Genomic DNA, 72,089 nt, shown 5'->3' with positions numbered 1-72,089 from the left:
AAAACACACTTACCTTGAAGATAAGAATCAATCAACACTAAATTACAGATGTAGTTCAACAGCCTCCAATTACACTCTGTACTCTACCCCCTAGGGGGAAAAGTATCAGTTGTCACAATGTAAATGTATCCGTTACATAACAATGCTTAACTTGAAATGTCACTATCACACTGACAAACAGAACTGTGTGCAATACAGTAAGCTCTAGCCCACCACTGTTCCCATGGTGAAACATATGAAAATGTACAGCCATATACCTTAATGTTTCTTATTACTGATATTCCTCACATGTTGTAACAACCTAGGTTAAAAACATTTAATCCCCCTCCCCATAAAATGTCTTACAAGGACATATAACAGTGTTCTTCATACCTTGACCTCCAGACTGTACAGGGTCACACATGTTTTGTCCAGCTGCAGCCCTCATATATAAGGACCCTACCCCACAACTTGTGAGAGAGTCCACAACATCACTGGAATGATAGCAGGAATGTCAGCACTAAATAATGATAGATCATTACCTATCAACCTCTTACTGCATGACATCTGGACAAAGCATGATATATAGGTTGAAGACAAGGACTGAAACACATATTTGAAATATTGCTGTTATACACTGTGAAAGTTGCTGGTGTTACAGGATTGGTTGCAACATACCCTTACTCAGGAATATGAAGTGAGAAACGCAAATGAATGTTGGCATGTACTGATAGCAATCAATGGAGAGAATGCCACTGATATGTCAGGGACAAGACCTGTAAGTGGAACAAACAAAACATAACAGCCAATCCTCTGGCCATCATGTGGATACGCCCACAGTTGAGAGCTATGCTGACAGATTGTATTCCATGCAAAACTAGCATATACACACAAACCCTGTAAAACTAGCAGTATTCAATGCATATAACAGAAATACTCACACACTGTCCCTAGGTCTGGAACCTTATACAAACATGTATTTGGACTTTGTCCAGAAGTCCTGTTGTAAGAGGTATAGCTACCTGCAGTCTGTAACACTGCTTCCCACACACAGGAAGGATACTTCCATACAGGAAAGTTAAAGGGACAATGCCCACATGATGTAGTTATTTATAGCAGTGGGTTGCTATGACATTGGCTATTGGAAGACCTACACAGCTGCCTGCATGCAATTAGCAAGTCAGGAACAGCAATTGGTGCAGAGGCCATCACCTGAACATGAGTATCACCTACAAATGCCATACTTCAACCTACTCAAACAAGCTAAATCCCAGTAGTGGAGAGAGAGGAAGACACACAAACACACACACACACACACACACACACACACACACGCCAAAAAAAATCATAAACAAAACCTTGAATTACAGAACAGGAAGACAGGAAGACATCCTGTATACAGAAGGAACCTGAAGATAAGCCAGGTATGTGAAACATGTAAGCATGTAATTGAATGTAGTAATTGGTCTGTAAAAATGGGAAAGATTATTATAAAAGATGTATATATGCCATCAATACTTGCTGGAAGATGACCTGTTGAACAAATGCTATGGACATAGCATCTGGCTCTGTCTGCAGTGGGCCATACATGTCAACTGTGCTGATCTGCACAGAATGTCAAGATTTAGCCATCATAGTGTTTGTTCTGTTCCTCCAAACATCTATATTACTCTGGCAAATAGCTGAAGGTGGAAGTAATGAAGTTATGACAGACACATGAGTTTCAGACCCCACCAACTTCAGAACAGTCATGATAATGTGAAATGTATCATGCACAGACTTCATAGGTTTGTAATAGACATATCTATGATCTGTCCCTATATATCACCCCTAATGTTAGGCTTTGTCCACATGTGATGCTCTAAGAGGTGGATAGGTTGGGTCAAAGCTGAGGAGCCAGACACACCCTGGGAAAGGACATGTGGCAACCACTAGAGTGTCGGTCAAACAGTCATGTCTGTGCCACTGCTAGGCCAGTTAATGGGATGTTGCCCATATCCATATATTACCTGTGAATATGAGTATTCTACATGTTTGTATTGTAAATTTAGGATACCTATACAGTGCATGAGTATAGTAAAGCACTGTTGGAAAAGTGTTTGTTCAACTGCATGTGATATACTGAATTAATAACATTCAACTGTACAGTGTTCTTCTGGACAAAGTTCACAGTTGTGACAGATATCTGTAGTCATTTACACATACTTGTGTAATGGCAGCTATATTGCTACATTATCAAAAATGACTTCCCTGTTTTGTCTCCCAGTGAAGTGGACCAATGACCAGAAGTCCTGGTATAACAGGCTGAGACATATGATTGAGCTGCAAGACTGTAAATACAGTGTGCCATAATGACATAGAACACAAATGTGTACCAGGTATCCCCGAGCATGTGTATGTATGCGTATGTTCAGCTGAAAGGCACAAAAGTAATAACATGGGTCACAAGCAGTATGGAAAATAGGATGTGCATGTTGCACATGTGTGTAATATCACTGTCACTACATACAACAAAATAAAATGTGTACTGCTACTGATTGTTGCATTGCCATAACACTGATATGGGTACTAGAGTAGGCATGCTTATCACGTAGTAATCAGGGAAGTGTACAACTGTGTTATAACCCACTGTCTATGCCTACCACTAACAGCTATATCAACACCCATATACACTGGATATCAAAGTGTACACACCCCTGTTGGAATGACAGGTCTGTGTGCTGTATGCCAATGAGACCACAGGAAGTCATATCAAAACATTTCTCACCTCAAATGTGACCCATAACCTGTAAAATTCTATTTAAAAAGAAATAAAGCTGTTTCATGGAAGGTAAGCAACCATTGCCAAGTGAAGATGTGATATGAATACAAACCAAGACAAGTGGATGCTGTAATCATCTCAGCAGGTGTTTACACAACTTACCAGTGTAAGGGTGTGCACACACATTCATCTGGCTTACTATACTGAGTATTACTTCCCATATGTTGGAGGGACAGGTTCATAACCCAGGGACTGCCCATGCTATGGAATAGACTTCCCATAGATGTCAAGCAGAACACCTCACTGGCCCTCTTCAAGATAAATCTTGATTAGTTGATGGGAAATAGAAAATTCACCACAGGGATCACTCTAGTGGCTTTACTTGACAGAGGCACTGGGAACTAAGGTCGGGTGGCACAATGCCAGGGTAATCCCATGGGCTAGGCTTGTAAAGGCTCCAGGGCCATTATCCTAGTACACACCTATGAACCTATGAACCTATATGTGTCCACAGGACAGGTTGTTATGTTCCCTGTTGAACTGAGCAGGCTATAGGACACATCACAGGTGGGGATTGTGTTGACATGTGCTTTTGTGGGGTCATGTTCCAAATGCATTGTAACAGGGATGTGTATACTTCATATCCACTGTAGCTATATGGAATCAGCAGTACCTTACCTGTACAACCATCCTCCACCAACAATAGTGTAATCTCCCTTGGTTGACACCATCAAGAGACAAAGCACATAATAGGTTGCTATAGTGGCTGTACAGGGACACATAAGTGCAGACCACAACTTGGAAGCAAGTGCACCTCTATCTGAGCAAGCATGTAGGTTCACAGGTGACCTCCTGTAAGGCTGCCTATGACTAGAAATCAAACATATGCAAACTACCAATGCCAATTGCAAACATGTCTACACATATGTATGCAGTCTCAGTGCCAGTAACACAAGTCAACCTGTACTGGGGGTAAAGCACACTTCATACACACATGCCATGGATACAGGCAACCTGCATCAGTTAAGATAGGCAGGAACAGTGGCACCCTGTCCACAACAGTTGTATAGGGATATATGTACATCACCCACACTTCTGCCCACATCAGTGGTGAGCATGGACATAATGCCAACTGTTTGCAACAACAGCAAGTCTCCATGGGGCATGAGAACATCACAGTTAGCCTCCTACATGAACACAAGCATGTGATCACAGTTTCATCACACACTACAGTCAAACACACTCATGCCACCGTCCACATACCATCCACATGGAAGTTGGCCACTGTCATCCCTCTACACAGAAATGAATGGAGTGTAGTGGATTATGCTATTAAGTGTCCAACATTGGGGGAACTGGACAGGTCAGGGCCAGGAGTGTAATGCAAGATGTACAAGCCATGATAGCTTACAGTGTTATACAGTGTTATAGTCTGGATTATTTGCAAGTAATACCCACTGTTGATGTGCACGTGGACAACTGTATGAGGTCTTCTGACCCCTTTACTTGTTTATGTCTTCCAGGTACAATGTCCACAGAACACCTGTCCACATACACACCTCTAGAAAATGATGCAATAATCCAGTTCCTCATAGTCCATCATGCCATCCTCTTCAAGCACAGAGCCCAGGGCCTGCAGGAGAGGACTACCCTGTGGAACAAGCTCATCCACAGGGTAAACAATGTCAGCCTTAACTACCACAATTATGAGCAGGTGCGGCATCGCTGCACAGATCTGATTTGCCACACCCATCAGCGTGCCGCTGCAGTTAGGAGTGACCAGCTAGCCACAGGTGGAGGTCATGCCATCCAGCCCTCACTAACATATGCTGAGTTGCTCCTCGCTAGCCTTGGGGCACCCACCCACCTGCCAAGCCAGCAAGCTGAAGACAGCATTGTGGAGGTGGGTGCCACCCACACAATGGGTGAGGAGCATGTAGGTTAGCCCCAGGGCACATTAGTAGACCACTGTTACTTGTCCATTTTCATCTGTAAAGTATCTACATGCATATGTCAGATAAGATAGTCTGTTGCTGCAGTGTAGTAATGAACAGATGTGCATAATTTCTAGTACTGTGGGTTTGTACTTTTGATGTGCTGAAATGCTGCTTCCACCCTGTACCAATGCCACAGGTGTGGCTACTGACATTATGTCTCTCACACAACTATTTAGGTCCCTCTGGTATACAACTGGGGCAGGAGCCTGTAGCTGGTTCATAGGTTCATAGGCAGGTACTAGGCTATCGCCCTAGGGTCTATACAAGCCCAGCCAAAAAGGTACCCTGACTTTTGTCACCCAAGAAAATTATTTTCCTGTGCCACGGTCGAGCAGAGCCAAAGAAGTGATCCCCGGGGTGAATTTCCTATTTCCCATCCAATCATTAAGATTTTTCTTGACGAGTACTAATGAGGAGCTTTGTTTGATATAGATAGGTAGTTTATTCCAGAGTATGGGAAGTCTCTGGGACAGGAATATATCCCTCCGGCATGTTCTGTTTATTGTGGTGACAAGGTTTAGGTCTCTAGAGTGTGTAGCTCAGAGGGACTGGGACTTCTTTAAGTGGTGCATGTCCAACAGCTCTGGGTTTGACACAGGTTTGTATGTTAGGCAGAGACTACCTCTTGTAGACAATATGCGACGGAGTAAAGCTGGAGTTTTTTGAGACGGTCTGTGTAGGGCATCTGTTTGAGGCTGGTAATCCTCTTTGTGGGGTATTTCTGTGGCCTTTCCAGTTGTTGTAGATGTCTTGTGAGGTACATACCAAAAGGGGCATTGTACTCTAAAATGGGTGATGAGTAGAGGGGAACAATGACCTCTTTTTTTCTGGATGAGAAACCTTTTGTGATGAGGTGTGCCACGTAGAAGGATTTCCTGACTACTGTGGCGATGTGATTATCAAAGGAGAGACTACTGTCCACCTGTGTCCCAAGGTCTCTTATCACACTTTCGATGTTAAGTATACTACCGCATATGTTGTAGTTCATGGGTACAAGTTTTTACCAAAGGGGATGACAATGCACTCTTTGGTATTGAGCTTGAGGCCATGGCTTTGACACCAGGCATCTGTTTCAGTGAGGCCCATTTGTAGGATGTCCACATCGTTAAGAGTTTTGATTATGGCTCCTAGTTTGCAGTCATCTACGAACTTTGTTAGTCAAAGATCTTCTGTGTTAGCCTATACTTCAGAGAAGTAGATACCAAACAGAAGAGAACCCAGGACTGAACCCTGTGGTACTCCACTTGTCACTGGTCTGAAGTCGGATTTGGAGTCTGCTACTTTCACAGTGTGGGTTCTGTCAGTGAGCCAGTTGGCAACCCATCTTGTGACATAGAGATTTATACCTAGTTTGGTGAGTTCATCTATAATTCCAAAGTGGGAGATGGTGTCAAAAGCCTTGGCAAGATCTTGATAGACTGTGTGAACCACCTTACCCTCGTCTATGGTTTTGTTGACTGCTTCAAAGAAGTCTATCAGGTTTAGGAGACATGATGTGCCTTTTACAAACCCAAATTGGGTGGGGTCCAGAGTTTGGAGATTACCAATGTCTTTGTTTATAAGTTCCATGATGATACGTTCCATGGCCTTGCAGACCAGGCTCGTCAGGCTAATGGGGCGGTAGTTCTTGGGGTCCGTGGTGGCTCCCCCCTTGTGGAGTGGGATAATCATCACTTTGCGCCATTCAGTGGGCACAAATCCTGAGGTGAGGGTATGATTAAACATGGTACTTAGGTGGGGTACCAGTTTGTTTTGTAGTTCATGTAGAACACAGCCTGGGATGTTGTCTGGTCCCATGGATGCTGTGTTCTTGGCTTTGGAGAGTGTGGTTATTACCTGTGCAGCCGTGATTACAGGAACTTTGCATTCTTCCAGTATAGAGATGGGCTATTTAGGGGGTGAGAGGGGGGTAAAGTTAGCACTGAACCTATCTGCCAGGATGTTGGCAATATCAGTTGGGTCTATATATTTAGTGCCATTGTGCTATAATTCAGAGCAGATCTGAGTGTTGCCATTGAGATTCTTGACATAGCTATAGAATGCTTTGTGGTTGTCTCTAGAATCAGTGGCGATTTTGTTTTCGTAACTAGCTTTGGAGGATTTTATCAGGGATTGCAGCTTCTTACTGAGGCTGACCAGGGAGCTCCTCCACTCATGGGATTTTACTCTCTTTTGCAACAGTTTCTTCCTTCTGTTGCACAGTTTGCTTATGGCAGGGGGCCACCAGATTGGCTTTCTTTTTTTGGAGGATAGCGTCTTGGTTCTATTTAGGATAGCATGATCCATGCACTCATGTAAGTGCTTATAAAGTGCAACTGTGTAGGATTCAGTAGTTGTAACTGTATTGTCCATCTGCATGGGTGTCATGAAGTTCACCACTTCTGTCTTAAGAAGCATGAAGCTGGCTTTGGAGAATTTTTTTACCGTGGTTTCCTTAATGGGGGGGGGGGGGCAGAATGTGGATATCTAGGGTAATTAGCTTATGGTCAGATCGGACCAATGAGGTGTTGACTTCAGGTGTGGAACACCGGTCACTCATGTTGGTAATGACTAGATCTGGTATATTGTTGCCCCTGGTGGGGGTGTGGATAAGTTGATCCAGGGCATTGGAGTTTATGAATTCCAGAAAGCGTTGAGTGAAGGAGTTGGTACATGAGTAGTTTTCCGAGTTAATGGTGGGGTAGTTGATATCGCCCATTATTAGTGTGTTCGGTTGAACCCTAATATTTTCCAGTACATCAAGGAAAGAGGAGTGGGAATCCTGGGGCATGGTGGGGGATCTGTAGCAAGCTACAATTTGGATTGCAGTTTTGCTCAGAGCTAGCTGCACTTGGATAACCTCGGCTGCATTATGCTGAGCAACTAGCCTGGAGATGTGGATATCCTTAATGAATATGGACACACCTTCACCTTTGCTGTTCTGGTCCAGGTTACATGGCCAAAACGTGTGGTATGAGTTATAGTCTGATAGTGCAGGGGTGCTTTCTGGAGCCTTGAACCAGGTCTCAGTCACTGCACAGATATCGATGTTCTCCATTTTAAGGAGTGCCTCGAGTGAGTGCATTTTGAGATTTAGACTACTAGCATTGAGTAGCATCACCTTCAGTTTTTGCTTTCCTGTTCCTTTTACAGTGGTGAATTTGTCATTTGAACCTTGCCTAATAAGGCACTATAAGGGTGGCAAGAACCTTAGCCAGTATCCGGAATCCCAGGGGTGACAGGTGTAGGCCATCTCTGGCAAAGCATCATGGTCTGTCGTTCATGTCATCCAGGCAGACAGATACTGGATCCCTTTAGAATGACACCAGAAGCTTAGCCAATTGTTGAAGACAATAATTTTGTCCTTGTACTGCAGTTTCATTCTGGGTGATGGCAGAATGCTACTCAGGGCTAGGGTCATACCTGACTGGGCGACAAGATTGGAGAGCTCTTCCATGTCTCGTTTTATGTAGTCCAGAGAGGTACATCTCAGATCGTTCACACCAACATGGACAATGACAGAGTCATATTTGTACTTGTTGTGGAGTGACCTGAGTGTGTGGGTTATGTGGCGGATCCTGGCTCCCAACAGGCAGCTGAAAGTAATCTTCTCCTTGTTTAGCCTGGTGAGTGGGACATCAGTGTGCCTGACTATAGAGTCACCTATCATAGTGTGCTGGGTACGTTGTTTTGCCTTATTGGCTGTGGTTAAGTGGCACACTGAGTCTGTGGGCTATGTGTCATTTGGGTTGTGTTGGGGGGGTGGAGGTTGCTTGCATTTCTGCTTTGGCGGTCTCTGTTGCTTGAGCAGATTATTATTGAGAGCCTCCACAAATGTTTTTGTGTTTCTATGTGTGGATTTTGGTGGTGTAGATTTAGTGAGACTATGTGATGTGTGTGGTGTGGTGCAATTGTCTACCTTCACCTCTTGACTGTGAAGTTCAGTATTGGTTGGAGAGAGCTTTACCTCCAGTATGGCTAGATAAGTGCATCTCTCACAGGTTGTAGTGTTGGGTGGTAGGAGGAGAGGGTTTTCTGTGTACATGAGGCAATTTCTACATTGCCCCAAGATGCCCAGATTCATCAGATAGACAGGAGAGAACACTGGGAGCTGATCCTTGGACATGCCTGAATAAAAAACTATTTTCTTCTAGATAAGTGAAGAAAGTGAGTACAAGAGCTGTTTTTCTCTAAACAAGTGAGGAAAGTAAGTACCAAAACTGTTTTCCTCTAGGTAATGAGGAAGGTTGAGTGCTGTAATAATTAGTAGGTTCTTTAGTGCTTACAAGTTCTGAACAAGTGCTGATCATGAATAAGCAAATTCAAGTGGTAAAAACTAAGAATCTGTATCTGGACTAAACTAGTTACAGGAAAGGGGGGAAGTGCAAATGCGGGCTTTTAAATCAGGGAGTTGAGAGAGATGGAAAAACTGCCCAAACGGCCAGTAACTACAATTTCTGGGCCAGAACCACTCCTTATGTAGTAGATAGGTTACATAGTGCTTATCACTCCCACTGATAAGCTAGAAGACTTCCCTCCAACACAAAAAGCTTGGGGGGGGGGGCTCAGAAGCTTACATACAGTCCTGGATACAGCAAATCTGAATCTGGACTACACTACTTACAGGAAAGGTAGGAAACAGGTTTGGATTTTTTTTTATACAGAAAAGTAGCTAAAACAGCAGAAAAACAATTCAAATGCAATGCAAGCTAGCACACCTGAGGATGTAGCAATGTTAGGCCAAACAGTTTAAACAATGCAATTAAATTAAAAATGACTAAAAACAAGTGCACAAGGGGTCTATTAGGTAGAATGAGGTAAAGAGATGGGACTGCGGGGAGTGTCCCAGATCGATCAAATCTACAGCGGGGGTGGGCAACTGCAAAAGCCTCCAAATTTAAACAACAAGACAGGAATAGGGAGGGTAGGTAGGCAAAAACCAACACCTTCAGCAGAGATCTGAAAAACTATACAGTGAAGCAAAAATAACAGTGCACAACTCTGAAGTCAGCCAGCAATTATATAAAATTAGTCAAGCAACAATTAACAGTACACAACTCTGAAGTGCCAGAAAAATATACTTAGCTCTGTATATCTCCAGATAGTTTGAAGAGCACTCTGTCAGGACACAGGAAGGCTCCAGCAATGATATGCTGGCTGTTACTAAGAGGGTATAATTTTATGCAAGTAATCCTTGAGATAGTCAGATAACACACAGGATGTAAAACCAGCTATACCAACTTAAGACACAAAGAACTAGGGGGAGGTGGGGAAAACCATCACCTTCATCAGAGATCTGAAAAACTATACAGTGAAGCAAAAATAACAGTGCACAACACTGAAGTCAGCCAGCATTGATATAAAATTAGTCAAGCAACAATTAACAGTACACAATTCTGAAGTGCCAGAAAAATATATGAGTATGGAGTTATTTTGTTCAGGTTTGCCAATACACCAGCCATGTTATGGCCATGCTATTTGCCATGCACATATTTAACACACCTACCCATAATGCGTGCTGTACATGCTCACTTATTGTTGCTGTTAACTGCACTGCATCACAGTGGTCACCATGGTGGCATATCTGAAGGGTATGTAAGAGTCCTGCAGTATATCTAACTACCTGTCAGTGCAAGATGTGTGGACAGAGATGAACATAATGGTGGGACAAATGGTCTACAGTAGGAGCATGTCTGAAACATTACCCTTATACAGTGGCTACAACAGTGCATACACCACTATTACAATGGCAACTGTGCCTGATCTAAACAATGGCAAATCACTATACCACATTCCACACCTTTTACAACCTGTAATGTGATCCTAACATGAGCAATGAATGTGCAATATGGAATCCTATGTTAGGACAACAAATATGGGAAATACATACCTTAACAAACACTGGAAGCATATGTGTGCACACACTCCAAATATATTGTGGAAGCAGCTTGTGAGGTACTGACAGCATTCACTTTTCTTGAGTACACACCTTCCATCAAGTACAGGGCCTCAATGTCACACCAAGTAATGGTCTGCTGTCCAAGAAGTATGTCCATGACATTTGCCCACTCACCTGCAACAGAGGCAGCCATGACTTGCACACATCTTACAAATCATTAAATGGATCCAATATCCGAAAAGAAGCACTCTGGAGTGGGAAAAGTAGCCTTACCTCATCATTGCATATACCATGGCAAACAGTACAGACAGTCATGTATGTGTGTATGAAGTATGGGACAACATCAATGTAGAAAATAAACAGATGCCCATCCAAAACAGATGACAACACATGTTGCAAACTGGTCATGGAGGCTGCCTGTGCAGTACCTGTGTTGACGATCGTCTGGAATCTGCATAAGTGTGGCCTATGGGTTAGAGTAATGAGACAGAAGAGTTGTTCCACAGGAAACATCATCCAGGGCTCTCTACACATAGCACATCCATAACATCAAGTCTCCCAAAGGCATGTGTTGCAATGTGTAATGGTGTCACGAGACCAAGGCTGAAACGTACAGACAGTATTCATAAAGATACATGTGGTGCACAAGCAACACCTCACTCCACCTTAGAACCACCATCCTTATTTTTACCTTGCTGGTGCCAGTGTACACCTTTAGGTTTGCTATTCATTAGCGGGAATTAGGCCAGTAGACATGGCATTTGGAATTTGGAACACTGCAAAATAACACTCATGTGTGGCCCATAGTTGTGAAGCATCTGCAATTAGCTGAGGATGGGGAGTGGTGTCATCCTGAAACACACCAGTGAACTGAAGCATACATCCAAAGCTCAGTATGAATGGCTGTATTTGAACACAGTCAAGGTCATGAATTGTGCCAGACATAACCCTGACTCCAGAGCAATAGGGAAGCCACTGTGTGACCTCCAAGGGCTGTGCACATGAGCTGACCTTGCAATCCGGCAGAGTCGGGGGACATTTGTAGGGCGGAGTGACCAAATAATGGCAAGCGAAGATGGGCCATGCTAGTATACCCCTTCCAGGAATAGTGACTGCTGTAGTTCACTTAACAGGTGCTGCAAAAAACCATTGTGTTAAGGGTGTGCACACTTATGCAACCCACATATTGTATGCATCTCATTCAGCATCTGCACAGCTAGCACATTTGTTTGATACTGCATTGGATTGCACAGGTCATATGTCACATATCAGGTGCATGTAACGTTAACATATGCAGTATTGTGACCCCACTGCATATCAGGGAAGAGGCTGGAATGTCAACAAGGGTATGTACACTCCTCATATCCACATTAAGCTTTGAAGGTTGTCAGTGTAATTGGATTTTATTGCTCATACATGCACTGTTGATGATGAGATCTGCAAATCAAGGGTCAGGCATTAACTGTTGACATTAGTCCTCATATCATCCCAGGTATGTGTCAGACAAACACATAGGGGCTGTGAGCAACAGAGCAACTATAACTTCCACACATATACACATTCAGCAATGGTGTGTACACTCATCAGGTATGGTGCACAGTACATGCCAGTGTGCTGTACAGGTACACAGCAATACTGTGTACATGGGTACAGTGTGTTCCAGGAGAAGGGGCATCACCTACTAACATAACTCATACATCACAGAGATGTCTAATGTTGGTAACAAGGATTGAGTATGGCTGCAGTGAATGATGTTGAGTGCCATATGTCATGCATGTTGACTGTTGGGTAATGAGAGGTCTGTGTAATATCTTTGTGCCACCTCACCTGTAAGTGTGTGTGTGTGTGTGTGTGTGTGTGTGTGTGTGTGTGTGTGTGTGTGTGTGTGTGTGTGTGTGTGTGTGTGTAGAGGTAAACCATAATGTACAGGTCTTAAATTACATTTTTTGTTTGCCTTTCACAGGTGGCGAGGTGGGTCAGGGTCCCTCCTACAGGCAAACCTGATGTTAGTGTCCATACAGACTCTGACAATGATGATAGGCATGGTGAGGCACAAACAGGATTGTCTGGGGCTGAAGCTGTGTCATCAGCTGACATCCCACTTTTATCCACCCCATCCCTGCACACAGTCACAATGCCCATACATACCCCATCACCAGTGGCCATAGATGAGGGACAGTTGGCAGGTGATGGAATGGGACATGACAGTGTGGGGACTATGGCAAGTGTGTCTGTACACAGCAGCCATAGCCAGATGGCCATACTACACAGGCAGATAAACAGGAGTACTCGTAGGAGGGCTGCTAGCCATCATGCCCCTGGCAGAAGTGCCACAGCAGGTGTCATTAGATGCATGTTTTGGGCTGTCATGGAGGCACAGGCATGTATGGGACATTACACCAGACAGAGCCTGAGACTCCAGAGGGCTACTCATGCTGCTGTACTTGACAACATCCATGGACTTGCAGGTGCCCACCGTTATTTTGCAGAGGTTTTGGATAGATGGTTGGGTGAGATGGTGGGACTCCATGACCATGTGGTTTCTGTGGTAGAGCATGTGGTGGGTGTAGGGTGCTGGTCCTGTGGACATAGAGCAGCAACACCAAGAGGAGGAGGTCTATGTGGACATGCAACAACTCACGTCCATTCCCGTAGTGGTGGTACCAGCACCAGCACTGAAGGGGGAATGCTGTCCACACCACACCATAGCAGGCCACATGCACATGGTCCAGGCCATTCCCAACAGGGACATTGATCCAGGGGACAATTATCATCAGGGGAGAGTACCATATCTGGGCTTCTGCCTGGTAGTGCCCATGACACCCCTGGCAGGCATAGTTCCTGTGTCCGTGGCCGGAGACAGTGAACTGTACACCCTGCCATGTACGGTCTGCAGCTGTCCAACAAATCCCTATATATGGCAGCTACATGGCAGACGTTTGCATACATACAAACACTTTAACAACACAGCTAGGGCACCTCCATACCTACACACACCACATCTGTACACCCCATTTAATAAAGAACCCCCTAACCCACACACATGATGCCAACCAAATGACTCAGCCTAGGCCTCTGGTAAACCCACAACACACCCTGTGCATATGATGATACCTGTGCCACATCCCTGTCATCCATACCATTGATGCAGGGACATGCTGATATGGTTCAGATGCAGAGGGTGAATGTCCTAAGGTTTAGCAATGTAATGCTGTTTAATGTGTTTTCAGCTGGAATGATTAATGCTTACACTTCAGGGTGTGTAGCTGTCCATCCATAATGCATTATAGCTGTTATTAACACTGACTGATTGTGGTGTCCATAATGTATTCTGCTTGTGTTCTAGGTGTCTATGTGTCAGCAGGATGTTGGTCTGCTGTCCTGTCCTACAAGGGGTGTAGCACTGTGATGACACATTGACTGTGTCATATCCCGGGTACAGCCGAACACAGGTAACAGGTCTGTATAACAGTTACTGCAAGTGCCACATGGCTGATAGGTCTGAGGGGTGTATACAGGTGAGTACATGGTGGCTGATGTCAGCAGCTCTTCTACAGTGGACAATTGTAAGTGTACTGGGTGGCACACACCAAATGTCCGTGAATAACACACACACACAGAGGCTTTGGTTTTGATGCAATACACAAAGAATACTGTTCACATGGATGTACTTAATTTTGCAGTAAACTCATTTTGGCCTATGTAATTCCACCCAGACCAAATTGCCAAAACATCAAATCAGGAAATAATCAGTTCGCCAGTGTAATGTCATTGACGATGGTACTGACAGGGTATATGTTCTCTTTCCCAATACAGTGCACTCCTGGAGTTGGTAAACATAGGTGTGCTGGTGTGGGTGGCACAGCCCCCCACTTTGGAGGGTGTGGGGTAGCGTAGAACCACACATAGTGTGATTAACAACTACTTGAACTATTAACATAAACTGCACAGTATAACAGTACACTAAGCGGGGGGATAACCACAACAATAACCTCAATGTGGGTGGCTGTGGCCACAACAACCACACCCATGCATATATACCAACTCCTGTATCACTGTACATCTATACAGTGGGGAAGAGGGCACGTACACATCCACTACTAGTTTTGCTTGATTGTATTTCCACAAGATGATCGCTTTGAAATGTTATCTTTAGCCAGTTAGTTCAAATGATCTCCTGGGATATATATAACTTATGCCCATAACATGTAGTGGAGTCATACCTCAGCACGATAAGTCGCAACCTCTAAGTATTGCAGTTATAAATGTAGAATGTTGCTACAGTAACAGGGCTTGTGTCAACAGATGTGTAGGAAGTCACTTCTGATACTGACATGTATGCTATTAGTTACTGACAGACATAAAATCATCATAGTGAAGTACCACACAAATCACAGTAATGATCCTGTGGAATACAGCAGAAATATGACCAAGAAATTTGGACAGTCTGAAACAATCTGGTCAGTCCAGAGGTATACACAGAACTCCTTAGTGCAAGACGTGAGGACCTAGCCTGACAAAGGGAATGTTTACAGCCATGAAAGTGGGGATATCACACAAATACTGGAACAGATAAGCTGACACAGCTGATACATTCACACCCTCCTGTCTGTCCTAACACATATTAACTGGAGGAGCAGCGGTCCCAAGCTTACATAATTCCCACTAGTTAGTGACATACATCTTCACAGCATCCTACTGCTTTTTCAGAAATACACAATGCGTATGGTAGCCAGGCAACAGTACTTCTGACAAATATCTGGACATAACATCACACTAGGTAATTACACTGAGCTGCTACGCATGGCACAAAGCACTGTGTAAACTACAGGCAGACTCCCACAACACTGACCCAAGTTTCATATGGGAGAATACCCATGTACTTGCAAATATAGCAGGCACTACAGGCATGTAACAGCACAGAGTAACAGACACCAGTGTGAAAGTGCATACCCACAACTAATCTCAACACAGTCACAGTCACATTATTATAGTACAGTATATGAACTGTGTGGACAAAACCATCCTCGCATTTGCCTCTCACACACTAACCCTACATATACTGGCCCACTTCATAGTGTAGTCTGATGCCTGACTGTGGTATGGGACATGTCTCAGTCTGACCCTACACTGATAGGGTACAAGAAACTGGAGCAGGATGGAATGTTAAATAGAACAGGACCAGGAACACTGACATCTGCCACAGTCTGTACACAGGCCAAGTAACATATTCACAATACACTGCCACACAATACTGACACTCTGTCAACAATCACCATAAGTACACAGACCTCACTACTGTACAGACTACAACAGAATGTCCAGATTTTGTCCTCAAATATAAGGCATACTATACATAACATGTCTTGCAGTCTGATATATCACTGGCTTGTTATCAGGAATGATGTCAGTAAATAATGATATACTGTACATATTATTGCATGACATATGGACACAGGGTGACAGAGGCACAAACACAGGGCCAATATTGACATATTACTGTGATAAATTGAGAAAATTCCTGGTGTAACAGGGTTTGTTATGACATATCTCGTCTGAGAGATATGAAGTCAGTAACACACATGGATGTCACTATGTACTGACTGCAATCATCAGAGTATGCTACTGCATTTCTAAAGATATGAAATGCGTGAGTAACACACCACATCTAATACTCAAAACTCTGGCCAGTCTGCAGATAGCCCTGCAGGTGAGACTTTCCTCAACCACATAACACTGTCATGCCAGACTTTAAATCATGTAGAACAGCCATATCCACACAAACCTTGTTAAACCAACATTATTTCAAATGTAGAACAGCAATACTTACATTCTGTCCCCATGTCTGGAACATCCCCTCCTGTTTGTTGACCTGTCTCCACAGTGTATGTTGTAAGAGGTATTTCCAACTACCCTCTGTGATGCTGTTTGTCAGACATCCACATGAAGTCCTGCTCACAGTGAAGGAAAAGGGCCAACACCCACATGAATTGCTTAGTTATAGGAGTGTGTTTCCATGCAATTGGCTATAAGAATGATACCACAGCTGTTCCACATGCAATTAGCAAGTGGAGAACTCCAATTCGTGCACAGGCCATCAGCTGATCATGAGCATTACCTACAAAAGTCAAGCTGCTGGATATGCAAAACAGATGTACTTTTCCACATCCACCAGAAAGGGAGAGAGAGAGAGAGAGAGAGACAAAGAGACAGAGAGAAAGTAAGAAAGGAAGGGAGTATGAGCCAAGCATGTTTGTGTATGATCTGTGGGTGGAGAGTGGTATCTGGGTATTATAACAGTTGCCTGTATTGTTTACTAATCCATACTTTTACATAGTAGTTGCACATGGCAGTACACATTTATGGCTATGGATAGTCTACAACAGTCACTACAGTGTTTGAAAACTGTTGGCCTTGTAATGTGGACATTGGGACGTATAGGTCCTCAATATAATGATGTAGCAAAACCCACACTGCAATGGATCCTGTCATTACACAATCACCCCAACACCCACACAAGATACAGATGACACACACATAAACCAGTACTGAGTTTCAAACCCCTACCTGACTATGTATTGCTATTATAGTGTTACACAGTTATTGCACATGCCATGGAGCTTACATATTGGAAAGATGTCCAAAGGAATCTTTGAAGGTGAGTGACATCAGCAGGTATGCTAAAGTAGGGCAGTGGGAGGTGTAGTGACTGTGAATGGCCTCAGAATCATTCATCTCCACACACACACACACACACACACACACACACACACACACACACACACACACACACACACACACACACACACACACACACACACACACACACACACACACACACACACACTTCCCAGTACTGAGATCCATAGGTTCATTGCTTCACAGGTGTGTAGTAGGTGAATGGGCCTGAAGGCTCTATAAGGCTAGCCCAAGGGAACAACTTGGCATAAGGCCACATGACAATAGTCCCCAGTGTAGCTCAGGGGTGTAGTCATTGGAGTGGTCCCCAGGGGTGGGTACTGTATTCACCATCCACTCATCTGGGTTACTATTGTGGGTGGCCAGTGATGTGTACTGCTTCCCATATATGTGATCTATATTCCATAACTGGACAGTGTCTGGGTTGTGCACATGTCCCACATGCATGTTCTTTGATGTGTAGTAATGTACTTGAGGTCTCTGGGGCATGTTGTGGAACAGATTGTTATCTTCTGATGTAGCATTCCTGATCTCATTTGGTGATACCTGGCTATGTAACTGAGGTCGTACTTGCACCTACATTGACAGCATGATACGGGTATTCAGTGGAGTTAGTGGTGTCTGTCCATACAGGGCATGTGTATAATGCATGGTATTCCCTCTGTGGGTTATGTTTACAGACTCTACAGTTGCTGCAGGTGACCAGTGGGGAACATAGCAAAAGGGCCACTGTACACATTTATTTGCCTACTGAGGGGATGGAACAGAGTGCCATGTCCTTTTACTTGCTGGATAACACAGACTCAGTCAGGAGATGTAACACATCAAAGTACTTTCTGATGTCAGTGCCACTGTTGTGGCCAAAAGTCCACTGCAATCACACCGTGGTTACTATCTGTGAGGCAATATGCAGGTAACTACCAATATAGTGGTTGTTGCCTAGCCAAGTGTGTTTGCATATGAGACGTGAGTGGAGAGTGTTCTCTGAGTAATAGAAGGTTTTCCTATATTGTTTACCAATCCATAATGTCACATATAGGGCTATGGATTGTCTACACTAACCTCTCTGGTGTTTGACATCTGTTGTCTTTATAAGGTGGACATTGTGACATATACTAGGTCCTCAACATAATAATTTAGCAAAACCCACACCACAATGGATCCTGATATTACACAATCATAGCACCCTTGACACAGGATACTGATGACAGACAAACAGACACACACACACTTATCAGTATTGAGATTCAAACCCTTACCTAGCTATGCATTGCTACTACAGTGTACCGCATTTATTGTGTGCACCACTGAGCTTATAGGATGGATGAGGAACATCACCAGCCCTTGTAAATACTGGCATTGGGTGATGTAGTGGGTGAAAGATCCCAAAAATAATTTTACCCTACACACAAATTCACATTTACCAGGGGTGAGGTTCAAACCTCTATCTAGCAATCTTTATGGACCATTATGGTTACGCATTTAGCTCATGCACCACTGACCTTACATGGTTTAGGGTTGGCAACAGGTACTTCTAAGGTGGATGACATCTGCAGGACTGTTAAAGGCAGGCTCTGAGATGTGTACTGGGTGTAAATAGGGCCAAAATCTTCGAGGTACAGACATACATATGAACACACACAAACACTTGCCACAGATTAGATTCAAACCCATCCTTCTGTAATTATTGCTACTACATTGTTCCAGATTTATGGCATGCACCATGAAGCTTACATATTGGAGAGCTGTGCTAAGGTATCTTTGAAGAGGACTAACATCAGCAGCAGTGCTAAAGGAGGGGTAAGAGGAGAGTAGTAAGTGCCAATGTCCATAAAATCAGGTATCATCAAAGACACACACACTGTTTCACACAAACACACATGGTTGCCATGTCTGGGATTAGAACTGCTACCTAACTAGTATGCTACACTATAACATTACACAGTTATCACAAGTGCCATGGAGCTTATATGTTGGAGTGCTCTCCACAGGTATCTTTGAAGGTGACTAACATCAGCAGTAGTGCTAAAGGAGGGGTAAGGGGAGAGTAGTAAGAGTCAATGTCCATAAATTCAGGTATCATCAAACACACACACACACACTCTCTCTCACACAGTTTCACAGTTGCCATGTCTGGGATTAGAACTCCTACCTAAACAGAATACTACACAATAGCATTACACAGTTATCGCAAGCACCACGGAGCTTATAGGGCTGGCACTTGTCCAAAGGGTTATTCCAAGATGGCTGACATTAGCAGGCATGCTAAAGTAGGGCAATGGGAGGTGTAGTGACTGTGAATGGCCTCAAAATCATTTATTTCCACACAGAGTTTCACAAGTTGCCATGTCTGGGATTAAAATTCCTAACTAACTAGCTTTTTACACTACAGTATTACACACATATCACAAGTGCCACGCAGCTTATAGGGCTGATATTTGGCCAGAGGGTCATTTCAAGGTGACTGACATCAGCAGGAGTGCTAACATGGGCAATGGGAAGTGCAGTGTGTGTGAATGGGCCATAAACCATTCTTTTGGAAAAACACACACACTCTCATTCACACACAACTTTACATTTGACAGGACTGGGTATGCAAATGCTAGATGAATACTGATTTGTACTGTCATATTCCACAGTTATCACAAGCACCACAGACACTATAGGGCTGAGGGCTACCAAAAGCAATGTCTACCAATGATTGACATCAGCAAATCATGTGATATCAGCCAATTGGATGTGTGTTGGGTGGGACAGGCCTCTTGATGGAAATCTCTCTGTCACTGTCTGTCTCTCTCTTCCCCACATCAGTGTGTGTGTATGTTTGACATATTATAGTGTGTTGGCCTTGGATATGTGTGAGTATTCTTATCCAATGTGTGTGCAAAGCATGAATGGTGTGCAATGTGGTGTGTGTGCACAGACATTGGCGACTGACAGATATGCATAGTTCACTGTGTTGTCAGACATGGGGTTCATTTCTCTAAGTGTAGGAGCATGCCTAATATAATCTTCTGTATTGAGTGTGTGAATGCATTCCAGGTAGGTTGTACTCCAGTCCAGGGTTTGGTGTTCTACACCTACAGCTAGCAACCTGTTTCTGCAGGGTATCTGTAGATAGGTTGACAATATGGAGTCACAATGGGCGACAGATAGTGGGATACTGTAACTATTGTGTTTGCACAGCTTGTGTTACATGGTTGGTGTTAGCAGAGATATTCAGACATATGTACTGTTTTACACTGTGATGTATTATGTCATCAACTACTGACAGATATACTTATTTGCTCACAGTTATTTCCTGTGAAATACAAGATGAATGAAGCTGTGTCCAGTACTGTGGTCTGCAGCCTACATATTCTTGCACGCTCATGCCATTATGGAGGGGTAGCTGCAGACACTTGCTGATGGACTTGTGTAAATGGTCCAACACCTTGGTACTATGGTGGCTAAGGATCCCCTTCTTGTACATATATCAACATAACAGAATGGCCATATCCGCTGTGGCCATACCTCTCAGCTGTAGAGATTCACCCAAGTTACCCAGAGGCAAGGGTCATATATCTGGTCAGTTCCCCTTCACATTGTGGTTTACGAGCAGGTTTGTAGCCACCCATTACTGGGTTTGCAGGCAGGAGTAGCATGGGCACACATCAGAGTTTCAGACTTCACACACTCCATGACGTCCATGCTTCTACACCCCCCACACTGTTATTCTAGCCTCTTCCTAACATTATGCAAATAATATCTGAGAAGTATCCCTATAGTTGTCCCTTCATCCTAACGGTATTTAGGGGTTTGTCCACAATTCATGCAGAAGGACATGGTGGGCATGCTACTGGGATTTGTTAACATGGCCTTGCATTTGTGTTCTGTTGACTGTGCTATGTTGTTAGTTGAGACCCCATGAGATAACATACATTGGCACTATGAGTGAGGCACAGGCCTTTGACAGAGGACTGTAAGCCATTTGGTAGTGATACAGGCCATCTGTAGCAGGCCAGTGCATTCTGTCACTCCTACATTCCCAGGCTGTAAGCCACTGGATTCCCATGGGGTGACAGGGTAAGTGTGTGAGGTGTTAATGGCAATAGTTCCTGTCCATATTAATACATTGGTCTGGATGCTGGCAGGGTGCTGCTTACAGCTAGTGACACATCTGCATGGTACACCTCTTCAGCATGCTGCATTCTGTGGGTATTCCCATACAGAAGTGAGGGTCATACTGTACTCATTCCCAACAGCAAGGATATGACCTGTGATAAACCTGTGGCTGATGGTGGGGTTAGCTGAGTGCATGTATGATATGGAAGCTTCTTGCAGCTGACTCACAGATATACCTGGGATATTCCCCTTATGCTGCCTTGTGCGGGGACATAGACAGTCTCTCATTACTTCATAACTGTGCCTTTTGTGGTCTGCCACTGATTTGCCAGACTACATTAGTATTCCATACTACACAAACAACTAATGCACTGCTTACCTGTATGTACAATTCCAAAGGTGTGTGCAGTTGACAGTTACATTTTATGTGCTCTGTCTAGGGTACTTCCACCTGTGTACTGTGTGTATGTCTGGGCTCACATTCATGGCATGTCCATCTTTCAGACTGTGACAGATATTGCCATCTGGACAGTGAGTATGGATGACTGCTGACATGGGTATTGCTGAGAAGCATTGTGGTTGACACTGCAGTTGTTGGAACATGGCCCTGTCATCAACAGTATTGGCCATAGGCCACCGAGACACAACACTCCATGCCTACATGCTGACCACTTCCAGACAATATTGAACACACAACAACCTAACACATGGACCCCTGGATATGGTACACATGCAACAATCTATCCTGTAGATTAGGCCACCTCAGGTAATCTGTGCTCCACTGTTATTAAACCCACACGTACATGTTACTGCATTTCTACATAGGATTGTGGGGGGGGGCACACCTGATGACTTTAAACATTTGCTATGACTGTACTGGTATTTCAGGTACTCTGTTGGCTTCCATTTCATTTTGTATTCTGAACTATCATGCAGACTGGAGGCACATCAGTAGAGTACAGATCTTAAGTTTTATTGACCTAGATTTCTGTTTCAGATTTCTTACCCTTCAGAACTAACATACAACTGCCAGGCCTGTTGTAGTCTGCCTGTGTAGGTCTGGAGGGGGGGCTGTTCACCATTGCCATCCATTGGAGGCCTTAGTCCAGCCTTTCGTTATGGTCATTTACACCTGTCCTGCTGGCTGAGGCTGGTGTTTGGTACATGAGCCTCACTGACATGCCTGCGCGTGTCCTATGGACACTCATTTGGGCCACTACATGTACTACAGTGGGATTTTTCACCTTGTCTAGTACTGCCTAGCATGTTGACACCAGTATTTGTTAAGGATATTATGCTGCCCATATAAGTGTCCACTATCTGCTGCCATCCCATTCAGCCACCCGATTCCCTTGCATGCTCATGTCCATACCATAGATACAACTATCAGAACATACTACTCCATTCAGCAATTGATAGGAAGAGTGACTTACCTTGTGGCTGTGCAAGTATTGAGGATGGTGCTGGAGAGCTGACTATGTCAGATGCACATAGTACATTCCCTATACATGGTAAAGCACAGGTAGTGTCATGTTTAGCATCCATTTTACTGTATGTGCGAGTCGGAGAGAGGTGTCATTTCCTGGGTCCCTACTGTGTCAGTGTATGTGCTATGCGTTGCTTCTTTGCCAAAGCCTGGGCATACTGGACATGCCTCCTTCTGCCTACATGGGCAGGCTCATGTTGTTCCTCCTCCGAGTCACTCTGTGCCTGTGATGGCCTTAGCAATGGTGGGGGGCTGTGTGGCCTTGCCCCGTGCTGTTCCTGCTGCAGCTGTTTCTGCAGGATCATATTGTGTAGCATGGCACATACTATGAACATTTGTGTACATGTAGCTGGAGAGTACTGCAAGGCTCCACCAGATATGTCCAGGCAGCAGAACCATGACTTGAGCATCCCAAACACATGCTTTATTATGATTATGGTTTGCGCGCGTGCCTCATTATGGAGTTCTTGTTCGGGTGTATGTGTATTTCTGATGGGTGTTATCAGCCATGGCTCCTGTGCGTAACCAGCACCCCCACCAGGTGGCCATATGGGATGTCCCCACTGGCAAATAACTGGTAGAGCTGTGTCATATGTCAGATGTGGGAGTCGTGATAGCTTCCAGGGCTGCCAGCACACACATTCAAAATAATGCCCTGGGCATTGCACACACCCTGGCAGTTGATGGAGGAGAACCCCTTGTGGTTTATGTAGAGCCTACCCTGCTCACTGGCTGGTGCTTTGATGTGTATGTGCATGCAGTCTATAGCACCCACTACCTCAGGGTATTCTGCTGTTTGGTGGAATAGACGCATATTGCTGGTCAACGTCTCACAGGTGTTGAGGAAATATATGTACTCACTGGCATGTGCTGACATGGCATCCAGGAACTGGTGGAGTACCCTGGATGCTGATGCCTGTGAGATCCCCATGCTATTCCCAGTTGCCCTTTGGAAGGTACATGTGGCTAATATTCTTAAGCCTACACATACCTTGGTATCCACTGGGATGGGTTCCCCTCTGTTGGTTCTGTGTCTGAGGTATGGCCGTCATAGCTCAACAATTTGCTGTAGAATGTCCCTGTCCACCCTATAGTGCTCCACTATCTCCAGCTCATGTAGCCCCTGGTAGGTTCCCCTGGGTCTGTAGACTCTTCTCCTTCTCCTCACTGTGGGTCGGTCATCAGCATTCACTTCGTCACCACCCTCAGTCTCTTGCACATGTTGATGTATGACAGCGACAGCAGCCGCTAACATTTTGTTAGTTTTGTCAGGTAAAATTTTCCCGTCTGTGTACACCACTGGTGCAGAGTTTGTGCAAAAAAACAGACTGGAAGGTGTTTGCATAGTTTATAGTAGTGTGCTAGGCTGATCCATGTGTAATTGGCTGATTGTGATACATTACACCTGCCAGCTATGCTAGTTCTACTTGATTGCCTTCCTACTGCTGTTTTCCCTTCCCATTGCCTTCCCATTTAAGCCCCAAGGTGCGCCATGCATACCCAGTGCTCAGATGTGAATAGAGGTGCTATTTCCTGTTTTTTTTTTTTTAAAACCCGGTGCACAGCGTACACACCCATTTAGGCAATGTGAACACTGCTATGCTTATCTAAGGGCATACACAGGCTACCGAGCTCCAATAAGTTTACAGCATGCATGACACTTCCCCTTATGAGGTCATCTACCTCTTATACTTATACCATGGTGTTACTGCACCTACACAGTTGGGCAAGCTAACACTGACAGGAAATATGTGATTCAGTATCAATCCCCTCATTTGCATAAAACAGAATGCTAATTCATAGTTACCGCACTCACACTGAGCCTTCCCCCTTAGCAACCACTATTCCCTGGTATTGTTGTCTTATGCATGCCATTGACTATCATGGCAAAATGCTGACTTGGGTTTAAAAGCTTATTTCCAACTTTTTTCTTATTTTCGGGCCAATCCCGTTTGCGCACCGCTGCCCTACTCTTAAACAGCCAAAATCGGCCACAAAAAAGTTATTTTCTATAATTTTGCAACTATTTCTCATGCCAATGGCCATATATTCATCCATTTGCATGCCTACTACATTGAATATATGCTTTCTTTGGAGCTGTCATGCCTCCGTTTTATAATTTGCAGAAATGTATTTGGTTAGTAACCGAATACATTTCTGCAGGTTACACTATTCCTGCACAGATGCCTGCCTGCTTCCTGGATTACTAATTCACCTCATTTGCATAGTTTTCACTAGCAAATGGGGTAATTAGCATATAGCAGTGGTGTCCATGCAGGAAAAGTGTAGGAGTGCTTGTGCACGTCCCGGGAGCTCTTTCCTGGATTGCTCGTTGGCCATATTGCATGCAGCAGCTCTTCCACTATTCCTGCACTCCGTACAGAGCTTGCTGAATCCAGTGTAAGGTATGTAAACTGCACAATTATTCCATGTAGTATAATGAAATTAACAATTATTTGGGCACATTTTTGCAAGTTGCAAATTTGTCATATACTGAAGAAGCTCACAATGACATGGATAACCAATCTGTCTCAGGTTGATGAAAAATATTTTTAAAAGGCTCTTAGCTGTAGCATTTGTAATTCTTATTTTACTATGCATTATGTATAGGACATTAATGATAAAATATTGTAAGATATTTATTAAGGAATTAATGATAATCATATAGTATGTATGCATATACATGCATGAATTGAGTACTATCACTCAACCATTCAAACCTGTAGGTGTGTTTCTAACTTAGTGTTCATTTTTCCTGCACCTCATGTCTATCCTACTGATTTATTTCTCAGTGCAAATCTGTAGATAAAATAATCAGATGGTTATCTGATATAGCTTTGGCTCAGATATCTTATACCCACTTTCTTAAGTAAATGAAAGTTTAATTCATGTATCATCAAATAAAGCAATAGATGGAATTGTTGGGGGGATTCTCTCTAGTAGAATTATTGTAGACATTACAACTGTCAAAATGGGTTATGTATTTCAGACATTATTTCTAAGCAAGCTAGGTCAGAAAAAAATGTGTTCTGCAAAACATGTTGCAGATGTGGGTGTGTTGCAAGTTTAGATAGGAGATATCGATCTTCTGTATTACAGACAAAGGAATACTTTGGAGTATTGCTTTCCTAGGAGAAGCAGTTAGAAACATGGACAGTCTGCCATTGTAGTTTGTCTTTGCTTTTGTTACAAGTTCTGTAATGAATGCAACATTGTTTGTTTAAAGAGAAAATTATTGTACATGTGAGATGAAATCAGGGCCAGTGTTAGCATTTGAGGGCCACCCAGCAAGCGCCAAGTTGGGGATCCCATGAACATTTCCTAAGTATCACCCTGTCACTGACCCCCCTCCTAAGAAACCTTTTTAGTTCATGTTGCAGGGTTGTAGGAGTAGTAAGCAAAGACAGTAGTCACAGTGCTTTTACATTATAACAGGCTTGTATACCACACCATGTTGGATCATCTCACAGTGGATTGCAGATGTTTTTATTTTGTTGTTTTTAAGGTTTATGCATTTCACAGAGTTGCTGGCATTTAGTTGCAATGATGATATATTACAATAACACGATGTATAAGGTGGGAATTCAGTGAAATGGTACTCTAGGCAAGGGGTTCCATGGCTTTCCCACTGCCCATTTACTGTTTCACCTCCTAACATACATCCTCCAGTGTTCCCTCATCCCAGGCTCCCTACAGAATGCAGTTTACTTTTTTGTCTGTTCTTTCTCACATTTTGCCTTACTATTCAGCTTTTTCAAGAATCCATGGCTTTCTATATGCTGCAAAGCACATTGTGAATTTTTTTAAACAACCTTTTCTTTTATTGATGGCTTGAAATAAATTTATAATTAAGGAAAAAATTTCAGTGTTACTGTTCAAATTTACTTTTCATTGCATTCTTTCAATGCACCTTACCTCATCAGGATAGCACAAGTATAACTGCTTAGGATATAATTGAGTTAAGTCATGGGTCTAGGGGCCTGGCAGCCCCAGAAGTCATAAGGTTACTTATGCTTGAGGTATATTTTGGAGCATTTCACAACTTTTATCCATTGGTGGCCAGAACAAAAGTCATGAGTAAGTAAAGAATTTCAGTCTTAACTTTTTTTTTCAAGGAAAACATAAGTTGCGCCCAAGGTTTAATGTTCAAAGCTAACAAAATAGTAGCCCACAATAACCTAACAAGACAAATGTTTGAGAGGATCTGTAACTCCTGTCTGAGAATGTTGCCTGCCTGCCCTACAAAAAGAGTCACTGAAGGTGCGACCCTCTAGCATTAGATTGGGATAGCAGAGCTTCAAATGGACCACAGTAATGTATTTCAAGTGACTGCTGTCTCACACACACACACACATATATATATATATATATATATATATATATATATATATATATATATATATATATACACACACACACACACACATATATATAGAACATGCCACCTCACTCCTCATCATACCTTCCAAAGGCAGCCACCTGTATATGTGTCTGATTTGTGATTATGAGGAAAGTAAAAAAAATAATCATCACAGTCATTTATAACAACTTGTTGCTCTTAGTCTGTGCATTGCCCCACCCTATACATTACAGTAACCTTCTTTGCACACCTCCGAGATCTTTGTGAATAGTAAAAGAAAGGATAACCACTTTGTCCACATCCCCAGTTCAAGCTATGATGACATCCTATGTATACCTCTAAGGTTGAGGTTTTATTATGAGGACAATTAAAGGAGCAATGAACCTACCATCCCAAGCCCTGCCCCAAACACATGCAAGCTACAGCAACCTTCTGTACATACCTCTGAGCAGGACTGGTTTCATAATGGGTGCAGTTGAGGACAGAGGCCACCACCATGTCAAAATCCATTTATACAGTCTGGGATGTAGAGGCCCCAGACCCCTAGAATCTCTAAAATTCTGAATGTTCTGTGATGTGTTTTATGCTTTGTTTGTGAAAGATAATTACTTGTTAACTGCAGTTTTTACTGCTACCCAGAAGAGTTATGCATGGGTTCAGCATTATTGTGCACACAAAAATCAGTGATATTTTTTAAACAGATGCAGACACACACACACACACACACACACACACACACACACACACACACACACACACACACACACACAAAACACCACTGCATGTTCAATTTCAGGGAAACTGGAAGAATGCCATTTCACCTACTGCATGTCACGTCTTTGGGGTACTGGAATAAAAAAGACAACATAGCTGGATATACACAGAGGCAGGGAAGGCATGCTGGCTCCACATAGAAAAAAAAACCACAGCCAATAAATCAACCAGAGCAAAGTAATGAGAAATGGCAATGCTGCTGACTACACCACTTTATCAATGAGCAGTTCTTCTCACACACCTCATCTTTCAGTCAAATCACCAAAGATAGCCACCAATCATGAGTTAGGTCTATGTTTGTGATGGTATGTGAAAGAAAGTATGGCCAGCTTGTTACTCTTAAATACACTGAAGCTATGTACCCCTCACACACAATCAAAATGCCGGTGCCAAAGAATAATGTGATAGAAAGTGAAATAAATTACAGCCAGCTTGCTACTTTTATACTGCAATCTACCCCTCCCCCACACATAAGAATAAGTGACAGCAATACTAGATTTAAAGTGCTTTCAGCAAATAGCAATACAATGTGCAACACTAGTACTGCCACACCAGAGATGTGACTGTTATTTAGCAGTCATCAGGGGTAATACAGACCTATCACTGCCCCTGATTTCACAGAATGTCCCTGATTTTGTGTCACATTTTGTCCTGTCCCTCATAAAAAAATTGATTTACTGGTAAATCATTCAGGATTACAGCCAGTCGATAATGCCAGACATTAGAATTTCTGACTTCTTATTGTGCTAAAAATGCATGTCGATGCAAAATATGTTATTTTATTAACTTTGTAAGAGAATTAGAGTAATATTTAAAAAGAGTTCATGACTTTGAACATTTATTCTGATATTATTTTTGGCTTGGCAGAGAAGTTGACAGTTATACTTCCTGGTGTTTTGCCACTATTTATAAAAGTCCCAGAAAGGAAAAATATACCTGAAGATTGGGAGTGTCTGCTCTAGGTAAAATGCCAGGTGAGCAGTGAGATTGGTCTCTCTGTCATGTTGGTCTCTAGCTCTTATGTAGCTCATGTTCATTCACTGATTACTGGCTTTATCCTAATGGGGTCATATCACCACCCTGTTTAGGATAAAGTGCTTATATGGCAAATTAATCACATTTTGTTTTCTGTTCATTTACCCCCAACAAGCAGCAGCTTTTGTGGGCCCCAAGATGATTAGAGAGGACCCCTTTCACCTCAGCCAAGGGTATCTCAGGTGCCTAAAGCTGGCTTTCATATTTGTTTTTAATGGAGAGAATGCCTACCTGCAGGAATTAACAAAGAAAGAAGCTTACTGTTTGAAAACATTATTTCTGCAACCACAGATATCTTTGTGTTTTAAAGGAAAATAAGTGGTCCTACTTCCTATGATTCTTAAACCTAAGAGTTATTATGCTCGCCTACCTGGTTTATTAAGTACACAGTATTACTGTACTAGCTTTTGTTGGTTAACAACAAACTTAACAAAATATCAAAATTAGATGCTGTAGTTGGGGACCCTGCAGGACCATGGGGCTCTCAGTGACTGCAAGGTTGTTGGTTCCTAAAATCAGCAATGGATGAGAGAATTTCAGGTTGTATCTATCAGATTCTAGGTGTTGATGGTATTGTTTTACTGTCAGTGAATTATGACTTGAAAAAAATATATTCTGAAAGAGATGCCATATAAGCTGGCCAGTGCCTTGTTTCACATACTTAAGTTAGTCCTTACAGTCTGCCATATTAGATTTGCCTTTTGTATCTCAATAGCTGTCAAAACTATTCTGCACAATAAAGCTTCTTGACACAAAATGCTTTTATGTCTCACTGGATTTACTGCAAGGTAAACAAAATTAATATGGAACTTTTTAACAGGTAACATAGCTTCACACCTCTTGTATATACAGTGTTAGCTACTCATGCTACTATAATAGCCAGTTACTGCTGCTGAGTGCTCAAAAGAGTTTTCAATCAAAAACTTGTCAACCTGTCTGGTTTTATGTACTGCACCAGTCAGTGTCTCAAAAGATAATAAAGCCAGGTATAATATGAAGATTGATATAGAAGCTTCTTTTGCTGACATGAGGTTTATGACTGGTTGCTAATGACTACAATTAAAAAATAACTGTGGAATAGTTAGTGTCAGACAGTATGTAAATAAGCTCTAGTAAGCAAAAAAAATAGATAACGGATACTGTGATGTGAAGTAACCTTGGATCACTAAGACTCGCGACAGAATGTTACCAATTCAATACTATGGCAGAAAATGTAGCTGAAACACTTGATGTCCTTAAGGGGTCATTTGCATAAATCCTGTGTGCCTCTACCACAGAATGTTTAAGGAATTCACAGTAAGAACTGTAACTTGGCTGGATTTTTCTTACAGGTTTTTCTGAATCATTTGCCTTTTAATCCTTTGGTTTAAATACTAGCCGCTATCATAGACATGAAATGAATAGTCCTGGAGAGGTGAAAAAACATGAGATGTGTGTGCTGAGCGGTGGGAGGTAAAAGTGGACAGAAAATCAGAATGCCTGTTGGTGTGCTCTCTGCAGCTTTAAACCATGTCTCAGTGACTGAACAGACATCAGCATTCTCTAGGTCCACCAACAGTACAAGGTTATAATGCCTTCCACACATTTAGACCAGCTACTACACAAACAGGGACTAAAGGTGGAGGTGTCTCTATTTACATCAAAAATAAATATACCTCAAGGCAGGTTAAACAGGACAATGCACTTGAGCTGCTTCACGTTCAAATCACCATAGGAAAAATCCAATACCACTTCTTTGCAAGCTATAGGTCCCCCTCTATGACCAAGGAAACCAATACCATGTATTTAAACTTATTAGAAAGACTCACCATCCAACCCAATACCATATTCATGGGCAACTTTAATTACCTCACTATTAATTGGGAATCCTATATAACACCAAATGTACAGGCACAGAGATTCCTGGATTTTGTAAACATAATCTCCCTGAAGTAGATAGTCAAAACACCAACCATGGGGGGCAAGCATACTGGATCTGGTCCTCACTAATATGGGAGAATGCTGCACACCCCTACCATAATGCCTTCCCTGGTAAAGTCAGACCACAAAATGGTCTCCTTTGAAGTAAAAATAAAACCTCAACCCCCAACTAAACCTGGAATATTCAGTATCTACTCTAAGACTAACCTCCTGCTATTAAGTGATATGCTGACAAATTTTAAGCCCCCATAAACACTGAGAACACTGCTACCTATACAGAATTGTTCAGACAAACCCCGTATAAGCATGTTAATAGCTGTACCCACCAGGAAGAAGTACAGAACTAACTCAAAAAGAAGCCACCCTGGTGGAATCACAAAATCAATAGGCTGTATAATGGAAGGAAGAAAACTATGGCAAAAATTAGGAAGTGCAGCACCCAGCAGGATAAAAGCCCTCTCATAAAACTATACAAACATCTCAGAGGACACATAAAGTCTACCAAAGCCAAATTTGATGTAAATTTGGCCTCCCAGACCAAGTACAACCACAAGACATTCTTTAGCTATGTTCACAACCTCAAAGGCAATAAACAATTTTGTGCAGAGCTCATTGTAAATGGAGACACCTATACTGAGCCAGAAGATATAGCAAACCTACTGGCTAATAAATTCACCTCCAACTTTAGCCCTATCTCCCCCTCAACCCTCTCTCAAGAAATACCATGAAATATAACTCCCCCTGCTATCACTAGGGAACAGGTCCTTAATGCTCTCTCTAAGACCAAGAACACTGCATCAATGTGCCCAGACAATATCCGATCATGTCTTCTAAATAGCATGAAACATGATCTATCAGGGCCTCTGGAATTGCTATTTAACTATAGCCTCCAAACAGGCTTTGTGCCTCAAGAATAGAGAACACCAACAGTCATCCCTCTGCACAAAGATGGGCTATCTGCAGATCCTGGAAACTACAGACCCATAAGTCTCACTAGTCTTATATCTAAAGCCATGGAAAGAATTATCATGGAAGTGATTAACAATGATATAGTAAACCTCCAGACACTGGAGCCAACCCAGTTTGGTTTCATCATGGGCAGATCATGCCAACTCAACCTGGTGAAATTCTTTGAGAAGGTCACCAAAGCAATGGATGAGGGCAAAATAGTTCACACTGCATCCCGTGACCTAGCCAAGGCATTTGACATAATGCCCCACTCAGGCATTGTTGAAAAACTCAGGAGGTTAGGTACAAACTTGTATGGGACCCAGTGGATAGCTAACTGGCTCACAGAGAGAACCCAGAAAGTTAGAATTGGGGAGTCTACCTCTACAAAGAGGGCATTCACAAGTAGAGTCCCTCTGGTGTCATTCCTTGGACTGCTTCTTTTTGGAATTTACTTCTCTGAAATCAAGGCCAATGTCAGTGGTTTCTGGATGACTAAATTTGCAGGTGATTGCAAATTAGGAGCTGTCATTGAATCTCACACTGACACAAATGTTCTACAGGAGGGGCTGACACAGACGAACAACTGGTGTCAGAGCCATGGACTAAAACTCAATGCCAAGAAATGCATAACAGTATCCTTTGGGAAGTCATCCACCCCTGGCAGCTCTCATATCAGCAACACACCCCTTAGAGCTGACCAAGTAGTCAGGGATTTAGGGACACACATAGATAGTAATCTAGCCTTTGACCATCATGTCATTACAGTAGTGAGGAAATCATTAGTGCAGAATATAGAAGGGTACAGACTTCCTTGGATCTAAAGGAAATACCCTGTGCAGCCAGCTGTGCCAGATAGAAGGATTTAATGACCACTATTGCAACATAGTCATCAAAGATTCATAAGTACATACTAAGTTGCTGATCTTTGAGGAGCTTAAGAAGCATAGCCTTTTGTTCCAATTATAATTATCAGATAGGAATATTCAAAGATGGCAACAAATGTATGTTGGGGTAGTTACATATTTCTCAAATCCACGAGGGCCAGTGGTGCTCAACTGGGGGTGAATTTGCAGTTACCCATGTATACATCCAAGCTGTATTTGAATAGAGTAAGGTAGGTGCTTTGCTTTACGTGGTGTGAAAGACTGCCCATTAGGAATAATATTCTCTGTGATAAATATCTATCCATATCCTATCCATATAGGTTTACTCCTACTTTCAAGATTTTATCTACAATTCCTGAATGGGGAATAGTGTTGAATGATTTGGTTTGGTGAAGAAAGGCAGTGTATACCATTTTGCCCTCACCCATAGCTTCATCACTTTCTCAAGAAAAAAAAAATCCATCAGGCTGAGTAGGGACCATCTGTCTTTGATGAAACCAAATCATGCTGGATCCAATGTGTGAAGGTTTTCTATGTCTTTATTTAAAATATCCATGATAATTTCTTCCATGGCTTTACATACAAGACTACTCAGTCTACTGGGTCTGTAGTTATCTAGGTCAGTAGGTGGCCCGACCTTGAGCTGAGGATTAACTGTTGTGGTCCTCCATTCGCTAGCCATGAAGCCAGATAGGAGGCTAATATTGAACAATGATTTTAGATGCCATAACAAGTCATATTTCATGCTATTTGTGAGGCATCACAGGATATTATCAGGGTCCATTGATGCAGTATTCTTTGACTTGGAGAGCAGATTGAAAACTTGTTCACGAGTGATAGCCAGGGGTGTTATGGTCATGGGTATCTCTTGAGAGGTGTTGGGGGAACAAGGGGTGAAACTGAAACTAAATTTATCAGCCAGTAGGTTTGCTATATTCTCTGATTCCTTCTAGGTGGTTCCATTTACAATTATTTCAGCACACTGTTGTGTCTTATCTTTGAGGTTGCGGAAAAAGTTGATGAAGGCCTTGTGGTTATCCTTTGTTTTTGAGGCTGGTTGTTTTTACCTCAAATTTGGCTTTGGTGGACTTGATAAGATTTCTGAGCTGCTTATTTAGTTTGAGTGGTTTCTTACCTTGCTGAGTATTGCACTTCTTAATTTTGGCCATAGTTTTTCTTCCTTTGGTTATACAACTTGTTTATATTGGGATTTTGAGTTAGTTCTCTACTTATTCCTTGTGGATAGAACTTCTTTATTGCAGCTCTACCCACAAGAAATAGCTACTTCGGTGCAGCTGTTTATATGATGGTATAGAGTTTCTGTGAACAATTCCTTATTGGTAGCAGAGTTCACACAGTTGGGGGGAATGGAAATGTTGCCATGTTATAACTTGGTGGTAGGAGGTTTGCTCTGGAAGAATTCCTAAGTGACTGAGGGTTAGATGGCATCCACTTGTGGCAATTGTTTGGACAGGTACATACCAAAAGGGGCATTATACTCAATGATTGGCCTAATGAGTGCCAAGTTGAGTGGAACAACTGTGTGAATGGATCTGGATACTATAGCTTTAGATATAAGCTGTACAATGAAAAATAATTTCCTTACAATATTGAATATGTGGTGATCAAGAGACAGTTCATTGTTGACATAGGTTCCCAGATGAGACTGGTTAGGCTTATTTGTCTATACAATGCCTGGGCCCATTGAGGTCCTCCTACCGTCATGCAAGGAAATGTCTGTTGCAGTCTTTCATTCATCCAGCACAAAACATGGTTTGAGATTAGTATTGAAAAACCTCTATAGGGGGTTCGACAAGTCATGTCTCGGACTAATCTGTAGGCAACAGGGTATTTTATCCAGTCCCAAAAGACATTATGTTCTTGGCCTTATGTAGTGATTTGAGAAATTGTTGAGAGATTATAGAAGATTATAGATGCAGGTATTTGGTCTGAGAACATTGAAGGATGGGGGGTGAAGTGCAAGCTGAATTAGCTGGATTGTGGATTGGCTATATCCTTTGGTCCAAGTATATGATATAATTTCTTATTAGCTCACTGAAGTGCCACTCATTATTTCTGAGATTTATAGCACAGTTAAAAATGTTTTGTAGTTATCTTTCACCTGGATTTATATTTTTACCTCATATCTGGCTTTGGTTGATTTCATCACAATCTGGAGTTCCTTGTATAGTTTTTTGGCTTTTTGAAAGTAAGATTTATTTTGCATACAATGAGTACTTTTTCTTTTATTATGCTACACATAGAAGTTTATTTTTCAATTTGGTGTTGTATTCATTTCTGGGGGGGGGGCAGATGTGTCTATACATTTATTTACATATGCGTAGAGTTTGGCAGTAAATTATTCTGCACAGTGGAAGTTTGAAACAGGCTTAGTAGAGGGACACTATCCGCAAGTAATGCTCTGTACTCACCATAATCAAATATGTGCACACAAAATCACTTACAATTGCTTACCAGGAGGCTGAGAACAGTGCGGTAATTATTTCTTTAACAGTTTGCACAATCAAACCTATGAGTGTCTTCATTTGCTCTTTCAGCAAGTAACAGCATAAGGCTATGCATAAGGTGGCTATATTTTCATTTTATGGGAGGATAGGAGGCAGGCTGCATTTACAGACAGGTTTTATTTTTTTGTCATTACAAGCAGTTTTCTTCTCAGTATATTGGGTAGTATCATGTCAGTTTTGAACATTAAGTTTTCAGCAAAACTTATTTCTTCCTTGAAAAAAGTATGACTGCATTTCTTTTCTTTCCTTTCCAATAATTTTGTTCAGACTATCACTGGATCATATGACTGAAAAGAAGCTCCACAAAATACCACGGGGAATGTACAGTCCCACTGATTCTGGGGTCTAAGACAGTTGTCTTGCTTTCACCAATTTCCTTTCAGGAAAGGCATGAGATTCACAGAAAGTAAGTAAGGTAGTAAGGGTGTAACTTTCAACAGCTTTAGTTTTTTCTTGATTGACTCCCATGGAAACACATCTTCATTTACTGTCAGTGGCAATATGACTGAGCCCAGCTAAAATGTATTTGTTGTTGGGAATGTAAGGTTTACTATTCCAAAATGTTTAGTGTTTGTGTCGACTGTAGGAGTGAGCAGCCATTGCCAGGTGACCCATGCAGGTGGAAGGGAGGTAGCTGCAGCTCACATGTTTGTTGTTACCAAGGGGAAGTTCTACATGTTGTACCTACAGACCAGAACACTACAGAGCATGTGCTGCCTAGAGGCTGTCAGTCAATTAGTCAGCAGCACTATTTGACCTCTAATGACCCACAACAGGGGTTAGGAGCTGCAAGGGGAAGAGCAGTAATCTTGGGGGGGTGGGCAAATTAGTTGATCTACCAAGTGTAAATGGAAAGGTATTTTGTTTTTTGACTGAAGGAAGATGCACTTTTGGAATGAGCTAGTCATGCTGCTTCATCGTAATCACTATTCTGGCATATACTCATTCAGAGATTAGCAATATGAATGGGACATGGCTTGGTCAACGGGGCAATGTGGGTGTGGCTTGTTGGGGGACAACAATCTGGCAGTTGTGAGTACAAGTTTGAAAATCCTGACTACATCCCTGAGAAAGGGGTATTATGAAATGAAAATGTATAGTGGAGGCTAGACATTTTTTATGCTCCTTTTGGCCCTCCTCTCTTCCCATAACCATTAGGTGAGCCCTGCTGATTCATTTGGCAAGCACTTCCTGGCATCTGAGGACATTGTGCATGAGAGATGGGGACTACAATAAGTCAAAAGATTTTACTAGGTTTCATGTTTCAAAATGAGCCTGTTTTTTAGCAGCGTGGTCTGCTTTGTATTATCTGCAGTACCTTCCAAAGACACAGAAGTCTGCAGACTAATTAAATTACAAACATTTTTTTTTTATTTATTTTACTTAGTGTGTTAACCATGGTAGCAAAAATAAACTTTAATTAATATCAATGCAACATTAATAATGTAGGAGTCAGCATAGAGTGAGGTATAAGTCAGAATAATAAGGAGCATAAATAATAGCAATCATAGTTAGACATGATACAAGAATTCAGTCAGTAAAATCAGTAGGAAAATTACGTGTACTCTGTCATTGCATCATACAGTATAATGTTTCTATGGAGAAAATAATATACTCAGAACAAAGAATTTATAGTATGTACAAGTGTTGGTCATGGGAGATGAAGTAGAGTATGGCATGAGTCAAATGATGGGAAAAAGGGAAAGGAGGGAGACAGAACAGAGATATTAATAAAGAAAAATGTGTGGAGAGAAACAAGAGAAAAGTGTGCAGCTATTTCCTACCCTGATTTGAGAGATATGGGCAGTATTACAGGAGGTAGGGAACATGTGAACTGGCAAACCAGGGTGCGCCCACCTGATGAAGCACCATGTAAACATAGATCCTCAGTGGCACATGAAGCAGGCCCCTTACAGTGTGCCAGAGCTTGTTAAGCAGGCCATGAGAGACAAACTACAGGAGATGTTGGATCGAGGGGTAATCCAGGAGTTCAGTAGTTTACTTTTGTTTGACTATATCTTATGACAAAATATAAGCTAATAAACAAGCATACACAGTAATAAGATATAGCCCTAATACCTAATCTGAAATAGTATTAAGTCCAGGAATTCAGCAAGTGGAGGTTGGGAGGGAGGGTCGGGTGGTAGATGGTGTGATTCGCTGGGGGGGGTACACCAAAATGGTCATGCAATTGCTAAGGATAGTCCTGCGAGTACTACACAAGACCCAGTCCACCAACCTCTGGAAAATGGCTTAGCAGTCTGCTTTCACCCCATCTATGGCCAGTCTGATTGCATTTATTCTACAACAGTGTTGAGACTGCCTTATGCTTATAAAATGTTCACTGATGCAACCAATTGATAGTAGAACCTGTCAGAGGTGTAATATTTAAGAAACAATCTTCCTGCATTAGTCCACTATTGACGAACATCATACCTTCATAACACAGTATCAGTCACAGCACACTGCTAGGTGCATAACTTATGCTGTGGCTGTAAAGAAAGCCTCACGTTAATCAATTTAAAATGCCAGCCTTCAGAACACAAGGCAACACTTCCTCCTTCCCCACTCACACATACTGCAACTCCACATAGGTCACCCAAGGGCATATGGCTCGCTAAGTTATCGTCCCCACAAGGAAATGTTATAGTCATGGGTGGCTCTCTATTTAGCCATACAGACTCCACAATCACCGGAATGGACAAGAACATGGTGACTGTAAGCTGCCTGGCCACTGCCAAGATCTGTAATGTTACAAGGACCTTAAGGACCTTTAAGCCAGATAAATATGACTACTGCCCAGTGATGGCCCATGTGAGAGTGAATGACTCGAGCAGCTCCATCCAAAGGGTCACACAGAGAAAGACACAACAGAACTTACAATGCATGTATAAAAGAAGGGAAAGATACTGGTCATGAGTAGTATCTGGCCTTCGCCAAGAATAATGCTTAGATACCAAGACCAAGTAATTGGATTTAACCACTGGCTACATAACTGGTGTTATTTCAAGGGGATCCTGTATCTGTCAGTCTCGCAAGTAATGGTAGATAACACTTCCTGTTTAGCCAGGAATGGCTTACACATCTCAAACCAGGGCTTCCACATATTGGCTAAAACATTTAGTGCCCCCAATAGTGCCTTTTTAGGAAGAGTCTCCCTCTTGGATGTTCACACATAACAGATTTAAACTGAAATTCTGATACATAGAAAAATGCCACAATTTGATGTTCTTCTGCAACTCAAATACATTCATATTTGTGTTGCTACTGAGACGTACTTTTAGTACAATGACAGCACTCCCTCTACTCCAGGTTTAGTGTCTCTCATGCCTTCAGGTGCTTTGATAATTTTAGGGGAGTATCTATACCTGTTAGAAATAACATTACTGCACATTAGATTACTCATGACTATAATTTGGAGCTCCTGGAAATCCAAATCATCCTTAACAAGTCCAGCTATTACTTTATTGCTAGCTGTAGATTCCCATCAATGTCCCCAAAAGATTAACATTATTGAGGCATTAACTTAAACCAAACACTTTGCTAAATGAACAACCTAAGCATTGACTGACACACCTACACCTCTAAAAGTAGTTGTGCTCTTGTATTTTTTAGACTTTGTTAACACCAAATGCAATGGAGTAAATTGTAAAAATACCCAGTAGAGGCTCTAGCATGCTTGACTTGGTTTTTACCAAGCTAGCCTTCACCTGTACCCCACTCTGCTTCTCCTCAGCTCTGGTTAAATTTGACCACAAATTGGTCATCTTCTTTGTCAGGTCTCATTGTACTATGCTGTCAATAAATTACACAATATTTAGGGACATCTCCAGGGCAAACCTACTTCATCTTATAGAAGACATATGTCAAATTCACAAAAATCCCTTGATCCCTTGCTGGTAGTACCAACTTAGAGGGCTGCCACATTATCTCTGACTTTTACCAGCAATCTAAACAGCTGCTTAGAAAAGTCAGTAGACATCTATCCTAAATATAATGGTAGATTCAGGAACAAACTTCCCTGGTGAAACTCCCTCATAATAAGTTGTATAACGAAAGAAGGAAAATAATGTAAAATTGCAAGGAATTCCCATCCTTGTACCTCAAGACCACACTGAAACATGCCAGGAAGGAACCAAAGAATAATATTAGAAAAGGAAAAAACAGAACAGGACCTTAAGGTTGCCACATATACCAAAGAAAACTACAAATCTTTTTTCACTTATATCAGAAAATTAAGGAATAATGTCCAGCACTGCACTGAGCTCATCCATAATAATATCACCAACATGGCTCCCATTGATATAACCAATATATCAAGAGACAAAGTTAGTACTAACTTTACCCCATCTTTCCAAATTGTTGCCCCCTCTATCCCTGAAAATTTTGTTTCCCGAAATCACATTAGAATCCCTGTCAAAGGGTAAAATAATACCTCCATGGTACCAAACAACATACCAGATTGCCTTCTCTTCAGTGCCAGGTATGCACTGTCTCAGTCTCTACTTAAATCTCTCAGCTTCTCCCTGTCTACAGGGTTTTTGCCTGATGCCCACAAAACAGCCACTGTGACTCCTCTAGACAAGGGTCCCCTGTACAAGCCCAGGTAATAACAGGTTTATCAACCTCACCAACCTTATATTTAAAGCTATAGAATGCATCATAGCAGAACTCATTTATCCAGATGTAGGCAATGTAACTGAACTAGACCCTGCAGAGTTTGGTTTTGTGAATGGCAGGTTCAGCCTACTGAACTTAGGAAGCTACTTTGAAAAAGTTACAAAGGTTATGGACAGTGGTCACTCTGTGCACTGCTTACCTTGACTTGGCCACGGCTTTTAATATTATTCCCCACAAACTTAGTGTAAAGCTCACATGTTGTCCACTTATTTTATTTATTTATTTTATTTTACATTTGTTTACTGGGAAAGTCCAGCTGGACATAAGTCCTTTTTCAGTGGAGGCCCGGGGAGAAAATCTTCAAGTCAATTAAGTAGCATAATAGCAAAAGATAATAATAATAATAAATATAGCAATGAAACAATACGTAATATAGCAAAATTGTAAATATAAAATATAAGATATACAGAGCATTTGTAGTAACATCAAAATCAGATATAGAAACAATGACCACATCAAATAAGCAGAGACATTTAGTTAGACAGTTATAGTGGTCATCATAAGTATTTACAAGAGATAGTGTACAGTCATCATGCTTCACAAAATGGTCCTATACAGTTAAGGAAAGTGGGGAGAAATAGGTTAAAAAAGGCAGGGTGGAGTGGGGAAGTCGCTTATCCTGGGGAGGTACAGGAACAGAGCCAAGAGTTGGCAAGGTGGGTTTTTAGGAGTTTGCTAAACTGTACAGTTGAAGGAATATTAACCAGAGAGTTTGGCAGGTTGTTCCGAAGCTTGGAAATATGGTTGGAGAAAAGGGATTCACCAGCTGAATTTTTAGCTTTAATGACTTGAAGAAGTTTATTGTTAGAGCGGAGGGGTCTTGAAGCAGAGTAGGGTTGAATGATATCTTTGAGGGTTGGGGTGTTTTCAGGATGGTGGAGAATTTTATGAGCTAAGTTTAGTTGATTAAAGTGTAGGAGCTGAGGGAGTTCAAGCCATTTATGTTTCTTGAGGGACAGACAATGATGAGACCTGTAGGAAGCATTGGTGGTGAATTTAAAGACTTTATTATGACAAGTTTCACGTCTGGCAAGGTCTGTTTTGCGTAGATTGGTCAAGACTGGGGAAGCATATAGGAGTGTTGATAGAAGGTGTGTCCTGGCAACTGTGACTTTTGTACTATTTGTAAGAAACTGTTTGTTCCTGTATAGGAGGGCAAGTTTATTGTGTACTTTTTTGATAGTTTGGTCTATATGGAGATCAAATTTCAGGTTATTGTCTATTACAACCCCTAGCATTTTGGTATGGGGAGTTGGACTGATCGTAATTTTGTTTTTGGAAAAGATGTGGAAGGCTACAGAGGGAAATGTATTCTTGGATGGGCAGAAGAGCAGAAGTTTAGTTTTACTGAGGTTTAGTATAAGGTGGAAGTCCATTAGCCAGGTTTCAACAGATGAAAAACAATCTTGGGTGGTGGTTTGAATGTTGTTGAGGAAAGAAAATGAGCATATCAAAGTGGATTCATCAGCATATTGGATAAAGATAGCATGGGGAGTGGCAGAGTCAAGTTGATTGGTGTAGAGAGAAAATAGAAGGGATCCAAGGATAAAACCTTGTGGTATCCTTATGGTGACTGGGAGGAGGTGTGAGAGGTTTGTTTTTAGCGGACAGCTTGTTGACGATCTGCTAAGTAGCTTTGAAATATATAATAGTAGTGTGAATGAGGTTAAGGGAGGAAAGGAATGTAATGAGTTTGCTTTTGGTTGACCATGTCAAAGGATTTTGACAAGTCAAGAAAAATGGCTGATACAAATTGGAAGTTGTTTCTGTGTTGGTTGACTGTATTCATAAAGGACAATAGGGCTGTTGTGGTACTATATGCAGGACAAAAACCATGCTGGGTATGAGACAGGAGATTGTGTGAGAGGAGGTATTCCATGAGGTGGGTGTGTACTACTCTTTCAAGGATTTTAGACAGGGGTGAAAGAATGGCAATGGGGCAAAAATTAGTTAGATCACAGGAGCTACCACCTTTATGTATTGGTAGTATGTGAGATATTTTCAAGATAGTGGGAGCATATGCCTGAGTTATTGGTCTATTTATAAGTATGGCTACAGGGTAGGAGATAGATTCTGCTGTAATTTTTAAATAATCTGCAGGGAGTTTTTCGGCAGCTAGAGTGGTTGGTTTTAGTTTTTTTCAGTAGTTTTTATAGGACCTTTCGATCTAAGGAAAATTTTCAGCCTGCACTATTTCAAACAGAACTTAGTGCATGTGACTGGAACCCTCTAAAAACTCTCCCTCTTGAAGAAGCTGCTAAATATTTCAACAACAAATTCTTAACAATCCTTGACAGACATGCACCTAAATGATCCATTAGAACAAAATCCAAACCTGCCCCATGGCTCTCAAAAGATACCAGACAAAAAAATTTACTTAGAAATAAGTCCTGGACTAAGTAGAGAGCAACCAGAAATACCCCAGATCAAAAAACCTTTAGACAGTTGAGAAATGCTACAAAAAAGCAATTCTCTCTGATAAAAAAAGCTACTTTTGCAAACTGCAGCAAAATCACCACACTAATCCACAAAAGTTCTGGGCAAGCATAAATAACCTCCTTCACCCTGGCCAATCTAGCACTCCTTCCCCTCTAGGGTCAGAAAACAATACCTCCCATCAAACTGCCAATACCTTTAACACTTTCTTCACAAATACCATACAATCTCTAGCCAACCAACTAGCAACAGATAACTCTGATCTACCTAATTCCTTACCTCATACTCAGCCTACATTCCAGCTAAAACCCATCCCTACCTCCTACATATATAAACTTATCCACAAACTCAAACCTTGTACCCCCTCAGCCGATAACTTACCATCTGAATACCTTCAGCAAGCTGCCAAAGTAGTCGCCTAACCTATATCCATCCTGATTAACCGTACCATAACCGAAGGAACCATTCCAGATCTCTGGAAAATCTCTCATATTATTCCCTTACACAAAGGAGGTAACACTACTGACTATTCTAACTACAGGCCTATAACCCTCCTTTCTCCAATAGCCAAAATTATGGAAAAATGTATTCACCAACAGCTTATGAACCACTTACTAAAACATAACATTCTAGCTAACTGTCAGCATGGTTTCAGACCTTATCATAGTACCACCTCAGCTCTCCTATCCTTCACTAACACCATTAATAATAACCGCAATAATAACAGCCTCTCATCAGCACTCTTTCTCGACCTGTCTAAAGCCTTTGATATGGTTAACCATCGCCTACTCTTGAATACTCTGTCATCCTTCTCTCTTGACACCAAAGCAATTCTTTGGTTTAAGTCCTACCTTAGTAATAGACAACAAGCAGTCCTTTGGGACAATCAACTATCTTCTCACCTTCCCATTTCCCTAGGAGTCCCTCAAGGATCCATTCTTGGTCCGCTCCTATTCTCATTCTTGGTCCGCTCCTATTCTCATTCTTGGTCCACTCCTATTCTCATTCTTGGTCCACTCCTATTCTCATTCTTGGTCCACTCCTATTCTCATTCTTGGTCCACTCCTATTCTCATTCTTGGTCCGCTCCTGTTCTCATTATTCATCAATGACCTTCAAATAGCCATTCCTCTAACCACCTGTATACAATATGCTGATGATTCTACAATCATATGCTCTGCCAGCACTATATCTGAACTTCAGTCTTTAACCCAAACAGCTTTCAACACTGTAGAGTCATGGTTCTCTAGACGGTGCCTTCTTTTGAACACAAAAAAGACCAAGCTACTATTGTTTATGCCAAACACTAAGTCACCCCTCATAGATTTCTCCATTCAATCTAGCAATGGTACCCTTTTATCCCCAGACTTTTCCACCAAACTATTAGGAATTACAATTGATAATAATCTCACCTTTGACATTCACATTAATAACACCATTAAATCTGTTAATAAAAAACTGGGCTCCCTATATAGGATAAAACCTTTCTTGACTCCAACTGCCAGAAAGACTATTGCCCACTCCCACCTAATTTCAACACTACTGTATGCAGCTCCCATATATACTAATCTAAAAAAAAGTAATCTTACCAAACTATCCAACTCCTATGTATTGCTAGATTTGCCACTGGAAACCCATATAGAACTCACCATTGGCATAACCTTCATCAACTAGACTGGCTGGAACTAAAAAACCTTCTGATACTTTCCCAACTTACCATCACTCATAAAATTTTTTATCAACCTAATAATACACCAGTACTAAACAACCTTATATCACCCTATAGGAATCTTGAGTCCTTACGTTCCTCCAATAAACTACTTACTAGGACCACCAAGTCAAACAACTTAGCTGGTGACTCACTATTCTTAAATACCGTGGGAAAACAATGGAACCTCTTGCCCTCTGACCTTACCACACTTCCATCCCTCTCTCTCTTCAAGCAAAGTCTTAAGGCATACCTTACAAATCACTGGCTATGCCCTTGCTGTTACCCAGACTGATCCTCTGGACTTCTCATTGTCATCTCTTGGCCTCCCACTCTCCTACTCTCTTTCCTATATTCTCCCCTAAATTAGAAGGTACTTAAGTAATCTCTACTACTTGACAACAATTAGATATCTTTTCTGCTGAGCTATCAATGTACCCTGTTGGTAGTATTCCCTGCCTCTTGATTAATATACCCTCCTTTATTTTCTCTCCCATCCTTTTTTCTAATAATATGTCTAGCAAATAATCCTTAGGAAAAGTAACTGCCTGCATAAACTAGATTTACCAAAGATTTAAAGGTATTTTCTAATAATGTCTTGGGATTGCCCTAGACTTACATGCTGTAAAATGTTCTGTAAATGTATGATGTATGTAGTATAGTATGTCTTTTTGTCTTCCTAGAATTTATAGCTAATACCTTTTTGTCTATTTTAAACCTTTTGGTGTGGTGGTGGTATGTTTTACAATTGGAGCTTTTCTCCTCGGGCCTCTGCTGAAAATGGAAATATATCCAGCTGGACTAGCCCGGTTAACAAATGTTAAATAAATAAAAATAAATAAATACATAAAGTAATGGATGAGAACTGGATTTAATTTGAATTAGCTGCTAGTGTTTTGTGGGGGTGTATTATGGTTAGGTTCTGGGGGGTTGAGTTTGGACCTGGGCTGGTTGTTGGTTAACATTTGAATGGATTCTGTGAAGTAAGTGTTGAATTGGATTGCCACATTATCATAGTTGTTAGCTGTTTTTGGAGTAGGAGTAGAAGATTTACCTGGTTGTAGTAAGTTATTATTTGCAACCCAGAACTTTTGTGGATTATTCTGATGTTTGATTTGAATATTGTAGTAGTAGTAGTTAGATTTATCAGCTTTTATTAGTTTTTTAGCTTTGTTACGAAGTTCAAGAAAATGTTGTTTGGTAGTGGTGGTTTTGTTTTATGGAATTGTGACCAGGCCTTGTCTCTAGATTTGAGTAAAGACCTGGTTTCTTTGTTTAACCGGGGTGAGTAATTGTATTTAACTCTAATAATTCTGGCTGGAGCATGGGTTTTGAGTATGTCAAGGAAGGTTTTGTTAAAGGAATGTACTACCTCGTCCAAGGCTATTGTGTGAGGTGTTCCCAGGAACAGTTTTTTAGTGCAGAGTTAAAGTTGTTAGGATCAAAACCTTTTTTGTTTCTGATTGAATGTAAGAAAGGAGGTGTGATGTACTGAGTGGCTGTGGTCTCTTAGGAGAAAGGTTGGGCTGTGGTTGCTCAGGTTGTCAGGGAGGGAGCCTGAGAAGTAGGCTATATGGGGAGAGTTAATAAGAATCCAATCAAGTATGGATTGATGTTTATAGAGGTTTTATTGGCCCTAGTGGGAGATGTGATGACTTGGACAAAGCCATACAGGTTGATGTGAGTTGTTGGAGTTGGGGAGGAACAGAGGAGCCAATCAATATTGAAGTTCCCCATGAGGATGGTCTCTTGAGGGAGAAATGAGGAGCACCATTGTAGTAGGTTTGGGTGACAATGTTATTGCCAGGTGAAATGTAACCACCTATGATATTAAGATGTTTGTTAGAGTTAATGGTTAATTTGGCTAGAATTACTTCAGCATTAGCTATATTTGGGATGGTATAGTCCAGGAGGTCAAGTGTTAGGTGGCCATTATATAAGATAGCTACACCTCCCCTTTTATGTTTATTCTATCTTTCCATATGATATTGTAGCCTGGGGCAGTGATTTCCCTACTGTTGATATTTGGCTTTAGCCATGTTTCAGTTAAAGTAACTATTTCAGGAGAATAGTGAGATAGTAGTGCATGTAGGTTATGAGTTTTATTAGCTATACTTCTTACATTTATGTTGAGGAGGAGGAGGGATGATTTGTTTCTTTGGTGGAGTGGGTCTATATTATAACACCAAAACACTAGCACCAAAGACCAATCAAATTCTTTCCCTGGTAAAGAATTTGTTTGCTCAAACACGCACACACACACACACACACACACACACACACACACACACACACACACACACACACACACACACACACACACACACACACACACACACACTTACAAACATAACTATGTGGGGGGGCTTTGCCCTCCACACTTCCCAGTGTGGGGGGTCTCTGCCTCCCACATCCCCCTAACTAAATATACCAACTCCAAGATTGCACTACAGTGGCGAAAAGGGCAATACTGTGTAGTTGGCCAGCTACACCTTTGCCCTGTAAAGTACTCATCAAATCGCTTAAATGCATTTCGATGAATATGTGCCACTCATTTGGTGCTTGATATTTCATTTCAACGTTGTAATATAGACCCGGTGGAGTAGAGAAAGATTAAATTGAGATGAGGAGAGTAGTGAATCATGGGTTGTTTAGTTATGTGATCAAGGAGTTTAGAGAGTTTGTATAGGAGTTTAGCGAATCTAAGGGAGGTTGAAGATTTAGTCAGCTGAGGAAGGAATTTAAGTGAGTGGTAGTCTGTATTAGTGGTGAAGAAGAGGGTTGGAGCTATAAGAAAATGTTGAAAATTATGTGATGTTGGATATGTGGAGGTATGCCAGGGTGGGTGAGTAGAATATTTGAGGGGAGTATTGTATGAGGAGAGGCTATATAACAGGAGTAGCAGTAGACAGGAGGTAAAAAGGAGTAGAGTTAGTTTTAAAGATGACTTGCTAAGTGGAGACAAATATATATAAAAATTTGCAGATATGGAATGTAACAATTGTGCTATGTGTGATCTGGGCTATTGTGCTGTAGAGAGAGTGTTACTTATGTTAGTAGGAAGTGTGATTGGGTGTAGGCTGGTAGATGTGGCTATGGTCAAGTATAAATGTACGTGTAGTGGGGGTGGGCGGAGCAGGTTGAGCCCCCACAGGCTGTCCTGTTGGAGTGACAACCAAAAAACAATCAGAATCACTGCAAAGTGAAGGTCAGTATGTGCACTGGCTTACTAGATAATATTGTCTATATTAGTTTAGAAAGTTATAGGGGCAGGGAGTCCAGATAATCATGAGCAAGAGTAAGGGAGCAGGTAGATGAAGGAGGAGAGGAGAAAAAAGCACAGTTTTGGTAATTGCAGGGAAAGATAGTAACAGAAAGGAACAGGGAAGAAGTCACAGAGTGAAGCAAAGTCTTCAATAGTAAAGTGGAAGGAAAAAGAGACAGCAAGGAGACCTCAGTAGTGTGCAGACCCTTACAATATGTAGTATATGCTAGCTACTTATTAATTAGATTGGCGGTACAACTGTAGTATTTGTCTTTATTTGACTGTAATCGCTGAAACATGCAGTGAGGAAACATACTGTGCAGGCTTGATTCAACTGAATATTGTGCTGGCACAGTACTCTTGCTCCTGGGAAAGTCCAAGATTCAGGCTGAAGGTCTTAGTGAGAAGGTGAGTTTTTAATGAAATGTGCTGAAAAATAGACAAAACAAAAAAGATTAGTAAATCGGTTAGAAAAGACTAGTATGGGGAACCATACAAACATAATATACTATATTACCTGTACAACAGACAAACGGTACAAGAAAGAGGGATGGGTGGGAGAATGTAGATTGTGCTATAGGGCCAATGAGTATAAAGACTACAAAGACAGAATCTCCTTTACAGGGATTTGTTTTAAAAACATGTTAAGTTAGCGGGAACTAGAGGTACAAATCAACCACCTGGAACACTTAACAGGGATGATAGGACATTAGTGTAGTATTAAATGTGTAAGGGACAATTCAACTAATATGTATCCTGAGGATAGCTTAATAGGTAATGAGCTCAAAGGCAGCTATTCTTATTAAATGGATACGCATCAGTGGTGTATACTACATCTAGGGTACAATAATCTTTTTAGGTATGGTATGTACGCTAACTAGGGTACATTAAACACTGTAATAGTCAAAAAATAAAAAACATGCTTCTAAGCAGGGAAGTGACAAAAAGCCAAATGCTTGAAGGAAGTCATTTACTGATAAAGCAAGTTATTGCAAACAATGTGAAGATGGATGGAACCCAAAGCAGCAAACTGAGCATTTGGACGGGTAGTGTAAATATTTGCGATAACCATTTCCTTAACTACCATAGTAGGACTCTAATTACATAATCCCTGACAATTAATACTGCATAAATAAATTATAGTAAACAACAGGTCAAGTACTAATTTCAGTAACAGAATGTAAGCACTATATCAGACCAACTTGACAAATATTACAGAATATATAATATGTAGAAAATGACAGATCAAGCGGCCATTTAATATAAAAATATAATGCAATTTGACAGTATACCACTTACAAGGCTTGCACACCACTGGGCAATGCCGACTTTCAGAAAGACTCGATAGCTAAGTTAAAAAATGGCACCACTGTCATTGGGAGGGCTAAGTAAATTCAGTTGGCTGACATAACGAGAGGGAAGGGTTAGGGAGGAGTAAAAGGGACTTGGAGAGAGCCTATTGGGTAGCTTCTAGGAGTGCAGTAGTAAGAAGTCAGGGTTGAAAAGAAGTGGTAGCAGAATCATATAACATAGTGGAAGTGAGGAGTGAAAGACAATGTAGTAGAAAGGGGTGGTGAACAGACTAATGCCTGCCTAGTGAGCCCCCACAGGCTGTCCTGTTCGAGTGACAACCAAAAATCAATCAGAATCACTGCAAAGTAAAGGTCAGTGTGTGCAATTGATTGCAAATTGCCTATCCAACAGATACCAGGTTATGAAAGTTGCTGGTATACTCTCTGAATGTAAAATTGTAATGAGTGGTGTGCCACAGGAATCCATACCAGGCCCACTCCTATTTGGCATTTATCTTTCAGACATCCAAGCCATTATCCCAGAAGTGTAGTTGACCAAGTTTTCTGATGACTGCAAGTTGGGTATTGTTTTACATCCATCCACTCATGCTAAACAGCTCTGGCATGGATTGGAATCTACACATACTTGGTGTTCTGAAAATTCTCTAAAGATAAATGCAAAAAGTACAGCATAGTTATGTTCTGCCTCATATGTTATAAATGGTACCCCTCCAGATAGAGAAAATCATAAGAGACCTGGGTACTCATGTGGACAATTGTCCCTTATTTCATCATCATGTTTCCACCATAGTCAGGAAATCCGGATCTATATAATATGAACGAAAGTTCATATAAGTGAACGCACAATGAGCGAAAATCCCGGACATCAAAAACAATATTGTGGGGGGCTGCACCCCTCACATCCCCCACTTAATATATATTCCAACTCCGAGGTTGCACTACAGTGTGGAAAGGGCAAAAACTCCAATCTTCACTGTACTGAGATCCCACAACACGCACCTCGATGTCCTGGAGTTTTGCTTATTAGAGTGTACACTTATATGAATTTTCATTCATATAATATAGACCCAGGAAATCCATCTATGTGTCCCAGTTACTTACCAAGGGAATATCTTCAAGATCCAAAGTCATCATTCTGCCATTGTATTCCTCGATTCTTAGACCCAAGACTGAATGCAATGCCCCCTTTGGTATGAGCAAGTCCAAGCATGTCACTCAGCTAAAGAGGCCACAAAGATTTCTAACCAGGGAAATTAAAGGTCTTAAATCCTTCAACTTATCTTGAAAGCTTATCCCAGCTCTCCTTATACTCAGTAACCTACAGCTGCCCCAAGATGACTCATCCCTAAATTTTCAAGCCATGAAAAACCCAATCCTATTTGTCCTTCTAGTTCTTTATAAAACCAGCACCTCTACAAGCTCTCACTCTAGAGACCAAACCTACACCAAAACATAAACAAAACTAGTTGGAAGGATAGGGTCATAACACAGTGTATTCTCAGCCTATGGGATAAGGTGCTACTACACGTCAAAGTACTACTCTGTCTACCTTTAACTTAAGGCTAGGCTTCATGACTGAATGGGCAGACACCAAGGTTATCATGTAAGGGCATGCTTGATTTGAAGGTAAACAGTATTAAGTTTTTGACAAGAATGGCAAGGTATATATGACTAGGCATGTTATGGTCCCCACGATCACTTGTCTAGCATTATTCAATGTTCCTATCTGTGCCACCTCCTAGCTACAGGAAGGAATCACACATCACTGAATATAAAATGCTAACAAAAGTTTCTGTTATACAGTCTGTCTAGAAGCATGAATAAACACAGATGTTATATGAAACGAGTTTTGTTTTCATAAACTCATATTCTTTGCAGATGAAACAAAAACATTCAATTAATTTTAGCCACTTTGGAAAATGTTTTATATCCCAAAGCATTATGCTGTATTTTACAGCTTAATATCAGACAGTGTGACTCTCTGTATATCTTTGGGAACCAGAGTCCCCAATAAAATGGGATAAAGTAGTGTTATAAAGTATTGTCCTGTGTACTTCATGTCAATGTATCATTCACCTTAAATTGTGTGGCATCACTAATAATTTAAAAGTTATAGAAACAGCAGTAAAATCTTCCTTCTTCCAGTGCTCATGATAAGGAATTTCCTTAAAGGAAATACTAGAATCAAACACCTATATTCTCTTGCAGAACAACAGAAAACTATGGGAGATATTTAGAAAAGATAATTAATACCAGAAGCATAGTGGGTTCAACCAGCACCCTGTGTCAGTACAATGAACCAGCACCCCACCTTGACTTGAAGATCAAAAACAAAATAAAAAAGCACTTCACTTTAATAATCCAGACATTCTCTAAAGTATTCAATGGTATTTATTACTGCTTGGTTGTAACTTGATTAAAGTGTAGCTATCATTCAAGTCTTTTGGATTAAGCACTTGGGCTTCAGACCAGTTGTTTTACATTAGGAAGGTTTGTGGCAAGCACTGTGGTGGCAGGACAGGTAGCTTTCATCCTTCTAAGTTGGGAACTGCTGATTGAGAGCCCAGTGTCCAAGTGTATTAGTTCTGGTTTAGGCACTTGGGCTTCAGGCCAGTTATTTTACATTAAGAAGGTTCGTGGTCTGCACTCTTGTGGGAGAAGAGGCTGGACTCTGCCCTTCTGAGCTGGGAATTTCTGGTTAAAGGTTTATAGTGCCTGAATATTTGAACTGTATCTTACTGAAATTGGTTCACCTTGTTTGCTCTAGCATAGACTAGATCCAGGCCTGCTGAATCTAGCTTTGTTTATATGCTTGTTGTTTGTTTGCTTGTTATTTCCCTGGAAGCTAATTCCACCTAATACGCAACTTCTCAGCGCTTCTGTGGATCACTAGTGATATCTGCATTGCTTACTGTACTTATTTCCTTGTTTCACTTGAAAGAAAGTTACTGTTTGTCGTTTTTGCATTTAGTTACTTGTAACACATTGCACTCAAGTTACCTGGCACTTGCTCACTAAAGCAATTATATAAGTCAGCACTAAAAATTAAAAGCACTACACCCTCACTCCCCACTGGCCCTTGTTTTCAATTAAGGAATTACCAATATTATTCTAGCATGTACAAAGGTCAGTTGTCAATCTTCTCTCCGGTCCAGCTGGTGAATCTGGGAATCTTGAGGCAATGTTATAACTGCCTCATGTACACAGACAGCCCTCTCCTCCTCCCACATAACACAAATACTTAGAGATGCAGCTATTTAGCCAAACTGGAGGCTGAGCTCTCTCAACTCAGGACTGGCAAGACCAGACAGGAGGAGAAGGCAACTACACACACCACAAAACCAGCCTCACATAATGCTACCACTCCACTGAATCAAACACATAAACACACAAAGACATACTGAGGCTCTGAGTAAAATTTACCTAAACAGCAGAGGCCTCCAAAGCAGACACCCAAACAACTGCTACCTCAAGACACCCCACAAGCAACACATAAACCACAAAAGCAGTGTGCAAAGCAGTCACAGCCCTTAAGGCCAAATACAACACCAAACATACTTGTCATAGGTGACTCCATAGTCAGACACACTGACGTCCCACTCACCAGGCTGAACAAGGAGAGGGTCACAGTAAGCTGCCTATCGGGCGCTAGAATCCGCCACATAACACAAGCACTCGGGTCACTCCACTGCAAGTACAAATATGACACAGTCATTGTCCATGCTGGTGTGAACGACCTGAGACGTACCTCCTGGACTACATGAAAAGAGACATAGAGGAGCTCTCTGATTATGTAGCCCAGGCAGGTATGACCCTAACCCTGAGCAGTATCCTTCCTTCACCAAGAATGATGCCACAATATAGAGACAAGATGATCAGCTTTAACAATTGGCTTAATGTCTGGTGTCATTCAAAGGGGATCCAGTGTCTGTCTGCCTGAGATGACATGCTTGACAAGCCACGCTGCTTCGCAAGGGACGGCTTGCACCTGTCACCCGTGGGATTCGGATATTGGCTAAGGCTCTTGCCACCCCATAGTGCCTTTTTAGGCAAGGCTCAAATTCTAAACCTACCACCCTAGAAAACAAAAATGGGAAGAAACTGAGGGTAATGCTGCTCAATGCCAGAAGTCTAAATCTCAAAATGCACGCACTCGAGGCCCTTCTCAGTATGGAGAACATCGATGTCTGTGCTGTAACTGAAACCTGGTTCAAGGCTCCTGAGAGCACCCGGCACTATTAGGTTTTACCTCATATCATGCGTTCCGGCCCCAAAACCCGGCCCACACCACAAACGACGAGGGTGTATCCATATTCATAAAGGATACCCACACCTCCAGGTTGGTGGCAACGCACGAAGCTTCGGAAACCATCCAGGTGCAACTAACCAGGCAAAACTGCTCTACAAATTGTAGCATGCTACAGGCCACCCTCTCAAACTCAGGAACCCCACACAGCCTTCCTGAAGACACTGGAGGGTATAAATGTATCTCCAAACACCATCATATTGGGTGACTTCAACTACCCGAATATAGACTGGGAACATTACTCAAGCCCTAACTTTCTAGCCCAATGGTTCCTGGAGTTCATAAATTCAAATGCCATGGAACAGCTAGTCACTGTTCCCACGAGAGGAGAAAATATACTAGATCTCATTGTCACAAACATGGGGACAAAATGCTCCACACCGAAGTATATCCCTCATTGGTGAGATCTGATCATAAACTAATCTCACTGGAAATCCACATCCCGCCCCCACCCCAAACAAAAAAGACCATAGTGAAGAACTTCTCTAAAGCAAACTTCACACTACTCAAGACTGGTGTGGTATCCTTCAAGGCCCCTGAGCCAGTGGAAACCACAACCCAAGCTGCGGAAGCCCTTACAAATGCCTTCTATGAACACCTCCAGGACTGCATGGATCAGGCAATCCCAAATAAAACCAAGACTCTTTCCACAAAGGGCAAACGTCCAGTCTGGTGGACCCCAGCCATTAACAAACTTTACAATAAGAGGAGAAAGCTGTTACATGATAGAACAAAATCCATAAAAGGGAAGTCACCCCTGATCATTATTAGTAAAAGAATACGAGCACTCATAAAATCAACTAAGGCCAATTTTGAGAGAAAAATTGCCATGGATTCAAAGGACAATCATAAGGCCTTTTTCAGCTATGTTAGGAACCTGGGTGGAAACTCCCAGATATGCTCAGAATTAGTCCAAAATGATACAAAAATCACTGAACCCACAGACATTGCCAACATACTGGCAGACAGGTTCAGTGCAAACTTCACCCCTCTCCCCTAAAGGAGAGATAACTATCCCAGCCGAGTGTAGCCTCCCGGACATCTCAAATGTGCAGGTGAAAGCTGCTCTCTCTAAAGCTAAAACACAGCATCAATGGGACCGGATGGTGTCCCTGGCTGTGTGCTACACGAGCTAAATGAGGAATTAAACCGCACATAAGGCAGCTGTTTAATCTCAGCCTTACCACAGGATACGTGCCCAAGGAGTGGCGTGACGGCAACTGTGGTCCCACTCTACAAAGGCGGCACCTCTACGGACCCTGGTAATTACCGCCCCATAAGCTTAACAAGTCTAGTCTGCAAAGCTATGGAGAGGATCATAATGGAGCTCATAAACAAAGATATAGGGACTTGCAGACATTGGACCCGACCCAGTTTGGCTTTGTCAAGGGAAGATCATGCCTTTGAACTTGGTCGACTTCTTGAAACAGTCACCAAGGCCATTGATGAGGAAAGGCAGTCCATACAGCCTACCTTGACCTTGCAAAGGCTTTCGACACAATACCCCACTCGGGTATTGTAGAAAAACTACCAGCTTAAATGTAAACCCATATGTCACAAGATGGGTTGCAAACTGGCTTAAGGACAGAACCCACAGGGTTAGAGTTGCTGGCGCTGTGTCAGACTCCAAGCCGGTCACAAGTGGTGTCCCACAGGGCTCGGTCCTTGGCCCCTATTGTTTGGCATCTACTTCTCAGAAGTACAGGCCAACATGGGAGGACTTTGGCTGACAAAGTTTGCAGACGACTGCAAACTGGGTGCCGTAGTGGAAAGTGCATCGGACACGGATATCCTTCAGAAGGGACTCACGGAAACAGATAGCTGGTGCCAGAGCCATGGCCTGAAGTTAAACGCCAAAAATGTATAGTCATACCCTTCGGGAAAAACAAGGTAACCCCAAGCTACCATATAGGTGGCAATCCACTAAGCACAGAAGAGGTTATCAGGGACCTGGGGACCCAGGTTGACAGTGGCCTTTCTTTTGACACTCACATTGCTAAAGTGGTTAGAAAGACCTTCTACATTGCCCACCTGATCATGAAGGGATTCACATCCAGATCTAGTGAGGTCATTGTTCCCCTGTACTCTTCACTTATCAGACCAATGATCGAGTACAATGCCCCATTCGGGATGTATCTCACCCGACATCTGCAGCAATTGGAGAGACCCCAAATGTTCCTCACCAAAAGGATAAAGGGACTCCAAAATCTGTCATATGCTGCCAGATTGAAGAAACTCCAGCTCTATTCAGTCGCATACCGTCTGCTCAGAGGTGACATGTGCCTGACATACAAGGCCATGTCCAACCCGGAATTAATGGACATGCTCCACCTCAAAAAATCCAAATCCACCAAAACCACTAGAGCAAGCGACTTAAACCTTAGCATGGATATAAATAGGACGTGCTGGAGGGATAGATTTATCACTCAGAGACTCCCTATGCTGTGGAATAAAATCCCGGTCCATGTGAGGCAGAGCACCTTGCTGACTCTGTTCAAGAGAAATCTAGACCTGTGGATGGGAGATCGTAGGTTTACCCCTGGAATCATCTCTGTGTCACTGCTGGACAGAGGCACAACAAACTAATGGGCACAGTATTTTTCATATAAGGGTGGCGTAAGCCAAAAAATGGGCTAGGCTTATAAATGCCTTAGGGCAGATAGCCTAGTATAAACCTATGAACCTATGAACCTAACCCAATTGCTACATTGTAGGTGATTGGCTTATTGCAGTTAGATTTATGCCTCCACACCCGATCTTCCATTGAAGACCCAAAAAAAAACCAGGCATTCCTTCCACTGACACACCAACCAGGTGGCCAGATGCAAGACAAAACTCCCTTCCCATCCCAGCCATTCAGGTCCCATTTCTGTGCCCTGCCCCCAGCCCTCTTTCAACATATGATATTAAAAAATAATAATTTCTTCTTTTAAACTGTAGCCAACTGTTTGATAAAAATGTAGCAAACAGTTGCTACACTTTACACCCTGCCTGCACAGAGACCTACACCACTCATGTTTAAGTAAAAAAAAAGTCTTCTTTTTAAACTGTAGCAAACTGGTTGCTACAAATGTTGCAAACAGTGAATTACAGTTTAACTCTGTATGCATGGAGAGATATAGCACTCAGGTTAGTTAAGAAAAAAGTAAAGTTTTTTTTTTTTTTTTTTGACTTTTAAACTGTAGCACGTAGTTCCTGCAGTTTGGACCCCAAATGGACTGTTACAGCACTCAGGTTTGACCTCAGATGCAAAGCCAGTATTGCATTAAAGAAAGATCCGGATTGGCTGATTGCTCCTCTAACATTTTGTGCCCAGTGCAATTGCCCTTCTTGTCCCACCCTAGATATGCTACTGACTGACATACAACATTAAGCAGAACAGCACAATGAGTGGTAGCAATGCAGAGAAGGGTTGATTCTAAAACACAAATAGCCCATCGGTACTACTGGACAAAATAATATGGTATACATGGTATGCAAATAGCATAATGGCATGCAGATGAGGGTTAACATGCTAATGAGACTTATCATGTATGTAAAAGACAAAATCAAATATGGCAGTGTGATTCAGTCATATAAATTTATTATGAAAAGGAGCAACATTCATTTATTCTGAATGCTGGTGATTACCAGTGTACAGGAGCTTCAACTGAGCAATATATGTTAGTGGCCACATTCAGAGACAGTGCCTGTGACTTTCTTTGCCCTCACTTTCTGCATGGGTCTGCAGATGGGCCTGCCCGCCACAGACATATCATCACCTCCATGACCAGGACACAGTCAACCACTGCCATGTGGACAGAAACTCCGTATGGGAGGAAGTAGATGCATGCCACCCTCACATGGAAGAAAGGAGAATGTGTGGACTATGTATCTGACTGGACACGATGGTTTGTGTAGCATTAACCATCCTTGCTATGCAGACATTTCAGCAGCCTACACATTATGAGTTTCACTGGCATCACCCTCATAAATCATGCACCAGTTTCTTAATTTGAAGCTGCAAGTCGAAGAGCATATGAAATTTCAGTGGACAACAGAGAAGAAATCCATGACTACATGGGCATTCTACAAAAGAACCCATTTCCCTGAAATCTAGGGAACATTAATTGCACCAACATTGCCATCAAGACCACTCCTGTTCCACATGGTGCCTGTGTATCAGCCAACTACTCCATCATCTGCCAGGTGGTGTACTTGGCAGAAAGTATTATTTATAATGTCCATGTGCCTGTGCACTTTCCAATGCTTACCATAATTGCCTTATTTGGCATACCTGTGACCTCTACCAGTGTTTCATTTGAGGTGACTTTCTACATGATCATCTAGTTGGTAGCTGCACACATTACCAGCTAGGGGTCCTGGAAATGGCAGTCCAATTGATGTAGGGAGCAGGCCAGTCATAACTGTTTCCTGTGCCTCTCCAGTCCTTCTCTTCACATGGCTATGCCATGACATATGCACAGGAGGCATCTACTAAACTGAATGTAATGAACATCAGTGATTACTGTCACCACAAGACAGTCTTTGTTTGTGGATCTATTCTACTAAACTGAATATAATGAGCTGCACTGATTTCTGTCACCCCTAGATGGTCTGTGTTTGTGGATTTGTTTTTCTAAACCAGATATAAAAAACTGCACCACTTGACACCAACCCAGCCCTGAACCATGCATTTTATCCTAAAAAAAACTATTTTTGTAACACTATCTCTACAGAGACAAATTTCAGATAAATGTATGGTAGGGTTAAATGCATATCAGAAAAAAAGGAAGAGGACATGTTTGCAATGTGCAGTGTGGGAATGAATGTTTCTCCAATCATAGGATCATAGGAGGTTACTAGGCTATTGGCCCTGAGGCCCTTATAAGCCTAGCCAAGAGTTTAGCCCATGTTTAGACAAATCAGCACCCAATGTCCCTGTCCAGCAGGGACATGGATGGAATCCCAAAGGGTATATTTTCTGTTTCCCATCAAATTATCCAGGTTGCACTTAAAAAGTGGTAAAGAGGTACTCTGCTTGATGTGGAGAGGGAGTCTATTCCATAGATGAGGGAGTCTCTGGAACACAAATCTGTCCCACCAACAAGTCCTGTTGATGTCACAGACCAGACTGAGGCCACATATGTGGGCTACTCGAGTAGAGCTTGACTTGTAGATATGTAACAGTCCCATCAAGGTGGGGTCCATGATCGTCTTGTATGCCAGACAGAGGTCACCTCTGTGGAGTCTGTATGAAACTGAGTAGAGGGATAGGGTTTTAGCCTATCTGTGTATGGTAGATGTTTGAGGCCCTTGGATTCTCCTGGTGAGGAATTTCTGTGGTCTCTCCAGCTGCTGCATGTGCTTTGTGAGGTACATGCTGAAAGGTGCTTTGTACTCAATAATGGGCCTTATAAGGGAAGAATACGGGATGTTTTGACCTCCTTGTTCCTGAATGAGATACCCTTACTTATGAGGTAGGCCGTGTAAAAGGCTTTCCATACCACGGAATCAACATGGTGGTCAAAAGTCAGGTTGCTATCAACTTGGGTGCCTAAATCCCTCACAAACAGCTGTGACCTAGAATTCTTATTGGCCGCCTTTTTATTATTATTATTATTATTATTATTATTATTATTATTATAGAACAAGATGCATTACGTGTTTCCAGTATAGTTTTCTACACTTGGTTTTAAATTTGTATTTATGATGACACATACTCCATTTGACATAAGAATGTTAAGACACATTTGTTAATGCTGAATGTCATACTGTACTGAAAATTAAGTGGAGCTTTAGTATTTAAAAATGTGCCGATAAAATGAGAATGTATGAGGTAATTAACTAGCAAGCAGAAAACGAGACTGTGATATTTGGCCCTGGTTTGCACGCCCAAATTTTCGTGCACTAGATTTGGTGCAGCTTTGCACAGAAATCTCTACTTTGTACAGTTTAATACTATTTGATTCAGATTTGCACTGTCAGAGGGTGGTCTAATTTTGAGAAGATGTAATAGATGACTGTTACCTTAAGTCTACTAATCCATGGGATATTTTATGTTGTACAGTTGAAGATCACAGCATTCAGTTTAATACTGCCAGGGAACTTCATAGTCTGTGCAGATGATTTGGTAGCATATTACTGTCAAACATAGCTCTCAAATTATTTTCTCAAGAATTCTGGACAAAGCCAGAAATAATGGGAAGAAGTAAAGCCCAAAAAATCATAAAAATTTTTTTAAATATTCTTCAGCATGACCAAGTCAGCTATAGTCAGTTTTTACTCTAAGTGGCTATCCCGGGACTTAAAATTAATAGAGCAATGGCTTTTGCATAAATTTGCATTTTCTGAACAATAAAAAGCATGAAACTCTGTCTAGCATCTTTGACTAACTGTCATCCTCAGTGATTTACTAGAAAATGAACATTTTACAATGGACTGCAAAAATATAAGGCAAAAATCATAGACATTCTTGGAACTAAGAAATAGTTGAGATGTAAGCAGAAAGGTGATTGTCTAGCTTGTGCAGCTATACTGTTATGCATTCAGTTCAGCTAATGGGTGCTTGCTGCTGAGTCTTTAAAGACCATTTCATTTGGGAGGTGTTTGTTAGCACTCTTTGTTTTGTAGTGCATTGCATTCAGAGATTGTAGTGTCAGTCAGAATTCAAAAACGTGCATGGAAACTATGTCCGCAAACTGAATAATAGCCACACACTGCATGCTTGAAGGCAAATGCAGGAATGAAATTCCTCAAGAGAAATTGCTAGTTAGTTCAAGTCTGCCACTTTTACTAGTAATTTGTTGCTGTAACATCTATTTCAATGCTAAGTGTCAGTAAAAGGGCCCTTAAACAGCATATTCTCTAGACATTGAGATTGTATAGTCACTTAAGGGAGTCCCATACCTGCAGCCTGTGCATAAGATTATGAAGAGATGAATGGATTACACTGTGCTGCATTGTGTTATGAAAGAGTGAAAACAGCTCTGTCACATACGATTCTAGCTCGGCAGGGATGTTCCTTTTCCTCAGTATCGTTTGCACTGTACCTCAAGCCTAGCAGATGAGATAAGGAAATTGGTTTGAATGGCAAAGATTAAATGAAGAGATTGAACTATCTGCAGATGATGTCATTTTATATATAACACAACTATTGACAGAATTACCAAAGGATTTTGGGATTCTAGATAATTATAGAAAATTATCAAGATATAAAAATAAACGCATCAAAGATGAAACAATAAAAGTAAATATCGCATTACTCGTCTTTTGATTCAAAGATTTCCCTCCTTGTGGTTCACTAAAGACTGAGATATTTAGGCGTATGCCTTATGCAAAATAACAAACAAGCTGTCAGAGAAATGCAGGGAAGACATGAAGCAGAAAATATTAACTAAAATTTGGCAGTGAAAGTTAACTTTATGGATAGTAAGATCCAAGCTATTAAAATGTATTTGGTGCCACTGATCTTGAATGTACGACAGTCATATTTCTTGCTCCTAAGGTAGATATTTGCCACTGTATTGATAGGGAAATGAAATATTTAATGTGGGATGGGAAAGGCTCTAGGATGAAATGGGAACATTTGAAACTCTGATATTGTTAAACTGTGAATTTAACTGCAGTGCATGATTAGAATGCTACCAGGCTCCTGCAGTTATTACAAGACAATATGTATAAAGCAAAAAGGAAACGGATGTTACTGAGCAAAGGAGAAATATGTCAAGGAGAAGAATCACTAAGATTTTGGGGGCTGATGGAGAGTGTATATGTTAGTCAACTGAATTATGTCAAGCAAACATTAATTCAATTACTTAATAAGAAGAAAATTAAAGAATGGAAAAGGCAAATATTATCAACTGGCCATGAGCTGGGGCCTAAATTACCAGGGAGGAGAGAAGGTGTGGAAAAATTGTGGAGGTGGAGAAATATTTTGCTTACAAGAACTGAGGAATCAAGGACAGTCTTAACAGCAAACTGTTTAACACAGTCATTGGTTCGACTTTTGAACAGGGTAGTTTACAGATTTGATAGTCTTCTTTTTCTTTGCAGATATTCAAAAAACAACTTAACACTTGGTTGGTTCCCATGGTAGGCAAGGCACATTCATTTCTGAGTCTGCTTTCTGAATGGCCTTTGGCCTTTATGCAGGAGTTAATGCACAATTGAACTAAAGAGCCTAGGTTTTGGGAATGGATTATAAAAGGAGAAGAGATGTTTGGTACAGGAGGAAGGCAGACAGAATTTCAAGTTATCCCCAAGGAAACAATTTGTGTATAGGGGCTAGTCACAGCAGAGAGGGCTAGGGTAAACCATACTAATCTGTGTTATCAATGTGAACTTGGTGGAATATATCACAGAAGCCAGGAAAAAGAATAAGAGAAAAGATAAATTAATTTCAAGGGCATACCTCTGAACTGAGTGAAATAAATGACACAGGAGGTATACAGCTTAGGAAAGAATGGCACAAAAGCCTGAGGAAAGATTATGTTTAGCCCCAAGATAAACAACAAAGGATATAAAATTCTAAATATTTCCATGGAAGTGCTTGAGTAAGTACTTCTACACTTCAGCTAGGCTTCAAAAAAGTTAATAAATGGAATATAACGAAGATATAAGAAAGGAGAGAAAAGTACATGGGAACATTTTTTTAGGAATTTGAAAGTTTAAGCCACTATATAAAGGAAATTCAGAAAACAGGGAAAGACATATAGAAAATAAAAGTAACTAAAATGTCTTGCTCTTGAGTTGGGCTGACTTAGGAAAGCCAATGTTTGAGAAAGCATTAATTTCAATGGTTATGATAGTGACAAAGACAATTATTACAAGAAGATGGAAGTCTAGAGAGAAACCAAAAATAGACAACTTAACAGTAATTATGGAGGAACTTAAAGAAAGGGAAATGCAGCTAGTAAGTCAGAAGAGCAGCAATAGTATGAATAACTTCACAGAAAATAAATGGGCTGAATCATTCCTTGCCCAAATAGAAAGTGAGTATGTTGAAGAAGTTTAAAGTAAACAGATGAATGAATACAGTGAAACCAGTGATATTTGCAGAGCTATAAAAGTAGAAGTATTAGCACCCGTCTAAGCACCCTAGATTCCCCTTTGTGTATATTGTTTGGATATACATTGTTAGAATTTAACTGTTGAAATTTGACAACAGCTTGGAGGACTTACAAGCGGAGATTTATAGCTGTGAACGTTTATTTCACAAAACAAGGCTTTGGTGTTGAATATATAAATTGCATTAAGAAATGATGTGTAAATAATGGTTGGTGTGAAAACAAAGGATAATTGTAACCATCAGATTTAGACCAAGTTACAAGAAACCAGTAAAAAAATGTATATGGTTTCAACTATGTAGATAATACAATACAGGCAGTCCCTGGGTTAAAGACGAGATCCTTTTTTTTAGTCTGTCTTTAAGTCAAATTTGTATGGAAGTTGAAACAGGTACATATGGTTCTTACTAAATGTCACTTAGTCAAATGTTTGGCTCAGTATAGTATTTATTTTACTTTCATTTGCATATAAAACACTTTAAAAACACTTCCAAATAAAAAAAAATCTTAAACATAATACTGTATACTGTAGTAATAATAATAATAATAATAACAATACTGTAAGTACAATGCAGTAACAGTGCAGTAACTATATTCATACACTATAGTACAGTAGAACATTCCATACAAAAAATATGTTAAACTAACCTCTTTTTAAGCTTCACTTCACATTTCTGTACTACAGGCATCGCCCACAAATGTTTTCTACTCTTTCTTGAACTTTCAGACCTCTGTCAGACCTCCTAATGTCACCTAGACCCTAGTGAACTGCAATGTCATTTGCGCATTCTACTGTACAGTAGAGTAACTTCTTCAATACTGTACTGTACAAGACAGTGGTCTTGACCAATCAGATCACCAACACAGCAATCTCTTAACCAATCAGATCTCTTGTTCTCCATGAAGGTGGAAGTAACTGCTCTAACAAGATCTGCAAGCAGTTTCACAAACAGGGAAAATAAGGAAAAGGAAAGTACAACATAATTCTTCATTTTTAAGGTAAGATTTGGGCAACTTTAAGGATTTTTATTTATTTTCACCTTATTTCCGACATTGCGGCAGCCCATTCTTATCTATGGCTTGTTCTTATGTCAGATATCTGTAACCGGTTTACTATCAGCATTTCAAATCCTCTTCAGTTGACCATTTAGAATGTCGACCCGGAAATCTGAGTTTGTAATGCCGAAATGTAAACCAAAGCGAAAATTAATACATTGACAACCGAGATTTGATGTATTCGACATAGCAGGAGGTGACGTTACTCACCTCCTGCCATGGACATTAAACTCTACATTCAATGGCACATTAATTTTACTATTTTGCAGGGGGGGCTACACCCCCTGCACCCCCATGTGGGGGGGCTGCACCTCTCGACACCCTGCACATTAAATATACCAACTCCAAGATCGGACTACAGTGAGGGAATGGGTAATTCCTTGTTCCTCATTGAACCATGACCTCCATGCACAATGTCAAACCCAAATTATCGACCTACACTACCCGTTCGCAGTTGTGTAGTTGATCAATTTTGGTTCGACATTCTGCCGACTTGGAAACTACAAATCGACCACATGCCAGTCGACCAATGCAGTTTCCAAGTTTTGATAGTAAACCTCAGTAACCAGGGGACTGCCTGTAACTGAATACTGAGGGAATAAATACACAGTGTCCTACACATATGGAATATACAGAAATATTGTAAACTGAAGTATTAGAAAGTACAGTTGTGCAAGATGAACTTAATATAACAGTAAATGTTTGAATCCTCACTGCTGAAGTAGTCCTTTGGCTTTATAGGTTGTTTCCTGGGCAGGAACCAATCCATATAGCCAAAAGACTACTGAAGTTGTGAAAATGATGAACATCAATAAATATGCTGTTGTGGAAAAAAAAGGACTTTTTGCAATGACACAAAGTAATGCCAATTTTTCACAATGATGTTAGTCTCTCTGTAAATACTTGTACGTTAATGCCTTTTTCTGTATTTGTTAGTGTATTTGTTCTTGTTGCAGCATGCAACCCAAGCTGAGCCTGCAACTGGTAATGTGTGATCTGAGCTCTAGTCTACTCCAGTAAACAAAATAAAATAAAACAAATGAACAAACACATCCAGCACATCAGTGATAAAATGGATATGTTAAACATGAACAACAGAAATTGCCACCACATTGCCAAAAAATGATTATTGTGTAGGAGCCAAAGAAGTTAAGAAACCAAAAAAAAAAAAAAAAAAGGTCAAGGAAATGTAAAATTGTAAAAACACTGTTTGCATTTTCTTGACCTGTTTTTTTCTTTTTTGGCTTTCGTGACCTTTGGTTCCTTTACACTAAACATTTTTGGCAGTGTGCTTGCCGGTGCTGTTGTTCATTTACTGCTTTATGTTGAGCTGTGCACCTGCGGTGACTATACTAGTGTGGTCGGTGTTTTTTTTTGGTTATACTAAGTTAAATCTTTTTTTTTTTTTTTTAACATTGTGAATGACTGAAAAATCACTTTCAGGAGCAAGTAGTACCTTTAGTTCTCATTTTATAAAAATACAATATATTTACTATTTTATGTTGTACACACTTGACTGTGTAAGAAAAAGGAAATGTGCATATTTGTTGTAAAATGAATCTAAAGGCATGTATAGCAGGATTGAAACCATAGCAATAATAATAATAATAATAATAATAATATAGCATAGAGAAAATGAAAACGTGTGCTGTGTCTTTAATATGTCATTAAATATCACAGATGCTAGTTTCTGAAGTGGTTATTCAATGCATATTTGTCTAAACCTGGCAGGGCATTTGACACTATCCCCCTTGCTGGAATTATTGAGAAATAGGACAAGCTTATGGTAAACCCATAGATTGTCAGCTGGATTGCAAACTGACTATTCAACAGATCTCAGATTGTGGTCCTTGCTGGTTCCATCTTTCTGAATGTAAAACTGTAACTAGTGGAGTGCCACAGGGATCATTCCTGGGCCCTTTCCTGTTTGGCATTCATTCTGCAAACATTCAAGTCACCATCCCAGAAGTGTGGTTGACGAAGTTTGTTGATGACTACAAACTAGGCACTGTTATCTGTTCATCCATGGATACAAAACAGCTCCAGCAAGGGCTGGAATATGCATATACATGATGTATCAACAATGGTCTCAAACTAAAAACAAAGTACAGAACAGTAGTATGTGACAGAAAAGTTGCTCTCTCCTCATGTGTTACAAATGGAACTCCTCTTCAGAAAGATATGCTCACAAGAGACATAGGTATTTATATGGCTAACTGTTTCTCATTTGAAAATTAGGTTTCCATCATAGTCAGAAAATCCATCTATTTGGTCTTTTAATTTTCAAGGGAAAATCCTTCAAAATCCAAAGAATTCATCCTACCACTGTACTCTTCCCTTATTAGTCCTATCATTGAATACAATGCACACTTTGGCATGTACAGATCGAAGCATATCATTCAACAGGAAAGGCCAGAAAGATTTCTAACCAAGAAAATGAAATGCCTTAAATCCTTAAACTACTCTGATAGGCTACCCAGTCCAATATGACCTTCTATTTCTTCAAAAAGAAGTGGCTCTACAAACACCTTCACTAGGGATGTAAGACTACACAAATAAATACACAAGAATCACTGGAAGAATTGGGTTCCTAATGCAATATATTCCTAGCCTATGGAATAAGTTGTCAGTACAGGTCAAACTAAATACTACTTTGGCCACCTTTAAGGCTAGTCTTGATGACTGAATGAGTAGACACAAATTTCCACCAGGGTTATCATATACAGCCCTGTTCAATTTGGGAGGTGAGCACTATTAAATGCTTGAAAAGGGTGGCAGGAAGTTTGTCTGCTTAAAGCTGCATATGGCTACACATCTTATGGTCCCCATAATTGCTTGCTTAATATGCTCCTATGTTTCAGTTCTACTCCTGGAATGGAATTCTTAAACTCCTGAAGTAAACTAGGTCTTTGTTTTATTCCAGGAGTGGAATTGTTTAAGGCTCTGGATGAAAACTAGATTTCAGTTTTACTCCTAGAATGGAATTTTTTAGGATTTTAGGATCTTGAAGTAAACTGTTTTACTTTTGGAATGGAATTATTCCACCTCTTGAAATAAACTTGGCTTCACTTTTACACTTGGAATGAAATTCTTTAGGATCTTGAAATAAACTAGGTTTTACATTTACTGCTGGGATGGAATGGAATTCCTTTGGCACTTGAAGTAAATTATATTGGATGGAATTCATTGGATGGGCAAACACAAAAAACATACTATATATAAAGAAAAGTTCCCAGACATTTAGACAGGATGTTTTAGTCCATAAACTATAGATTTGTGCAATTAACTAGATTATTTTTATTCAGGAAGTATTTTTTCTAGTAATATACATAACATCTGGGTCTCAAACTAAAGAAAAATGGTAAAAAAATCCAAAATACTGCTCTCACTGGTAAATGCTGTTGTGGAAACAACCAGTAAATATATAATAAAAAACGTAGCACAAGAGCAAAAGCAAGGGTCAAATCTAATATTCAAAGCCAGATACTTTTATTAGTAAAACAATGGATAAGCGCTTTCGCTAAAAAATAGCTTCATCAGATCACAATGTTTGCTTAACATAGACAGTTTAAATACTAAAGCACATGGTGAGTACAATTCAAATGAACCAATCATCATCACACATCAATTAGTTCACTTAACATTTAAAGCAGCAAATACAAAAGTATATCAGTGCATTCATTACTGCTACTAATCATATAAAAATATATATATAAAAAATATATATATAAAAAACTAGCTCCATTTAAAAAAGCGCATCCTTTGAATACAACAAATGATAGTATAAAACTTTTATAAAAGTTTTCTTGTTCTTAAAATGCATTATAAAAATTATTTATATCTATCTATTACAATTTAAAAATGACTAAATATTCTCATATCTTTATGTGTCTGCGTTTTCTAAGTACAGGTTTGATAGAGACTTTGTCATTTAGTCCTGAGCCTCTATCTGCTCTTAGCAAAATAATCCAGTTGTTTTCCTTCTCCTCTGTATATGTCATTATGTTACCTCCTCTTGCATTAGGTTCTATTACTTCTAGTACCCTAAATTGAAATTCATGTTGAGTGTTGTGTAAGACAGTGTGCTTGGCTAAAGCATTCTGTGTATTACTTTTTCTGATGTTATAAATATGCCCTCTTATCCTGTCACGTAGTGGGCGGTTCATCTTACCCACATAAAATGATGAACATATTTTGCAAACTGCCAGGTAAACAACGTTAGGTGTCATACAATTCGCATGTGTTCTAAAATAAAATGTTTTACCATTATCTGGATGGATAAATGTGGTATTGCTGTCAATATAACAACAAAAATTACAATGACCACATTTTTCTGTATGTCCTGAACTAACATGCTGTATAGCTTTCTTAGGATAACATAGGAGTCTTCTTAAGTGGTTTCTGTTCCTATATATAAAAGAGGATTCTTTGCCAACTATGTTAGAAATCTCTTCATCAGCCTTTAGTATATCCCAATGTTTACATATGATATTCTTGACTTCAAATAAGTCTGTTGTATAACTTGTTGCAAATTTGACATTCAAGGGTGTCGAAGAAATATCAGTTCTAATGATATCCTGTACTGGACCAAAATAAGGTTTACCTCTAGCATCACATGAATTGAGGGCTTCAGTAGTGTATTGATCTATTTCATTTTGTAGCCCCTATTCTTTAATCTATTTCGTAAACATGACAGATCTTTTTCTAAGCCTATTTCTGACGGATTTAGCCTAGAACATCTTAAAGATTGTCCTTTAATTATATTTTTAAAAATGTGGGGTGGGTGCATACTTGTCCTATGTAGTAACATGTTGCTGTGACAAGGATTCCGATATACCCCTGTGTTGATGAGACCATTGTGTAACCTTTCTACATAAACATCTAGGAACACCACTTTCTCATAGGAGTATTGCATAGTGAATTTCAAACAATTTGTCAAGCTATTCATGATGTTTAAAAACTTTTCTAAGTTATCTACTGTTCCATTCCATAGAAAAAAGACATTGTCTACAAATCTACGAAAGAAGATGACATATTCCTTAAACAAAACTTCTTGTTCCCAAAATGCTAGAAACATGTTGGCATAGCTGTTGGCACAAGGAGTGCCCATTGCTACGCCTTCATGTTGCTTAAAAATCTTATCATCAAACATAAACATGTTATTATAAAGCACAAGTTCAAGAAAATGGACAATCAGATCTATCAACAATTCAGAATAGTCACTACATTCTTTTAAATAATTTGTGACAAAAGTTAAACCGAGTTCATTGGGTATTACAGTGAACAAGGACTGTACATCTTGGGTGACAAAATAACAAGCATTAATATTGTCACAATGTGTGATGCATTCATAGAGGTCTACCAAAAATTGCTTTGTGTCACGTAAGACAAATGTATTTTTATTCAAAATGGGTCTTAAATGCTTCTCTATGAATACTGATAAATGTTCAGTAACCCACCCTCTTCCAGATACAATGGGCCTCATTGGTGGGTTACTTAAGTCTTTATGTAACTTAGGAAGTCCATAAACCAGAGGCAACATTGGTTTCTCAACCATAAGGTATTCATAGGTATTTCTATCAATTAAATTACTTTTGTAAATATCAGTAAGGGTATCAAATACATACCTACAGGTGTCATGAACATCTGATGTATTAATGATACCATAAAATTTGTCTTGTAACATATCATGCATAGCATTCATGTAATGTTCTTTGTCCAGGACAACAACACCAGAACCTTTATCTGCTGGCCTAACTACAATATTCTTATTTAATTGCAGGTTATTCAAGCTTTTTCTTTCATCGAATATTAAATTATCTGATTTCTTTAATTTATTATATGTCTTAGTTTCATAGTAGTGATGCAACTCTTCCTCAGTTACTTTCAAAAAAGCCTCTACTAGAGGGTGATTTATGGGTACATAATCACTAAGATTCTTGAATATAGGGCCTTCTCTGACAGTGCTATCCTTATCCCTGAAATTATATTTCAACATTAAATTTCTACAAAATATTCTTAAATCCATAATTGTATCAGTAAGGCAGCCAGTTGTCTTCGGTATATAATTCAGGCCCTTACTTAACAAAAAGATGTCAGAGTCAGTTAATTCAACAGAAGAAAGGTTGAACACTACCTTTTCTTTACCCACATTTTCTTTATCGTGGTATTGTGTAGAGAGTCTTCTGACAATTTCCTCTTTGCCTTCCCCTGCTCATGGAACGTGACCTCCTTGCGCCTTTGTCCATGCGCAGCGGTAAAGGGAGAGTTAAATTGGCATCAGCTACATGCTGATTAGCTTCCTTTGTTTTAGGTCTAACTGCTGGCTCTGAAGTAACTGAAGGTTTGTTCTTAACAACATTAACTTCAGGGTATAGATTAATGCTTCCCTGTGTGCTGGAATGCACTAACCTAATTACATCATTAGAATCATTTAATTCATTGCAAGGTGCATCACTTATTGCAATCTCTATATTATTATTTGTATTTACAATACTAGATCTCTCTTCTTCATTACTATCAGGTTGTGAGCCATAAGTAGATTTGCTATTATCTAAACCATTCAAATTAACATTATTAGGCATATTCAGACTGTCAGGAACATCTGTAGAGAACGCTGAACCTCTATTACTACCAGCATTTCTCGTATATGTATTAGTTACATTCATTCTAGTAGGTTGTACAGTATTAACATTTGTCTGACCCTCATATACATTAGTAGCTAGTCTATCATTGTTTTGTCTCTGCCAAACAAACACTTGACCTAGTTTAAAATCATTCAAGTCACGTATCACTTTATTTCTTTTTTGTTGCAAAAGTTTCCGATCATAGGCGGAAACACAGTCAAGTAAATTTTCAAATAGTGGATATATGATATTTTCAGGAAAGTCAGTAAATAAGTGTTTTTGTTTAGAATTAATTGAGTCAGTTAGTTTCTTTTCCTTAGGACTAAAAAAGTCAATCAAGAGCTTGAGATACTCATGACTGGTGTCTAAGTTGATGCGCTGCCAACGCGCTAACAGTTCTGGAAAGTCAGTGCCTTGGCTAGGCATACAGAATACTCTCAAACCACGAGGCACTATATGGTGGTCAAGACAGTATCTGAAATGGGCACGCTGTGCCTGTAAACGTTTTAGTTTAAGGAAGTCCTTCTCAATGTCGTCCAGCGCTTGGTAAAGCGCCTGCATGTCTACTGTCGCTCTGTTGATGTCAGCTGAGCTTGCTTCATCAAGCACAAACCAAGAAGGGTTGGAAATTCCATTCAAATATTTACGAAATCTGGTTTCGAGTGTTTCTCTGCCCCGGTGTTCACTTCTGGGCACATAATCTAATTCTATGCTTGACATTTTCTCGATAGTCACAAAATTAGCATTGTAGTAGACAACTACAAGCGCTGGATGACATTGAGAAGGACTTCCTTAAACTAAAACGTTTACAGGCACAGCGTGCCCATTTCAGATACTGTCTTGACCACCATATAGTGCCTCGTGGTTTGAGAGTATTCTGTATGCCTAGCCAAGGCACTGACTTTCCAGAACTGTTAGCGCGTTGGCAGCGCATCAACTTAGAGACCAGTCGTGAGTATCTCAAGCTCTTGATTGACTTTTTTAGTCCTGAGGAAAAGAAACTAACTGACTCAATTAATTCTAAACAAAAACACTTATTTACTGACTTTCCTGAAAATATCATATGTCCACTATTTGAAAATTTACTTGACTGTGTTTCCGCCTATGATCGGAAACTTTTGCAACAAAAAAGAAATAAAGTGATACGTGACTTGAATGATTTTAAACTAGGTCAAGTGTTTGTTTGGCAGAGACAAAACAATGATAGACTAGCTACTAATGTATATGAGGGTCAGACAAATGTTAATACTGTACAACCTACTAGAATGAATGTAACTAATACATATACGAGAAATGCTGGTAGTAATAGAGGTTCAGCGTTCTACAGATGTTCCTGACAGTCTGAATATGCCTAATAATGTTAATTTGAATGGTTTAGATAATAGCAAATCTACTTATGGCTCACAACCTGATAGTAATGAAGAAGAGAGATCTAGTATTGTAAATACAAATAATAATATAGAGATTGCAATAAGTGATGCACCTTGCAATGAATTAAATGATTCTAATGATGTAATTAGGTTAGTGCATTCCAGCACAGGAAAGCATTAATCTATACCCTGAAGTTAATGTTGTTAAGAACAAACCTTCAGTTACTTCAGAGCCAGCAGTTAGACCTAAAACAAAGGAAGCTAATCAGCATGTAGCTGATGCCAATTTAACTCTCCCTTTACCCATGCGCATGGACAAAGGCCCAAGGAGGTCACGTTCCATGAGCAGGGGAAGGCAAAAGAGGAAATTGTCAGAAGACTCTCTACACAATACCACGATAAAGAAAATGTGGGTAAAGAAAAGGTAGTGTTCAACCTTTCTTCTGTTGAATTAACTGACTCTGACATCTTTTTGTTAAGTAAGGGCCTGAATTATATACCTAAGACAACTGGCTGCCTTACTGATACAATTATGGATTTAAGAATATTTTGTAGAAATTTAATGTCGAAATATAATTTCAGGGATAAGGATAGCACTGTCAGAGAAGGCCCTATATTCAAGAATCTTAGTGATTATGTACCCGTAAATCACCCTCTAGTAGAGGCTTTTTTGAAAGTAACTGAGGAAGAGTTGCATCACTACTATGAAACTAAGACATATAATAAATTAAAGAAATCAGATAATTTAACATTCAATGAAAGAAAAAGCTTGAATAACCTGCAATTAAATAAGAATATTGTAGTTAGGCCAGCAGATAAAGGTTCTGGTGTTGTTGTCCTGGACAAAGAACATTACATGAATGCTATGCATGATATGTTACAAGACAAATTTTATGGTATCATTAATACATCAGATGTTCATGACAC

This window comes from Protopterus annectens, chromosome 12.part0 (assembly GCF_019279795.1).
Source record: "Protopterus annectens isolate FY-2018-M chromosome 12.part0, PAN1.0, whole genome shotgun sequence".
Classification (NCBI taxonomy): Eukaryota; Metazoa; Chordata; order Ceratodontiformes; family Protopteridae; genus Protopterus; species Protopterus annectens.
This window is presented reverse-complemented; position numbering follows the sequence as displayed.